The sequence below is a fragment of the Apteryx mantelli genome, chromosome 27 (genome assembly GCF_036417845.1).
Source record: "Apteryx mantelli isolate bAptMan1 chromosome 27, bAptMan1.hap1, whole genome shotgun sequence".
Classification (NCBI taxonomy): domain Eukaryota; kingdom Metazoa; phylum Chordata; class Aves; order Apterygiformes; family Apterygidae; genus Apteryx; species Apteryx mantelli.
In genome coordinates, this window is record NC_090004.1 from 4,102,999 (window position 1) to 4,161,421 (window position 58,423).

Genomic DNA, 58,423 nt, shown 5'->3' on the forward strand with positions numbered 1-58,423 from the left:
CTGCTTCCCCAGCAGCCAGGCAGACTTTGCCCACTCCATCTCACCGACCAGCCTCAACACTAGGCAGGAGGTAAAGCCTCCACGTGCAGGACCCGCGTCCTGCCGCCCTCGGCCCTCCAGGGAGGTTCGCGTGGGGAGGGCGCTGCGTGCCAGCCGCAGCACCGGGAGGGCTTCAGGTCTGCTCTTGTAACTGGAAGCCTCTCTAGGATGAATCAGTTCGGTGCCGAGCAGCATACCGGCCCCCAAACTAGCAGAGGGCAGAGCTACCAACGCGAAATCGGTGACACCAGGCAGTCCCAGGGCGAGCGGCAGCAGCTCAAGTCCTGCTTGCCAGCCCCTCTGCTCAGCCTTTCGTCCCACGAGCCGTATCAAAGAGCACGTGAGGTCTCACCTTTTGCTTCTGCAGCAATTTGAACCGAGCAGCGCTCATTCTTCAAGGAAATCAGCCTGCATAAGGGTTTCTCTGTGCTGGCTAATTCACAGGGGGTTCCCTGCCACACAGCAGCAGAGCTTGTGCGACAAGGATCGTTACAATATTCATTGAAAAGAGAGTGGCAAAGGAGAGGCAAACTTTTCCAGAGGCTTCAAGAGCCGAAGCCAAATGTCCTGTTTCGAGAAGCACCGAGCACAGTGAACGTGCACCGGCTCTGTCATTATCTAGGCACTGTGAGTGCCCTACTTAGCTAGATGCTGACTGTACAATCTGTTGATTTAGTTCAACAGTGTGCTATTAAGAAAGCTAACAGGAAGGCAAGACAGATCGCTTAAGATAAGTCACCTTTGAGCAAACAGCGAGGTCGTCCAGGGACAGCCGTTGCCTTACTTGGTTTTCGCCAGCCCGGTGTTTCCAGCCAGAGCCAAAAAACCCCAAGGGCAAAGGGAGGCAGCAGAGACCGCAGCGGGACTCTCCTCTCTGCAGGGAGCCAGCGGGGCATCTGCAGTAGGTAAGTCATGCACAGTGATTTAAGCAGTTCCTTTCCCGATGTGCTTTGCTCTCCTCAAATGAGCGGTGAGCTGGTTTGCCTGCACAGGCTGTTACCCTACACCTCCTCCCTGCCATTACAGCCTCCTGTGGGAAAAAACACCAGCATTCGGACTTGGTGGGATGTGATAGGGAAGCCCAGTGCATTTGCAAGGTGGAGAAGAGGGAAATTCCTCTGCAGGAGGACATCGGAGCCTGACAGCGGTTGCATCATTTGAATCCGCAGAAGGAAGCTAACCCTGTAACAGGTTGGGTTGCAGTGGTACCTGGAACCGAGGGGAACGGCAAACACTCGGCTCAACCTGCCCCCAGGTCTTCTCTCTGTTAGGGATCTGGCGTTGCAAACAGAGGGATAGAGCTTCAGCAGCGTAAGCACTTTAGAAACAGTGCGTTGTACTGGTCAAAGATCCCTAGTTGTTTTGGAGTTTTAGCAGCCTGCGGAAAGGAGGGAGCGTTTCCATGCACTCCAGGAAGGAACACTGAATACTGTGTGGTCTTGCACTGGTAAGCACTGGGGTAACAGCCCCCAAGCCTTTGGACCCCTGGATCTTTAGAGATTCCCTCTGGAAGGAGGCAAAGTGTAGCCGAGCTTTCGTTATGGGAAACCTCCCTCATGGAAGAGGGAAAGCACCAACCCAAAGGAGCTGGTCTAATTTTTAATTCCAGTTTTATCCTCCTAGCAGATGAGCGAGAGCAGTAAGTAATACCGAATATTCCCACCCCTAAAAAGCCCCATCTGCTCTCTGCGAAGCTCTGAATGGCCTCTGAAGCACCCACGGCCCCTCTCCACTGCCTTTGCAAGGAGCCTCATCTCTTCAGGCAGCTCGTTTCACTTCACCTTTCTGCCCCTTCTTTCCTCGTCTCGAGAATGAGGCTTGTGCTTACCTCTCCTGGATCAGTTACAAAACATAAGTTACCGAAGCTTTAAAGGATTTTAAGACCCTTAGGGTGTTGGGTTTTTTTTTAAAGACAATACAGCACAAACCTGTTGCCCCTCAGGGCATGCTATGTGAGCCAGTGCTCCCAGTGCATTCCAGGAATGGAAGGGAGCATGTTTCTCTGTAATTACCAGCTGGCTAAGGCAGTTTACTTCTGCTGTGGGTACACACTGTTAGGCTGCAAAGCAGTTTATTCATTTGCCTATTAAAGTTCCAGATCCTTGCCAGGGGGGCTACAGCTTTGGAAAGGAGACATTTATTCAGGTAATTACTTAAAAACAATAAATCCTCTTGGTTAGCAGATCTCAAAAAACGCTTTGCAATAGATTTTCATTGAGCCCTGCAAACTCAACCAACTTGAACTACCTAGGTTAACATTCCTGAAGTTGCAGCCTTTGAGCTTCTGGATCTTCAGAACAGGGAGAGGCTGATGCTGGAAGAAGGCAAGGGCTAGCTGAGTGTCAGCTCACCTGAAACTAGTGCAATGGGGCCCAAAACTGGAAGTCTAATTTTCAACCCTGATGTCATTACGAGGAGGCGGCTGAGATCAGTACATAATATTCTTTTCAAGCACATTCAACTACTGTCAAAACCAGCAGAGGATATTTTCTGAAAGCTTTGAAATAGAGTAATCACAAGCCAAAATAAAATAAAAAAAATCCCTTTTGCAAACATTCAGGCTGCTTTAGGACCAGTGAATAAACCACAGAGAGAAGGAAGTGTGCACTAGCAGATAAAGGCAGGAGCCAATCAATTCTCACTCAAGGTCTGGCTGGGAATTGCAAAAATTGCCCACAACCCATTTGAAATTCTCCCTGCAGCTCTGTCAGGGCAGAGACAGAGTGGCCCCTTCGAGACACAATCCTGAAGGTGGAGAGCAAGGGCTTGAGGAACTGAGGATATTACACTCCGGTTCCAGCTCTACCCGCTGACTTGTAGCCTAGCCTTCGGCAAAGCAGTTCTCTTATCTATGTCCCTACTTGCTGTAAATGAGGATAATTGGGCGCATTCAAGGATACAGCAAGGTTTGTGCTGCACTCAGCAGAGATTAAGCGCCTTATAAATGCTAAGCACTACTGGCACAGTTACGTAGCACTAACCAGAGAAAGAGCTGCCAAGCAGATTGTCTCTGCACGCACCGCCTTCTCGCGCCGGGAGAGCATTTGACTTGGCAACTGTGGCAGGCTAAGAGCTTGCGATTTAGCCACCTTTGGCTAAAAATGGACCTAAGAGGGAGGTACCAGGAGCTGCTAAAGGCCACAGACGCAATGCTCAGCTCAGGAAGCCCCTAAGCCTAGCACTGGGTGCTAGAAGCCAATAAACCATTGCTTTCTTCATGCTCTGGTTTTGTACCCTCTCCCCCAGTATCCCCCAGTGGCCTTTACCTGGGGAGAGAGGTTCCTGGTCCACATTTTTGGTCCGACCCAGCACAACCATTCATAAATTCCTATAACAAGTTACTCTGAGTCAGCTGAGCCACAATAACCCAGCAAGGTTGCAGTAACTTAGATGCTTCAAGCATGACATCCCTCCCTTGTCAGGGCTTGCAGCTACTTCAGGGTGCCAGAGATCCAACAAATCCAGGATGAAAACCCGGACCATTTCCAGGTGGAAAACAACCGCATTAAAAGAAGCAACTCAGACCTCGAAAGAAAGGGAAAGAGAAAACTTACATCCTGTCCTTTCTCCTTCCCTCAAAGTAGCACTAATGGCTGCAAAAGCCTGGATGACTCACCTGGAAGATGCTATGAAGAAAAATACACAACTGTTGGGGTTTGTAGGGCTGTGTCCAGTGGACTTAGGACAGACTGCCAGCCTCTCTGAGCTGCCAAAACACAGTTCCTAAGGGAGTCAAGTTGGTGCATTTCAGATGGCTGTTGCCTCCTCTATCTCTTTCCTTTCAAATAAGTCTCAATGTACACAAATCAGTCTCTTTTCACAGGCATTAGAAGCCAAAGAGATCAGAAGAATAAGACTGATGAAAAAGATTCCCTAGAAACTATTTTTCTTCCCTGTGTTTAACTACAAATTTGGGTATTTGTCACAATTAATGCTTTCCCAGACAACGGCTGCTCTCTGTGTACAGCTCTAGATTTTGAAAAATATAAAAAAGAATATTTTGAGCTGGAAAAGCTGCTGAGGTGTCTCTTCAGAGCTATGGTTTGCATTTCCTCCTTCTCCACTTCAGGCAGTGCCTTGGGGACAGACACATTCAGGGACACAGCACATCTGCCCTGCCAGAGGAAAGCAAGGTGCATCAGAGAACCAGTCGTCTCACCAGGAAGCTGCGATGACAGATGAGACGGAAAGCACAACACGCTGAGCTACAGCTCCCACAAGGGCCAGGGGGGCTGTTCAGATGGAAATATCAAGAGAGTTTTGGGCTACCACATTTCTGCTGGAAAATTAGAAGCTTCTGAAAAAACTGCTTTTCCCTCCAAACAACCCTAATCTTGGCTGAGCTAGAGGGAAGACTTCAGAGACACAAATGGTGTTTACTCACCTAGTTTGCATTTATATCTTAAAAGAAAGCAAGCCCCTTATCCGCTCTCTTTTTGTTTCCTATCAAGGCTGTATTGTTTCTGCGCTCTATCTTCATTCATGTGTTTGGGGAAGAGAATAGAGAGATCTCATCTGGTACAGCCAGATCAGTCCTGGGAAGCTCGATGTAACCAAGTAACAAGGATCCTAGCAACAGTCTTGATTAGGAGGATTTAAAGATAGAAACAAAAGTAGGAGCAAACCAAACAATAGAAAATGCCATCTCATTCCCATACACACCAAATCCCAAAGCAGCACGACTGGTACTTTGACCAGGCAGTCACCAGCAGGAGACAAATCAGTTCCAGGCAGGGAAGGACGTGTTTTCTCTTTTCTTTAAGGCAAATAGAAAGTATCAGACACACAGATGAGGCTTTTTTAAACACTTTTACATTTGTCAGAGTTTTGTACAAATCAAAGCATCCCTTTAAAATCTCCATTATTACAAACATACAAAGAAACAACGTTATTACTACAAATCATCAGCTACTCAACTGCATGATCAATTTGTCACAATTAAAAAAAACATAATAGTATATACAGGGCCTTTCTCCCTCTATTTATTTCTGTATCTTGAGGGAAGCAAAAAAGCAAAGCGCCCATTTAAAAAAAATCCCATCAATGCACCTCATTTTCTAAAAACATGTGAAGTATAAAATTAGGTGAGTATTCCTGCTGTCACACTCTGGCAAAGTGTAACAACTTTTTTTTTTTCCTTTTCACGTCAGAAGTCTCTTAAAAAAAAAAGAACAACAACAACAACAAAAAAACGTGGCAGAGTGTCTGATGCTGCAGCGTGCTCCTTCCATGCTGGAAGCCAACATCATCAAAAAAGTGCCTTTGAGTAAAGTCATCTTTAGTAACATAAAAAAGGAAAAGAAAAAATCACAATCTCTAGTTAAAAGCTTAATAAAACCCCTGACAGAGCAGCCGGCCCTGTCTCCAAAGGGCAGTTTCTCCTCTTCACCACATACCTTCAGTGCCATTCCAGACTAAGTGTTCATCCTTTACTCCTCTGCCCCGAAGGTCTCCAAACCCTGAGATGTCTCTTCACACCCTGAATAGAGCTCGGTGCTGGGATACCGAGGAGTGTTCTTGCCAGCTCAAGAGCTGTTCTGTGCTTTCCCCCCTAATGGCCAAGTGCTTTTTATCTCCCCTAAGAGATGCAGTGCAGACAGAGCTGGGGGAGCACACCTCCCAGCGCCTTGCTGGCGCTGTTTGCGGTCTCCTTGCCACGGCACTCACACTGTTTCCGAGAAGCACATCCTTGCTACGGAGAACTTTCATAGCCCTTTTGTTCTGCTGGCTTTTAATCAGCAGAGAGAAATGTCTCTGGAGAGCCCCAAGAAACACTTCCTGGCTTGGGTCACTGCCTGAGTAAGCACTTTCCTGGAGCCAGCCTGGCCCCTACTTCTGCATCTGGAAGGGAGCGACGGGGCAGGGAAAGGGGGAGAAGAGAGTGAACTTGATCCAGGGACTGCAGGGAGCAGAGCAAACATCCAAGCCTTGAACTCTCCTTCAGCCTCATGTGAAGAAAGGGGAGTAAGAGAAGCTCAATCACACCAAGCTGCAAAAGCCACCGAAGCCCAAAGGCCACTAAGTAACCAGGGCACCAGGGGGTACCAAGTGGGTCTGTATCATTATGCTCTGGTTCCCAAACCAAAAGCTATCATAACAAAACAAAAAACACAAAAACAGGCAGTCAGGGTTGCCAAGCTGACACAGAAAAAAAAACAAAACGAAACAAAAATCCTCCAAGATAAATATATAGCCCCCATTTTGGAAGCATCTTCAAAAAGATGGATCAACCGTTCTCAGCAGTGACACAACCTTCTGGTAACATCTGTTGGGCTGGTGATTATCGGCTTCCTTTTGAAGAGGGAACAGTTCAGAAAATAAAGCTCCCACCATGCATGGCTCCCGCCTTATCTGCGTAACAACTGGCCACGGCTATTGCCTCAGAGCAGCAGGTTTGAAACCAGCAAGAAGTCTCTAATGCAGCAGGTTCCTGTTTGCTATATAAAGGGTTGGCAGTGGTAGTAACTGGTTAGAAAAACACTTCTTCCAGAAACTCGGGGGGATTTAGGATGGCTGGGACCTCTCCCCATGGACCACCATAGTACAGAACGGTATTCAACAGATATCAAAACCAGACACACTCAAGCATGCTGTCGAAAGGCAACACACACCAGGCGTTTCCATCGAGTCCACAGCAATGGGATAGTGACAAAAGTGAGGTTTTGGCTTCCAGCGATCAGGCAGGCCTCCTAGACTCCTTGGCTAATGCTGGGGAAAGTTCCCAGATTGGGGGTTTGGTTTTGTTTTTAAGGGGAGGTTATTGCTCCCGACTTCTCAGGCTTTTTGCCCTTGGATAGGGCAGCTGCTTGCTTCAGGAGTTCTCTGTTCTTGGCCTGGAAACACAGTGAAAATGGGTATTTTAATGGCATGGATCATCATTAGTTCTCGGGATCCTAGAACTGCTTGGACACACACTGCTGGCATCCTGCGTGCAGACGAAAGAGGTAGATGTTGCTGTACTGCACCACAGCACGAGCTCAAATCCAGCACGTCAGCTCTACCACCTAGAAAGGGCTCTTCCCATCCCTCCCCCGATGAATTCCCCACTGCTGTACCTGAGAAGTGGGCTGAAGGCTAACAGCTTCCATTGTGAAATGCGACAAATGCACGATTCTCATTAAACCAGCTAAAGACACTCATCAACATCACCAGGACTGGCTTTTCTTCCTTCTCTTCCCCTTTTACCAGCCACCATGTTTTCACAAGGTGAGAAGTGGTGGAGTAAAACTCTAGTGACTCAAACCCCCCATCCTGACTTTAGGAGGATGGGTCTCACCCCCATCCATTCTTTAGGAGGTGGAAGGCAAATCCCCCACTCTGAATCCTCACTCATGTCCAAAATCCAGGGTGGAGCAGCTCAAATTGTTCTCCAGCTTTGTTTAACCCTTGGTTTCTTCAGACACTGCCAACAGTTTTACCAGGATTCAGTACTATATTGACTGATTCTGCGTCCCTAGAAGCCTTCTGAAGCACTAACAGGTAACAACTTGCAGTCTCTCTGGTTTGGACTGAACTAACCAAGAAACAAAGGCTCTCTAGTCCCTTTTACCAAACCTCTGAGGCCGCTCTCCTTAGCTGAAAAACCCTCTAGCCTACTTAGCAATTTATGCTATACCAGTAGGATACGGGGTAGAACCCATGTGAAGCCAGATACAGCTGTTCTGCATTGGTTTGCAGTGAATGAATAAATATTCAAAGGGCTAAGGGTTACTAGACGAATTAAGCCCTCTGCTCCCACACTGCCTGTGGTAAAGCAGCTTCCTTTGCCTCCTGCAAAATGGAAGGATACAGACACCCCTGCTTCCCCCCATGAAAAGACAGACAAAATAATAAAAAACAACAGTACATTAAAAAAAGTGAATCATATGAACACTTCAAGGCACCTGCGATACACCGAGAGGATTTGAACTTTTATTTTGGAATCAATGAAGAAAGTTTCCAGAGCCTCAGTCAATATCAGCTGAAGTAAAACATTTGGACACCAGAGAGAACAAGTTCTGGGCAGTCCCGTTTCAAGCTAAGTACAAAACAACACAGCGGGCGATAGACATGCACACCCCTCTCCACCCAGGAATGACAGGCGCCTGCGGGCAAGCCCATTGGTGCATCTGATGCTTCCTCTTTCCTTTTAGGATTAAACAGGTTTTAAGGCTGTTGGAAGGTGTCTGACAGCTTTCGAGGCAGACGTCCTCTTTTAGCTACAGCAAAGGCAGCGCCAGGGTGTGTTGTCCCCCACTCTGCCACATACACACTGAGCGACCAGCGTGCCTCGCCTTGGAGAACCACTGCAAGGAGGGAGCTAGCCCTTGACCTCGTGGCCAGGGCTGTCAAGAAAGGCAACCAAATAGTGGTGGTTTGTGACAATGGATAATTGTCTATTCAGAATTGAAGTAAGAACAATTCATTCTTTGCAGGCCATCCAAAGCTATGAGAGGGAAACAGATCTGGGCTGAAACGCAGTGCAGATTCAAGAAGGCAACAGAGAGAGAGAGAGAAGGCTCTGGTTCTCATCAGTTCCTTGTATGCAAACCAGTGCTGCCCAGCTTACAAGGGGTAGGAAGTGTTTCCAGCCTTCTGCACACCACAGAAAGATAATCCAGCCTTGGGACAGGCTTAAATTGCTTACAAATGTGAGTTATGAAGAGGATCTCAAGGGCACCAGCTATCTGACAGCACCTGTAGTCTCCAAAACCTACCTTCCACTCTAATAATTAACTTGGGTGTGCGCTGATGGAGGAGGGGCTGTTTTTCTGTGGGAATACAGACCTTTTTTCTTATTGACTCCCATTTCTCATTGCTAGAGCTTTAGATCATTATAAACCTCACAGTAATTAAAGGGTGCAAAGTTCATTTCTGTGTCTGATTTCTTCCCTGTAACCGGTTCCCCTTTGACCCGATCTCTTCAGTGGCTCAGAGTGTATTCATGCTGATAGTCTGTCTCGTGTTTCCATGGCCATGACAAGAATCCTGCTCTCCCTGTTCCCTCCAGCTCAGGGACTTCTTTATTTGGACTACACAGATACGGTTCTAAAAGAACTGCCAGTTGTTTCTTGGGCTTTGTTCTCTTTGGTTACTGGTCACATAAATCACATTAAGAGCTACATGGTACAGGGAGCTGACAAAGGTTTTGCAGTCTGGATAAACAGGTTCAAACCTGATTTTGGCAGTAAATTAAATGAGTTTGATGGTTCCCATCTAGTCTGCAGTGGACACAACACAGCACTATACAATACAGTAAGACTGAGCCCAAGGAGAGAGCAGCAAGGAGTCTATAAATAGGGGTTAAGGTGCACTGCAGCCTGGTACAGAGCTGGGGAGGGGCTGGCCTGGCAGAGCAGAGAGGCTGCAGGACAGGGCTGAGAAGCATTAGCAGAGCTGTGTGTGCAGAAGCTCACGAGGTGTTCTGATCAAGAGTGTCCTCAGTCACTCCTGGGTACAGTGCAGCTCAGCAAATTAAAACAAAAATGCTGTCACCTGTAACTGCTCCATGACCTCCTTGTGCGTCTTCTCCATTTGGTTCATCTTCGCCCTCATCTGCGACTCCTGGTACTGCAGGTCAGCTTTCAGCTCTGTGATCTGCAGGTAAACCAGCAAGGAGCGTGTGAGTGGGAAGAAGAAATGAATCTCTTCATCCCAGATACACCCTGCCACAGAATATGCACCTACAGAAGTTGCCTGAGACTGGATGAGACTGCTCAGAGAAGCAGGACCCCCAAAGCCCGGGGCCAGGGCACCGCTGTCTTTCTGCACAAAGCAGCACAGCCTTTCTTGGCCTTGCCCCCACATGGAGCTCTTGCAGACAGTGATCAGAAAACAGCCTTTTATGAAGCAAGGCTCTCCTGGGGGAGGCCCAGAAAGCCTCTTTAACCTTGGAAAGGAGGCAGCCTGAAAACAGGCAGAGACTTTGTTGTTCACCCCAAGATAAAAAGCCAGACTCCGTTTGAGGGTGATCTGTCTGGATGCTGTCAGCATGCTGGGGGAGGAGGCGAGCCAAGGACTGTACCTTCTTCTCCTTCTCCAAAATCATCTGATCCTTCTGGTGCAGCATCTTCTTTAAAGTAGCCACCTCCTCCTTCAGCTGGGCAATGATAACAAAGTGGTCAGTGCCAGGAGAGTCGAGGGCGAGGTCTGGAGAAAAACTGCAGCAAAGAACAGGGAAAGACTCTCATCACGACCCCTTCCGCTGAGGCAGAGAAACTCCCACGTGGATGGCACTTGAAGGAGGACGGGAATCACTTTATGACACACACTGTGTTCACCAGCCACTCAGGAGGAGTTACCTCTATCGCTGCCCTGGATGCTGCACTGAATTTGGGAAACGCATGGTATAATGGGCAAGAGAGATGTTTGCAATATATCAAGCTGTACCACTGCATGATTGGTAGGGAAACAGAACTGCTATGGGTATTCTGTGACCATCAGTCAGAGTCTGTAGCTATCATTCAGGTGATAATGATCCATTTTCAAACCAGAGTGTTGAGAACAACAATCAGGGAGCTAATGAAACTTTATGCAACCACTTAGGAACAGTCTTCACTCACAGGCAGTCCATCGGTGTACAGCAAAACCTGTCACTAGATGCAAACAAACATTCTGGTAGGGAGGGAACATGAAAGAGAAACAAATAACCCCTAAGTTAAACAAACAATGCAAAGGGAGACACCTAGATTAGAGTCAGCGCTGTCCTCAGCACGGAAACAGGGAGAAAAAAGACATGCTGGGCTTTTGTATTTTGATTCCACCATGATACAGCAAGTTAGGAGGAAGCTTCATTACCACTTCAGATCAGAAAGGACTCTATGCAGGAAGATGGAGAAATAGCTGGAGAGGGATGCCTCTTTCCCAGACACCGCTCATACCCCGCCAGGTGCTCTAAACCTAAGCGACCAGCTGAGAACTCATCTGGACATGAGACACCTCCTGAGCAAGTAATCCACAAATCTCCCTGGAAGTTGCCCTGGGTTCCAGGCAGCCACCCACAGCCTTCTGCTACAGGAGTACTTCAGATCGTCAGGCACGGTAAGCTGCAGCCACAGGCCCAGGGAGCTCACCTGATCTTTCCCTGCCTTCTGTCCCTTACCACTGTAATGACAAGCCTGAGTTTTATCTTTCGGTGCTAAAGGAGCAGCACACTCCCAGCCACAGACACCCAATACTGGCGTATAAAAACACTAATAATAAAAGCAACAAACCTTCACCTAAAAGATTACTTGAAGTCTGGCCATTATCAGACAGCACTGCTGCTATAAACAGGCAAAGTTACCTGAAGCCTGACATTTTCTGAAAGCCTCCAGAGCAGGTCAACATATGTCCTAGAGCCTGCATTCAGCGCTAATGCTGGGAGATGCAGTGTATTGAGGAAGGCATGTTCTGAACTCAAACACTGCTCACCTCCTCCACTGCCTCTCTCAAGTGTGCTGCCATCTCTGGGCGTCCATTCCCCTATCTATAAAACAAGACGGCGTACTGGCTACTCGCCTCACACAGCGGCTTCCCCTAGTGCCTGGAAATAATCCATTTTCTAATTAAAAGCACAGTCTGCATTGATTGGATTCGTTAGCAAGGAGTTGACAGGAGAAAAAGCTCTTCCCACCTTTGTGCTGGGAATGTCACTGGGAAGCTACAGAGAGAAACTAAGCAGGGGCAGCTCTGCAGATCTGAAAGTCGCACAACAGCCCCACGGCACTGAAAGAGAAAGCCTGACCTCATCAGAAAGCGAAACGCAGAACTGAGGGTCTGGAGGACACTGTCTGCAGGGGAAGAGTCTCGCACGGTTACAGCACACCGACACTCACTGCAGACTGGATCTATTGTCTCCCGCAGCCGGAGCTCGCTGACAGCAAAGCCCACACCGTAAGATGTGGCAGGTCTCCAGGTACACCTGATCTCACGCTGTGCTTGCCACACGGTGCGGCTCGCAAATGCAGAAGAGGCTCATGTATGCACACTAGAGAAAAATACCTCCATTTTAAAAGCTGCTCCCAACTACAATTCCCCCAAAGCAGAGGCTCTGTAACATGATGGTGATGGTAGATGCTCCAGTGCCTTTCTGCGTGCAAGCATGCTACTAATGGTAGCTTTAATTTCCCACTCAGTGCAAATATGCTGGGGAGAAAAAAAAAAAAAACAAAAAAACCCCAGCCTCTGCAGAGAAAAAAAAAGAAAAAAAAGAAAGGCTTCCTCACTGAATCCTTCTGGCTAAAAACAAACCCTTGCTTATGCCATTTCTTTGCCCAGGCAAGCTCTCCTCCTGCTGCCGCCTGGGGTGATAAAGACTGTCAGGAGATGCTCACATTTCCCTGAGCAGCTCAGGCAGGAGAAATTCCCTTGTTGGCAGCTCCTGTTCCAGAGCCCTCTGTGGACCAGGAGAGGTGAGAGCTGGCTCTGCCACCCAGCGGGGAGCAGAAGGGACACGCAGGCCAAGAGCACTTCACAGAGAAGCTCTCACACTCTTAGTGGCCACGGGCAAGCTCGGTGCCCTACCTGAGGTTTTCCAGGACCTCGTCCTACCCCCGGGGTGTGCAGGTATCAGGAGCAGTTTGGCTGGCTCAGAGTGCCAGCATCCTCCTGTCAAGTACGTGAGTACAAGCAGGTATTTTGCTGTCCAATTGCTGCAAAATGCAGCCTCAAACATGTCAAGGTGCAAATTAAAGGAAGGAGCTTTTTTTTTTCCCCCCTCCTTTCTCTGAAAGAGTGACAAGTCATTAATGAAAGGTTTCTCTGTCTTTAATCTCACATTAAGGAGCGAGCCTGGGGCTCCAAAATTAAAAGGAAAACTGCCAAATGCAAGTCACTCCATTCCTTTAACAAACAGATTAAAAATAAACAAAAGCCCTTCCCCCTGCAAATAAATTCCATCCCAAAGATCCCAGCCCCCTTGGGAGAGGTCAGAGGGACATGCTCTCCATGTTTGAACAGGCTAAAATTCATGCCTCTAATTAAAGTGAATTGATGAGGCTCCCGTTGCTCTCAGTGGAGTCTGAGAGAAAAAAAAAAGGAGCTCTTCCAAAGACACCTGCCTCTCTGTTGAGTAGAAAAAACAAAATGACTGCCTTAAACTCAACACCTGTTAAATGGCTGAAATTAGGCAAGACAACTGCCATGCTTAAGGATCTTGCTATTCAAGTGAGGCTGGTGCAAAGGGGCACAGACCAGGCTGACTGAAACACAGCATTCGAATTTCACCTAAGACAAAAATATCCTCCACGCACAAAATTTCATCCAGACCAATGGGAATCAGCATCTGAACTTATACTTCCTCTAAGGACATCAAAAGCAGAAGTGGTTCACTCCAAGCCCTAATGCTTTAAGTATAAGCCAGGATTTTTCTATGCAAATGAGAATATTTTTACTAAATAAACTTTGCTGCTCGGCATCCTCTGGCATTGCTGCGCTCCCCCAGGCATCTCGGTTAGAAGCACTCATCACTGTCTGTAGCGCGTTCGTCCATAGAGGCCCAGGTGGCTGGTCCGTAACACGAACACACTTCTGGCAGCATTTGCACATGAGGATGAGGACACCAAGTTCTGGCAGAATCAGGTGAGGAGTCCTAGGACCAGAACAGCAACAGGGGCTGCGGGTGAAGCCAGGGCGCTCATGCACACAGAAGCAGCCCGGGACTGAAGGGCACTGGCAGAACAGCAGCATCCAAAAGACAAGGTCTGTTGGAGGCTGGCGCCGAGAGTCGCTGCCGGGGAGAGCAAGCTACTCCGTGTTCTGCGTGGCCAGTGCTGTTAGCTCCTTGCAGCAGAACCCACCCAGAATGAACCATACAAACACCACCCCTCGTCATTTGATCAATCTCCAAATCATGGGCATTAGAAGAGCATCATCCACTCATAAATATGAAAACACAAAAACATACAGAGCTCAGAGGGAGTTCAGTAAGGCACAGTGAAGGAATTTCTATTGCATCCGCAAGACAAAGGAGCAACAACTTCAGATAAACTGGACCATGTTGGGGGCGTTACCAAAGTTAACTGAGCTCAGGCATGCTCAAATTTTGCCCACCTGAAGGCTGCATTAGAAATCTGCCTGGAACCCATGGCCAAGATGCACTCTACAAAAGGTTGGAGCCGCTCTCAGCAGCGAAGAGGTGCTAGTTGTGCACCACCCCACTCCAGAGCACACTGCTGATGACAACAAGCCCTGTGCTGCGGCTGCTCCTCACTCTGTATTCAACTGGTGAACTAGATTTCAGTCAGCTCTAGGGTGGACAATTTTATAGAAAAACAGTGCAAGAAGGGAGGTTTACTTCAGGGGTTATCCTCACAAAAAAACCCCAGCAACCCCAGAAACACACTTAATGAACAACCATTATTATTCTGCCCAAGAAATGCAGCAGTGTGTCTATTTAAACCAGCTGGAGCTCTTTAGTAGTTGCTAAAATTACACGCAGTTTGTTACTGGGATTTATCAAAAAAGTCTGTGGCAAGGACCATAGCCTAAAACCTTGGCAGAAGCCAGCCTGACAACATCTGATACAAGAGCAAATAGAAATGAAGGCATTTGTTTCATCTAGCGTATGCTCCTGTTTTGCAAACAAACGGCTCAGCAACTGATACCAGAGCATGGGACCTTTTGCTTCTTGGTTATTTTCAAGCCAGCAGGGGTATTAAAATGAGTTCTTAGGTCTCAGCCCAGGCTGTAGTGAGCAGATAAAAATACCTGCTACTGTCCTTGCCTGGACAGCAACCGCAGCAGGTGAGCAGGAGACTTAACAGGACTCTAAAGGGAAAGCTGCAGCTAAACTGATGGGCTGCACCAGTTCTACCAGGCACCTGTCTCCAGTCTCTCCTGTCACTCTACCAGCATTAAGGGCAGTCAGGAGAATTCTCTGACCACTCCATGCTCAGCTGCAGCTCCCAAACCACAGTTAACCCTTATTTTTTTCCAACTTGCAATCAAAAACACCATTCAGTTGTTAAACAGTCTTGTAGACCACTGTGCAGGAATCATTGCCCTACAAAATTTTTAAGTTCTATTTCACACTGTAGCATTTCTTATATTAACAACCACAGACAAGAGGTCAATGGTACCTATAGGGTCAATATTACCTCTGACCTTAAACAAAAGACATTCAAGGCTGATAGCAAGCAATTCATTACCAGTAACTTTAACAGACCCTTTGGCACTAATGAGCCTATGCTTTGGTCCATGCTCCCAATTCACTGCTGTTTGGAAGGAGATCCATCGATAGGGACACTTTCCATATATGAGGCAATTCCCAGGGAGGGAGGGCAACAGGGGAGAAAACAATAGGTGATCTCACTTCAGGATGTCAGTGCCTTGAGAAACAGGACAATGGTGGGCACCGAGACTCTGTTGGGAAGCAGCCCACTGCGCCAACGTGGACGGGGCACTCTGGATAGGGGGACAAAGCATCTCGGGAGAGGAAGGAACGCTGAGAATCAGAGAGGAAAGGGAGGAATGAAAATATGCACGTACAAGAGCGTAAAAAATAAAAAACCATCTCATTTTCCTGTTTCTGTTAGTGACTCCCATTCTGCTGCACATGCAGCCAGTGTCAACATAACCCAGCAGGCACTGTGACAGCAGAATGGGATTGGCTTCTTTCAAGCAAAGCTATTCGATTGCTTGTCCCTCCCCCAAAAGGCAGGAGGGGAAACAGGAGGTGGGTCTTGATCCTATTCTCTAAGGCTGTCTTCCCTGCAGATCAGTCTAATAGCCCAGAAGCACAAAAACGGCAGACTTCAACTCCACAGTGCAGCCAACACCCACCCTGCCATTACAAGGAAAGGAGACGATAAAGCTGATCTGGCTGCAGGTTTTGTCACTGTCAGTAAGCTCAGACAACAAACAGTCTCTGTTCTAGCAGGTAGAGACACTAGGTATTCTTCTTCTCAAACCTATGTTTAAACGCCAAGTAACATTGGCCAGTCAGGTTCTGGAAAGCTGCTAATGCAACCCCTTGAGGTCCCTGCTCTAGCATAAGACCTTCCTGCTATTTGCACAGAACTCTATTATATAAATTAAGCAAACAAGACCACCCGCCCACAATTTCCCCATGTAACAGGCTCACCTGTCACCATTGGCAGATATGGCATCAAACTTGGGTTTCTTCTTTGGGATTTCATTCTGAATAGAAGAGGTGGATAAGGTTTTCTGGCTAGAGAAACAAGGAAATTGTATGTCAGAACCTGACTGACTTGCAGTCTAAGACAGCAGATAAACATTCCCACCTACTTCGAGCCTATTAAAACAAGATTTCCTAGAACAAGAAAGAATGATAAAGAATTCATTCTTTTAAGCTTCAATTCTCCTTTAGCTGGAGACTAAAAATAAACAGAAAACAATGTGTCAGTCAGATCAGTAGGTAGCTGAAGAATTTATGCTTAAAAGCTGCATTTCAATCATCAAATTTTACAAACGCGTACAAGAAAGTTCAGTAAGTCAAATCACTACAAAGCACTGTCAGACTACAAGCCTACGCCAGAAAGGTGGGGCTGGCAAACCAGCAAAGCCTGACTTAGCCAGATTCTCCTGAACAACAGACAACTGCCAAAACCCATCCCTGTTCCATGGTACCAAGGCCCAAGACACATTTCCCTGTTACTTCAGAAGGGCATCTAAGGAGCGTGGAGCAGTCAGGCGTCCTGTTTGCTCACCCCAGAGGCAAGCCCTGCACAACAGAAGGGATTGCTAAGAAGCTCGTGCAGGTTACCTGTTGTAATGGCTGCCACTGCTGAGCCTACTGTATTGTTCCTTCTCTTGCAGGCTTGCCCGGGAAGAGCTGCTCAGGTGTTTGCACTGCTCTTTGGTCTTCTGTAGGACCCGTTTATAGGACAGCGTGCATAACCAGCATAGCAGCTTTCCATCCACCTGGAAGACAAGAGAGTTTGGTATCCGAGTTAGATTTGGGACAACAAGTTGGAGGGAGAATTTTGTCTCGCTTCCTGCCCTCAACCCAACCACAGAGAAGACAAGAAGCATCTTCAGGTTTTAAGATCATTGACAAACAAGCAGTGACTCAGAAAGGATCCCTCAAGTGGCTGGAAAGGATAAGAAGTGCATTTGACATAGCTGGTGCAACACAAGCGATAATCATTAAATAGCAGCTAACTTATTGCATCTACAGTCTCTTTCAAGCTTTGCTTTTTGACTCTCTTCTATCACCTATCCACCAGGACTGGCTAACTCCCAGTGGGATTTCTGTCAAAGCAAAGCCGAATAATTGTACATGAAAGAGTATTCCCTGGAGACCAAAACAAGGAGGCTCTGCGCTCAAGGAAGATCAGCAGGATCAATGGAAGATCAATGCAGCATCCAAAATGAACAATAGATGTTTACAACTTGCAAAAAGCAGGCCTTATACCACTTACATTGTTTCAAGTAAAGGATGTGCAGAAGCCATGGAATGGGTTTCTTGGTTGAGGTGGAGGGCAGAGGATATTTGCAGCACCTCAGGCTACAGCATAAGGATCGTTTTCCATCCCTTTCGGCCAGCAGGTACCTTTTATTTTAGAAAAAGGTCCCTTTTCATTTGCCATCCCATCCCCGCTTAGGCCAAATTCTAGAGCTCTTTCATCAGCAGACCTGGCCAAGGATCAGAGGGGCTCAAAGATTAAACAGCTCCAACAGCAAAGCTCAACTCCAGAAAAGCATTTTACAATCAAGAGACACCCTCTTTTGAAATGCTAGAGACTGTGTGAAGAAGATAGACACACAGTCACTGTGATCAGCCTTTTTACCTTTTCAGACCCCTTTACAAAGGTACTGACCTTCTTCCTATCATCCTTCCGGTCAAACGCACACTGCTGCTTGCACTGCTCACAGGAGTGTGGAGGTCCATACTTCTTTTCAGAGTTTGTGCAACGCTGACACTTGTTTCCAATAAATGCTGCTATTATGTTGCAGTACTGGCAGGGTTTTGGCTTTAAAAAACAAGAACAAACGATATGGCAGTGTCTTCTAATTACATTAATACATGGTTCTTTCCCCTTCTCCCTATCACTTCAAAACCTTTGTTTCCCCGGACAAAGTTAACTGTAATGCTGATCCAGGAGACACAACTACATTTGGATTCCCGGTCTCTAGCTAAGTGCATTTAGCCATGACACCCAGACAATGTATAAAGTACTATGAAATCTTCAGAAAATATATATCACCAAAATAGAGACAATCAAAATCTCTGCTTCGGATTTCAGACAAGCAGGAAGAAAGATTTATCACTGCTTCCTGTGGCAATCTCACTTTATGCAATCATGTTCTTGTTTCTATTGGATATTGAATAGTTCATTTCCTGGCCTAAAACGATGCAGAGCTGCTCTTTTCTGTACTAAAAAAAAATAAACGGTAAAAGCTTAACGCTTGAGGGAGCTGCATATTATTGATCAGTCATGCTATTACAACAGAGTCAGCGCATAAACTGCTCTGGGATTCACGAGAATAAAGACAGGAGGGATTAAAGGAGAAGAGTTGGTGAGAATGAGCCCTGCTCACTTACTGTTCCATAGAGCTTCACATTCTGAGCACACTTCTTGCATATCGTGTTGGTTTTGCTGTTAAGAAGAAGGACAGATCATTCTATTAACACTTCCCCAAAGAAAATTAAACCTCTGTGCTTAGGATCCCAGTCTCTCCTAGGCTTCATCTCTAGTGGCAAAACCTTATTCATCTTCACAAGGAACTCTGGTAACAAAGTGTATTTCCTATCTCCATCTGGTTGAGGATAATTTGCCAAAAAATGGTATTACTAGGAGGTATATTTCAATTAAGGTGTCCCCAGATGATGCCAGTTTTTTGTCTTTACAAATACAGGAGCATGATCACTGGCTAATTGGCAGTAGACATGATTCAGCACTAGCAACAATCTCAGTTCTGGAGGAAGCCTGCTCTGGATTGCAAACTAAAGGCAGGTCAGAACAGAGGTATATTTGTCCAACAAACACAAGAAAGAGCACCTCACACAATGCCTGCACACATTATGCTCATCAACTCCTGGCCTTACCAACCCTTCCTCTGTGAGTTATATAACTTGCAAAAACGCAGACGCACAGCAAAAAGAAACACATTAGAAGTTAATCTTTGGATACCAGAAATCAGATAAGAGAAAACTCTGGGGGAGAAGCCTCTGGATCCTTCACTGAAAAATCGAACTGAGCACCAACCAGAAATGAAAGCCAAGTGAAAGATGCAAATCTAAGGATGTTGCACAGGCACACCGACTCTCCCAGCAGACCTCTGAAGGAGGCCAAAGGTCTCCCAAGTCTCCCACAGCAACAATCTACAGGTTAAGGCTCAGGCATCAAAGGTGTGGGATCGTTATAGCTCCCCAGGAGCATCTGTTCTAAAGAAAACATCAGTCTTCCCAGTTCAGCAGGCGTTTACCTTTCCTGTTGGAATTCAGTCCTGCAGTAAGTGCATTTAACAATGGGATGTGCAATCCGGCACTCCTACAACAACAGGAAGCATTCAGTGAGATGCAGTGCTTCTCCTGCACGCCGTTTCCCACAGTCCCCAATCACCTGCTGACTTCCACTCCCACCGCACGCACTTGTCAAACTCAAACATTTCCTCCCTGTGCAATCATGCTGCTCTTACAAGGGCCGAGAGCAGAGGAAGGGTGACAGGAATGGCATGTGTCACAGGTGATGCAGAAGTAAACTCAGATTCCTAACAAGGGCTGATTCCTGCCCAACGCCCACAGACAAGGGTCATGGTAGGCCTCACCTCCTGGGACGGGAACACACAGTCCTGCCACAGTTATTCACACCTCCTCCCTCCAGGAGCTGACTGTGTCCAGCATGCCTCTAGCCTGGCTCTCCTCTCTGCCCCATTTCTAGGAGATTCCCCTTCACCCCGCTCCTTTGCCCCATCTCCCTCAGCAATCCCTTTCCCAGCCCCACATGTATTCCCTGTCTCATCCCAGGTCTGGCGCTTTCCCACCCAAACCATCCCACCCACCACCTCCTCCAGACTGTCCCCCCAGGCCAACCTCCCTCCTCCAAGATGCCTCAAGACCTCCCCTCAAATGTCCCCAGAACCCCCTCAAAAAACCCGAGGCTCCCCCAAATGCCCCCGGCTTCTCCCCTTGCTACCAACCCGCCTCACAAGCAGCCCCTCAATTGTCCCAAGGCCTTTGCTAGCAAACAGCCCCCATCTCCTCCCCCCAAGCCCCCAACTACCCCCCAGCATCTCCCAGGCCCCTCCAACAAAATAGCCCCCCCCCAATGCCCCAGCCCCCAGGGCCTTCCCAGAAACAACCCCCTAATGCCCCAGCCTCCCCAAAACCCCAGGAGCCCCCCACAAACCACCACCCAGCTACCCCCCACAAACAGCCCCCCAATTGCCCCCAGCCCCCCCAGCTGCCCCCCGAGCTCCCAATTACCCTCCCTCACGAACCGCCCCCCAGCTGCCCCCTGCCCCCCCCCCCGAAAGGCCCCAAGCCCCCAACTGCCGCCGCCGCCGCCCCCCCACGGGCCGCCCCGGACCTTGCAGAGCTGCTGGCCCTGGCTGAGCGCCTCGAAGGGGAAGCGCTGGTGGCACTTGGTGCAGGCGTAGAGCGCCGCCATCCCGCCGCCGCGCTGACAGGCGCAGCCCAGCCCGCGGCGGCCGCCCCGCCGCCCGCCCCGCCCCCGCCGCCCGCCCCGCTCCCGCAGCTCCGCCCTCGCCATTGGCCGCGCTCCACATCAGTCGCGCGCCGCCCGCGTCTCACTGGTCGGCGGGCCCGCCACTCCCGGGAGAGGGCGGGGCGGGACCGCCTTCCTCCCCGCCCTTCCCTCCGCCGCGGGCGGTGGGGAAGGGGAAGCGCTGACGTCACGCGGGGAGCGCTGCGCGCGCCGCGGTGATGCAACCTCCTTCCCCCCCCCTTCTCCCCCCCCCGCCGTGACGCGTCCCGGGGGCGCGCGCGGCGCTGGGAGCGGCCCACAAGGCCTTGCGGGAGGGAACCCGGAAGTGGGGGTGGGTTGGGTCAGGGCAGGGCCGAGCTGGGCCGGGCCTGGATCGAGGGAAGGGGGCCGAGCTGGGCCTGGGCTGAGGGAATAGGGCCGAGCTGGGCCAGGCCTGGGCTGAGGGAATAGGGCCGAGCTGGGCCAGGCCTGGATCGAGGGAAGGGGGCCGAGCTGGGCCAGGCCTGGATCGAGGGAAGGGGGCCGAGCTGGGCCAGGCCTGGATCGAGGGAAGGGGGCCGAGCTGGGCCAGGCCTGGGCTGAGGGAATAGGGCCGAGCTGGGCCAGGCCTGGGCTGAGGGAATAGGGCCGAGCTGGGCCAGGCCTGGATCGAGGGAAGGGGGCCAAACTGGGCCAGGCCTGGATCGAGGGAAGGGGGGCCGAGCTGGGCCAGGCCTGGGCTGAGGGAATAGGGACGAGCTGGGCCAGGCCTGGATCGAGGGAAGGGGGCCGGGGCTGAGGAAAGGGCAGAGGAGGAGCGCAGCTGGGCTAAGCCGGGGCAAGGCCTGCCTGGTGTTAGAGCAGGGGGAGGGAGAGAGGGGGGTGCGCTGGCCTGGGAGGAGGGGAGGCTGGATGAGGGCAAGGCTCGGGCTGGGAGCGGGGAGGAAGCTGAGCTGTGCTAGCGAGGTGAGGAGCTGCTGCAGGGGAGGGGGGGGCCTTGCTGAGGGGGCAGGTGAGGGAGGGTCACGTTAGAGGAAGGGAAAGGGCAGAGGGGTGTGCGGAGGAGTGAGAATCCCAGCCCTGAGAATGGAGCCGGGGGGGAGCAGAGCCATGTGGGTGGGCTGGAAGAGCTGGAGACTGATAAAAGAAAGGAGTCAGGGCAGCGGTAGAGGAGGGAAAATCGTGTCAGTGCCTGAAAGGTTGAGGGAAAGAGAATTGGAGGAAAAGGAAGGGAGATGAGGCAGGAGGCAGTGTCTGCAGCTAAAGGAAAACCTTCATGTGAACTCGTTTCCCTCTTAGCCCTGGGATGGTTGCCCTGGTTCCAGCAGTCGGTGGCCTGCTGCTCGGGCAGCTGCTCATCTGCAAGTCCCAAGCACAGCCAAGGCAAGCTGTGATTTGCATGGGTGGAACTGCCTCTGGTTTGGGGCAGGATCAGCATTGCAAATTGTAGCTTGCTTTGTTTACGCTGCAGCTTGGGTGCTGGAGCTTGCAGCTCTCGCCACCGGGAACATTTGCCCAAGTTTCGCTTTGGGGATGACGTTAGCTTCCAGTCGCTGCCGCAAGACAAGGGCAAACCATACAACGCACAAACACTTAATTGCTCATTTTTTTTAATCAAGAAGTTGTCAGTTTTACAATGTGACACAAAACAGGCGCTGTGAACTCACATACGTGCTGCCTACCTGAACAAATGGGGGTGTTAAAGTGTTTTGGAGTTAAAAGCTCACTCTGCAGATCCAGGATACAGCTAATACACAAGACAGTAAAACACACAGTTGTGTTAACAATAAACCCCCAGTAGTGTGATCTGGTTGCTTTTTGTGTTGCCTGACATTCCTGCACTCTTGCACCTAGCCCCCTCTTGGGCCATCAGGGATACCTGAAATCTTTGGGAAACTTATTTCCCTACCTTTTTTTACACTAGATTACAGAGTATTCCCAGTCCTAGTTTGTGCAAGTAGTGAAGCTGAAATACGAGATGCTCACTGCAGTGTTCAGTCTTTCCTGAGGAAGACTGGGGGAGTGTCTTGGGTTTTTTGTAAGGCTGCGTGGGTGTGCATATTAAACTGAAATTCTGCTGTGCTTGGCTACCTTGGGGACTAGTTATAATCACTGGGCAAATATGCTGTGTGTAGGAGAAATACTTAATTTCATGAAATTTGTTGCATTGTGCTGGATACTAGATTTTGATTGGGAAATATCAGTCAGTGAAAGCAGAAGGCAGAGCAGAGCTTGGCAGAGGCAGTGGATAGCTTTAAACAAAACCCTCGTTGTTCAGGGACTGTGATGCTCTGAGGATAGTTTCTTGGGGAAATGGAATGGAGGTGGAAGACTGGGGCTGTCCAGCTATCTCAGATTTGACAGCGCACCTGGAAAACGTAAATGCCACAAGCGATTTGTTACAAGAAATAAAACCTCCTAAAAGCCATGGGGTTTGCAAATCTCTTGAGCTGAGGAAAAGGAACGATTCGTTTCAGAACGTGAACAACAAACCTGCCAGAGCAGTCCTGGTCGCCAAGGGAAAAACATTTGGCTAAGGAAAAGCATTTATAAAGCTGCTACTGAAGGAAGTGTAATAAGAAACGTTTAAAAAGCCACTGCCTCGGTGATTTTCCGGGATAGCCTCACTAACAGTAAAGCAGTTTCTAGTTTACTGTTGTGCAGAGCTTGAGACTGTTCTGGTCTTCCTGGATGCAACCATTTGTACCCAGAAAGCTCCAGATACCACATTAAATAGCAAAAGTGAGAATTCCTGCCCCCTGGATTGCAGTTTTTGTCATCCTAAAAGCTGAGGGCTCTGCAACACGTGTCCGCCGCCTCCGTGAACCACCTGGTTTTGTTCCGACCTGGCTCTGGAGAAGGCAGACCCAGAAGCACCCAGGCCCCAGCTCACAGGACGTTGCTGGAGTTCATGCTCAGACCCTGGGGAACTGAGTTGTCTGGAGCTTTTGGGAGCCAGGAAGTTGCCAAACCACGTTTGATTCAGCTGCTGTTCTCTGACACCGTCTGTGGTTCTTAGTAAATCACTAAGAGATAATATTTTCATATTCTGGCTCTATTCATGTCCTCTGCTTTCTGAATAATTACCTTGTTTTGTGCAAGCCATAAGAGGTTTTCACAGATAATTCATCCAGCGCTGAAAGGCAGCCAGCTTTGGGGCTGGAGCACATTTACTGGCCACCTGGCATTGCTGCACAGAGGTCTGCGCTGGAGCACAGCTGCCTCTGGAGGGAAGTGCAGTATGTAGGACAGCCGAGGGCAGGGAGAAAACCAAACCCAGCTGAAAAGCCTTCCTAAGAGAATAACCTACTCTGGGCTACCTTGGCAAACTCAGCCCACCCTGAATTTCTGGATATGTGGCAAGATTGATTCCCCCAATTCTGGATGCTCCCAAAGAAAGCAAATTTCACTGCAACAAAATACCTCTGAGGAGTTGTGCGTGGTGACGTGCTGCCTCGCTCCTCCAACCCGGCTTGCAAAACCCAGCCAGCGTCTCTTTGCAGCGCAGCGTGGCTGCACGTCGGGTCTAGGGCGCAGCGGAGAACTCTGCCATCCCATCTCGCGCCCGGGGCAGCCCCGCGAGCTGCACGGGGCTGTGATTGTCCCAAGGTTCCCAGCCTTCTTATGACATCCCCGTCACGGGGCTGCTGCGGCGGCGGTCCGGAGTCGATCCGAAGTGGCTGGGGAGGAGGGCTCGCAGCCCAGCTGGGGGCAGGGGACCCGGGCAAGGGGAGGGGAACCGATGCACTGGGAGACCTGCTGGCCCTGCAGAGGGACGCCTGACCGAGAGACACCATTGCCTCTGCTCCGGGGAGACACGGCAGCTCTCTCGAAGGTTGAACACCATGCCGAAGAGAACGGCAATCCCTGCGCTGAGACGGCCTGCAGTTGGCATCGACTTGGGCACCACAAAGTCCTGCGTTGGTCTCTTCCGGGATGGCAAGGTGGAAATCATCAGCAACAAGCAGGGCCTTCGCGCCACCCCTAGCTGCGTGGCCTTCACCGAGATGGGGCGGCTGATGGATGAAGAAGCCAAGAACCAGGCGGCCCTCAACTATCCCAACACAGTGTTCAGCGCCAAGCGCTTGCTTGGCCGGGCGTACGAAGACGCAGCTGTGCTGAAGGACTCACACTTCTGGCCCTTCCAGGTGGTGAAAGCCGAGGGGAATTCACAAGTGCAGGTGTCTTACAAGGGAGCGGAGAAATCTTTCTTCCCCGAGGAGATCTCAGCCATGATTCTGGGTAACCTGAAGGAGATGGCTGAGGACTACCTGGGGCGACCCGTCACCCATGCGATCATCACTGTGCCAGCTTATTTCAATGACTCCCAGCGCCAAGCCACTAGAGATGCTGGGGTAATTGCTGGAATCAATGTGCTGAGGATCCTCAATGAGACAACGGCAGCAGCCCTGGCCTACAGCCTCCATCACCCTGACAACGGAGAGCGCAACGTCCTCATCTTTGATATGGGTGGGGGGGCCGTCAGCGTCTCTGTCTTCTCTATAGGCAGGGGCGTTGTTGAGGTGAAAGCCACAGCTGGGGACAGTCACCTGGGAGGCGATGATTTTGACAACTGTTTGGTGAGCTTCTTTATGGGTGAATTTTTAAAGAAGCATCGCGAGAACATCAGCCACGACAGACGTGCTGTTTGGAGGCTCAGGACAGCCTGCGAGGCAGCCAAACGGACTCTCTCCTCCAGCAAGAAAGCCACCATCAGCATGGACTGCCTCTACAAAGGGATCAACTTGCAGGCAGACATCACTCAGGCCCAGTTTGAACACCTGTGTGCCAACCTCTTCCAAAGGGTGCTGAAGCCGGTGGAGAGGGTCCTCCAGGATGCCAAGCTGAGTCAGACCCAGACAGATGATGTGGTTGTGGTTGGTGCCTCCACTCGCATCCCCAGGATCCGGGAAATACTGCAGGATTTCTTCGGGGGTCAGCCGCTGAACCAGCTCCTGAACGCGGATGAAGCCGTGGCCAGCGGGGCAGCCGTTCAGGCTGCCATCCTGATGGAGAACAGATCAGAGGTGGCCAGAAACCTGCTTGCTCTCGATGTAGCGTCTGTGTCGATAGGAATCGAAACAGCCACCGGGAAGATGCACGGGCTGGTCAAGCGCAACACCGCCATCCCCGTTGTCGTGACACGAACCTTCACCACCCTCCATGACCACCAACCTGATCTCCTCATCCGCACTTACGAGGGGGAGAGAGCCATTGCTAAAGAAAACCATCTGCTGGGCCGTTTCCTCTTGAAGGGCCTTTCCTCAGCACCTCGTGGCATGACCTTGTTGGAAGTGACATTTTACATCGACGCAGACGGCATCCTGAGTGTGTTCGCTCTGGACAAGGTCACGGGCAACACAAACCCAATCATCGTGGATGCCAAAAAGGGGCGGCTGAGCAAGGAGGAGATCCTGAGGTTAGCAGAGGACCATGAAAAATATCGAGCAGAGGACAGGGCACAGAAGTGGAAGCTGGCCACCAAGAACTACCTCCAGTCCTGTGCTTTTGGCATGAAGCGGACCTCAGAAGACATCTTGAACTACTTCACACTGCAGGCCAAGAAGATGATGGTGGAGAAATGCCAGCAGGCCTTTTCCTGGCTGAGTCCAGCTGCGTGGCTGAAGAGGAGGAGGTCAGGAGCTGTAAAAATGGTTTCCGGGAACTCCATGCGAGGATTTAAATCCCTCAGTAACAACACAACAGGGATCAACAAGAAAAGATCAAAGCTGGTCATCACCACCTCTAGCTGGACCTTGCAGCTCACCCAGACCACCACCGTCATCGACCCCTAGGACGTCCTGGCACAGACCTGGCCAGGCTTGCTGGCTGCTGAGCCCCAATTTACCATCTGATGCAGCCCATTTGAAAAGGGGACCCCTGCAAAAATCACCATCCCCCTCAATAAATCTCCTCTCAACTCTTACTTGAGCGGATCTATTTATGAGCAACAGGTAATATATTTGGACTGGGATTTTCAGGGGGGCATAAGAGAGGTAGGTGTCAAATCCTCTCGACTTTCACTTGGAGGGGAGTGCTTGCACCCTCCGAAAGCACCAGCCCTAGTTTACACTTCAGTGTCTAGGTACCAAATTTGGGGAGTTTCCTACATAGCTGGCAGGCTGGAAATGCAGGGTACACAGACAATACACCTCTTCCAAAGGAAAGCTTAAATTTATACCTTTAGGCCCTCTTTGCTTGAAGTAAAAAGCAGGGGTTTAGGAAGCCTGGAGCAGCGCTGAGGTTTGGATGTCGAGGTGGATCTGGGGCGATTGCAACTCGCTGTGGACTGGGAGCCGTAACCAGGGGCTGGCCCTGGAGACAGGACACCTCTTTTCAGATATGTCCTTTATTCACCCTCTTTTCAAACAGAACAAGCCGACCTTTTCTTTAAAGATCCCAGCCATCCTTACCTACTCACACTTGCGCCCGCCACTATCACCGATACCACCAATGCAAAGTTTTAGGCCCCTGAAAAACAGCTCCTGAGGGTGCAAAACCTGCAACTCCTGAAGCTGCCCTGTGTGTTCGATAGCAAATTCACAACACCGCATATCGAAAGGGAGCCTGAAAGTCACGTTTCTCTGAAAGTCAAAGTGTGTTTTATTGACTGCAGTGGAGAGAATCAAAGATCTGGAGACCTGGACTCCCACAGAATAAACCACATTATTCCTGCGCGGTGATCATTTCTCTCCGAGACATGAATTCAAGTCAGCACCCCTGCTGAGAATGATTAAAGACCACTTCAGAAATCAGTGCAGCAAATTGTAAAATAAGCAGGTGAACAAGTGAAAGAAAACAAGAAAATATTATGACCTGCCGCCCTCAATTGGGAGCAATCAGGCCGCCTGGAAGGAAGTGCGGTTCCCTGGGTGCCACGGCCCGTGCTTGCTGAGTCGGAAGCACGGTGGGCAACCCAGACAGTTTGCTATACAAAATAAGGGTGTAGCCGTCGAGGATGTCTGCTCTCAGCCACCAGCACCTCTTGCTCGGGGGAAGATGCAGCCCTCACACACACACATGCAAGGCGGTGCTCTTGCAGTTGGCTGGATGTGCCGGTCTAGGGGCTGGAATCCTTTGGACACGTTGGATTGAGAGTTTTCCTGGCCAAAAAATTTGGCAAGGCAAACCCCATCCATGTACGTGCCATTGACACACGGCAGGCGTTGTTGGCATCTGTCCGTTCCCGGGGTGCCACAGGCAGGCATTTGTGACCGTCTCGGACAAGCGATGGAGGAGCTGGCAGAATCAGCCCCATTTCGGATGCAGGGAGGCATCCGGGAACCACGCGGATGGAAGCAGGGACCCATCTCCCAGCCCATCTTTGCTCCACAGGAAGAACCAGGGGTCAAACAGAAATGGAGAAAGCTCTCCCATGCCCCCCGTTCAAGAGGGGATGGGGTGGGAAACGGAGGGGGGATGCTAATGCAAGGCAGGGAGCAGGAACTCTGCTCCCCAACCTTAGCAAGAGGGCACGAGCTGAACGTGGCCTTCGTTATCCACCACCCTCCAGGGACCAGCCAGCCCCCAGAGCTTCCCAGCTCTTTCCTTAAACACCTCCAGGCTTCCTGGCCACCAGCACAGGGGGGAAAAGGCACTAACATAACCCAGGGGCACACACCAGCCTTGGACACACCCAAAGCCGGAGATCCAGCCCCTCCAGGAGCCATTTGGCAGGGCTGCAGCTCCAGCTCCTTTGTCTGCTCCTTGCCTCTCGCATCTGCTTCCCACGTGTTCCCACAGCCTCCAGGGACAACGGCAAACTCGCCGCTGCTGGCAACAGCCGCAGCAACCTTGGCTGGAGGGGGGGTGCAGTTCTACCCCCCCCCCCCCCCCCCCAGGATGAGGCTCCTGGCTGCAGCAAAGTCTTCGCCACCTGCGGATCCGGCGCTGCCCCAGAGGCACCGGCAGGGCTGGGGTGCCCTGCGGCCGTGCTGCTCCCTGATGCAAGAGCTGGGCAAGATGTCTGAGCTGGATGAGACATTCGGAGCTGGGCGAGACGAGTGCCCAGCCCCTCACACAGCACCTGCTCTCTGCCAGCTCCACCACGCCACCCGGCAGCGTTCGTGCAGCACCCAGCACACGCTGTCAGCCTGGGTGAAGACTGAGTTTTGCAATCTGGATCTTGCCACAACAGAGAGACTGAATACTCCATCTCCAGGCTCCCTTCAGACACCCCCAGGAGGATCAAGCTACCTCAAAAAACATCAAGTCCATGCTCAGCTCCAAAGAGCATCAGAGAGGACCCAGCTCCCGGGCAGCCCCAAGCCTCCTTCCTCACTACCAGCTAACACCAGGGGCCTGGCCCCGGCTCGTCCCCTTTTGTAGATCCCCTCTGGGGCTGCCCCACAGCTAACGGGGTGGGCAGCACCTGGTGAGGCTGACAGCTTCCACCTGGGAGCTGCCAGGCCCGGCTCCATCCCCACGCTGTCCCAGCCAGGCAGTTGTGCCCATGGAGCACTGCAAAACAGCATGCTGTGCCCATGCCGTGACAGCCCCACGGTTGTGGGGGCTGGTCCCCTCCACCGATGCTCCAGGCTGGCGTGGCCACCCCAAGGGCCCCACGGGCTGGGGGTCTCTGGGGCCAAGCCGGCGTGGGAGGAGAGGAGGGATGATCTCCTGGTGCAGGCTGACGTGGGGGACGCTGTGGGGATGCAATTCCTCTTTGCCGTCTCCAGTCCCTCTCTTGGCTCGGGTGGCTTTGGCGAGGGGAGAGGTGGGTTTGAACCCCTCCAGCTACCTGCACGTGGTCCCATGTCCCTCTAGCTTTGCCGGCTGGCTGGAGAAGGGACATACCTGGGTACTGACTGGTCTCAGGGCCAGCCTAAGCACATGCACCCTCTGCAAGGACAAGATGTGTGAACAGAGACCCCAGTGCGTCCCCATGAAGCCCATGGGCCAGCTGGCTCCAGAGCAGGGTGGCCGTGCTGGAGCAAGGGGGAACAAGAGGAGCGCGATGGCCCCTGGATGGCAGCTCCAAGCCCAGCTGCTCCCTGCAAAGTTGCACAAAGCCCCCCAGAAGTGTCCTGGCCAAAATCTCCCTTGGGCCCTGCCTGCCCCAGATCCCCTGGGGAGCCCTTCTTGCCTGTAGGGCCAGCTCAGCCCCTTGTGCCTTCATCTCGCTGCAGAGCCCGTATGGGATGTGGGAACCCCTTGGGTTTTGCATGCCGGGAGTTTAAACCTCTGGATGCCTGGAAGTCCCTGGTGGCAGCAGGCCCAGGGAATACTGTGCTCTGGAGCGGAGCAGTAGAGCTGCAGGCTTCCTTGGAGCAGTGCCCTCCAAAGACCCGAGTCTCGATGCTGGTGGGCTCTGTCTGTATCTAGCTGTGAGGCTGGGGTCGGACCCCTCCAACAGCCCGTCCTGTCCTGTCTCCCCAGCCTGAAGGACTCGGGTTCCTCAAATCCAGAGCAATACTCAAAACTTGCACACTTCCAGGATGCAGCGCATCCCCCCAGGACTGGTTTGATCACCCAGCACCCGCATCTGTCCCTATGGCACCGGCAATCCCATCTGGTGTCAATCCCACAAGCACCTCAGCCTCATCTCTGCAGGCAGCAGCTGGCTCATCACCACCAAGCAGGGACAGGAGAGCAGGGACAGGCAGGAGGGTTATGCTGGTTTTCCTTTCAGTGAAACAGCGCTTTCTCCCATGCAGGAGCTGCAAAGCACTGGGGAAACTGAGGCACAAGCTGGCCAGTGCCTTGTGCAAGGCCAGAGATGCTGCCTCAGTATAAACCCATCTGCTGCCGGAGGGCAGCACAGCTGCAGGCTCTGCCACACGGCCCTGGGCAGCCCTTTGGGGGTTTGCCAGCTTTAGAAGCACCACATTTAAAGGCATCTTTACTAAGTGGGGCCACGAGGAGGCCAGGGAGGGCACCCATACCCGTACAGCCCCAGGTTGGTGCCCGGGGTGCACAGAGACACTTTGGGGCACTGCTTGGGGTGGCAAGGAGCCAACCTGGCCCCCAGCAAAGGGAGAAGAGGGACTTTTCCAGTCCCAGGCAGCCAAGGTCTCGCTTTGCACGGTGCCCGGGAGGGAGGTCAAGGTTCGTCCCCACGTGAGCGATGCAAGAGCAGAGCGCAGAGGCTCCCCGTGCTCGGCAGCCTCCAAGACCCACTCGGGCTTTATCTCACGCTGGAAAAACACCCCTGTGGGGCCAGGTTGTGCAAGAGCACCAGTGCGCCCCAGCCCACGTGGCCCCCACGCGTTTCCTGCTAACAAAGTCTGCAGGAGGCTGGTGCGGGGGGGATGCTCTAGTGACAAATCTGCTTGCACCCGGGCAGGGCGAGCTGGGGCAGGCAGAAGACACCCCCAGCACAAGAGACTTCTCTAAGCGTTTATTGCCAAAATGGTAAAATTCTGCTCCAGGGGGCTGGGAGCGCCCTCTGCCCCACAGCCACCTCCCAGGGTCCCACATCCCTCTGCCAAAGGCCCATCTGGCTGGAGCCAGGGGGGATGTGGCACACAGGGGGCTGTGCCCCTCAGGCCAGGATGGGGAAGGAGGCTTCGGTGGCCACGCCACAGTTGTTGTCCTTCATGGCCATGAGGATGTAGCCATCGTTGCCCCAGTAGGTGGACCAGGAGTTCTTGACGAGCCAGTAGCTCTTGCCATGCAGCACGCCGTAGCCCACAGCCAGCACTGCGTGGTCCAGCTGGGCTGTCTCGTTGCCTAGGAAGGGAAAATAGAGGAGAGCAGAGGGGTTTCGATCCCCTTCCTTGGAGCTGGAGCCAGTTCCTGACTGCATTAGGGGAGGCAGTGATGGAATACCCCGTAGCCATCCCTGTGCATGGCCACCTCGGCAAGGATCCCCCCCGGGCATCCTGCAGGCTAGGAAGCAAATACCACCAGGGATTTTCACCTCTCTCAGACCCAATCAGCAGGACACAGACCCTCCAGCTGGTCCAGGAAAGTTGGGGTCCCCGCATGTTGCTGGCACTCGCGCAGCCTTCCCAGCCACCAGCTCAACTCACCGCACCGGGGCTCCTCGTAGACACCATTGGCATAGAAGGCAAAGGACTTGTGCGAGGCATCGATGTTGACGGCGACGGGGCCGTGCTTGACCAGCGCGGCTTTGAGGGCTGCGGCACTGCCGGGCTCCACGTTGACGTAGGAGGCCAGCTGGGCTGCTGGTTCTGACTGGTTGTAGTGACAGTAGCCGTTCTGGAGGGGGAAAGAGGCTGGGATGGATTGGGAGACCAGGCACAGACAAGCAGGATCTGAGCCATCCCAGCCAAGGAGGATGGGGAGAGGCATGCAGCTTGGCCGGAGCATCCATAAGCTGGAGAGGAGCCTCCCTCCACCACCAACTTGGTGACAGCAGCTTTGCCCAGCACTGTCCCCTCTGCTGATGGGACCGCTGGGAGGGTCATGTGCTCCCTGCAGTGGTGGGACTGCATCTGACCCACAGCGCGAGTGGAGCCTTTGGCCTCACCTGCCCCAGGTACGGCCCGTAGGACTCGGTGCTCGCGATGCCGCCGTGTTTCTTGATCCACTCGTAGGCGCGCCACTCCTCGCCCCCGTCACACGCCTGGTTCCCGAAGCCCCAGGAGCAGTCGATGAGGACTTGTTGGGACAGGGGGGTCAGCACGCCGGTCTGCGGGGACGGGGACACGCTGCGGGGACTGAACCTGGCACCTCCCGCCCTGAGGCCACCAGCACCAGCCCCGCTCGCACCTTGAGGAAGAGGGCACCCTCCATGGCACCCGTCGTAGCGAAGCTCCAGCAGGACCCGCAGACGGCCTGGTCCTTCACGGGTGTCACCGCACCTGGGGAGCGGAGGGAACATGACATGGTGCCCCTCAGCTTGCATCGATGCTGCAGCCCCCAGTCCAAATCATGACGGTTTTTGCAACATGCCCTCGGCTGTGCTCAAACCCGCAACCTCAGCGGCTTTAGAAAAAGCATCTGGTTGGCGCTGGCAGCCTCCGGTGCAAAGCCCGGCGGTGCAAAGCGGAGGCAGAGCTTTGTGCAGGGACATGGGCTAAAGCTGCGGCCGGGGTCTCACCATACAGCCGCCAGTCGAGGCTCTCGGGCAGGTCGAGGCCGGCGTAGTGCTCGCTGGGGAATGGCTGCCCGTTGTTGGGAGCGCGGCTCCGGCGGCGGCCCCGCAGCACGGCCAGCTCCTGGGGCGTGCGGTCGGCCAGGTGGTTCAGCGCCAGTGTGTAGGAGAGCGCGGCCCGGTTTTTGGAGTGCACGAACCTGCGGTGAGACCAGGGCAGAGAGATGCTTCAAATGCATCTTTCAGGAGAGACCAGCAACCTCTGGCGTGTGGGACCAGGACAAGGCTGGAGCTCTTAGATCCTCCCCGAGCCCAGGGTGAGGTTCCCCAGGTCTCACGGGTTCGTGCTGGGTGTTTTGGGCATCCAGTCCCCCGGGATGTCCAGGAACCCAGGGTGAGCTCAGCCATTGCCTGGTGCAACCTGGGGTCTCGCACAGCTGGGGCCAAGCAGACACAGTCCCGTCCCCCAAACCGCCAGCGCCTTTGCCCCGTAGTACCGCATGTTGTGGACGAAGGCACGCTTGCGGTGCTCCTGCTCCTCCTCGCTGCCGTAGCTCTTCCCAAACCTCTCCTTGTAGTGGTGGAAGAGGCGGTGATGGACGTGGTCCGTGTCCTGAGCCCTCCCCACAAACTCCCGCATGGGGTTGGCCAGGATGCGATGCTCAGGGCCGGCCGCGGGCCACTGCTCGCACTGCACACCTGGGGCAGGGCACAGAGCGCAGCTGAACCCCCCCGAGCGGGGACGGACCCTCCCGTCCCCCCGGCCAGGGCAAACGGCAGCGTTGGCCCCGAACCGCCGGGGCTGCTCCATCCCCTATGGATGCCAAGGAGAAATCTGCAGGCAGGGGAGTATTGGGGGGAAGGGGGGGGGCAGTTTGCTGCTCTTGGAGCACAAGTCTGGATCCAACCCTCCGCTTGGGGGTTCATATCGGGGGGGGGGGGGTGTCCAGGGTGCTCTGCGCCTGCTTTCAGACCCCGCATGGCTGCAGGGGCTGGTTCGCGGCACTAGCCCCGGAGCCAGCGGCCACTCACCGTCCGGGAGGCGGAAGACGCTGGCGGGGAAGCGGTGGCTGAGAGTGGAGTACTCGATCTCGTACTTGTCGTAGTGGGAGCCCAGCAGGCTGTTGAAGCCCCGCATCTCGTAGTGGACGGGCACGGGGCCCTGGGGCGAGCTGGCCACCCGCAGCGTGTAGACGTTCTTCTTGCGGCCCCAGTAGGACACGTTCTGCCACACGGCGCAGCGCTGCCCGTGGAAATGCTCCTCCCGGACCCGCTGGGCATGGCACAGGGGTTGGGGGGACGTGGCACCGTGCCGAGACCTGCCCGGAGCCAGGCACTGGGCCCCCCCAGAGCTGGGCACCATGCCCCCCCCCCCCCAAGCAGGAAGGGCTTTTCCAGTGCAAAGTTGTGACTTCCAAGAGTTTCAGATGATTTTTGCTGAGCAGGGCTAGTTTGCACTGCCCAGCCACTTCCCATGCATCCATCCCACCTCTGGGCGCTCAGCACCTCCTGCCAAGCTGGATCCAACCCTGGCTTGTGCCATCAGCCTTCCCCAGCACCACTGTCACCCAGGGCCAGATCTGGCCTTGCATTTGCCCACTCCCGGCCAAGGAGGGCTGCAAGCCTTCGCAGGGTGGTCTGGCAGCAGCCAAACACCCTGTACCCAAGGGGGTCCCTTGTCCCTTCTCCATGCCTCATCCTTCACGACCATACCCCAGGGCTCACCTTGAAGTTTTCCAGGCTGGGGAAGACGCTCTGTGGGGCAACGAGGTCTCCATCAGTGCCGTTGATGCGGAAGCACTTGCGGACATTGACCTCCGTCTCCGTGGTCTCAGGCGTCACCTTGAAGCTGGCGCCAAATGGCTCGATGGAGCCGAACTGGTACGTGATCACTTGGCCTGGGGAGCAGGACAGGCCCCGGGAAGGCAGCAAGCTGTCACCACCACCCCGTGCCACCGAGGATCTCCCATGGTGCCGGCCACCCGCTCCCACCAGAACAGCCGTGGGGAGCTGTGGGGTGCCCTGAGCACCCAGCCCTCTCCCTGCATGGCTCCATGCATGGTACCATGTTGGGGCACCAGCCAGGACTCCTGGGTCCCCCCCCCGCCCTGCCCAGGCACTATCCCTGGTGGGACGGCCGGGTGGCAGAGGGCAGCCCTGCTGCTGGTGACGAGCCCAGGGGCCAGCACCTGTGACGGATCAGTGCCAAATTTGAGCCAGGCCCCCTGGTCCTGGTGCAGAGGTGGCTCCCAGGGCTTTGCTGGGGCACCTACAGCTCCTAGGGGGTGGTCGGCTCCCTCTCTGCACCTACCGCCGTAGTACTCGATGCGGCTCTTCCCCCCGGTGAGGTTGTACCAGGCCTCGAAGGGCTCCTTGATCTCCGCGTAGGGCAGGCTGATGACTCCTGCAAGCACAAGGGCAGGTCTGTGCAGGAGGCCGGGATGTGGGGCTGAGCCCCATGGAGGGGGGTCCCCGGGAGAGCCCGCACCCAGGAGGGCACAGGGACCCAGGTGAGGGACAAGGAGCAGCGGGCAGGGCTGGGGCAGGCAGGACAGAGCACTTCCCAAGGGATGCAAGCCACCTTGCTGCTCCTACCCCAGCTTGGGACATGCTGGAGGACCCCAGCTGTCCCCTCTTATGCAGGAGGGACACACACCAGCTTTCCAACGCCCCAGCACAGCAACGTGGCATGAACTCAGAGCTGGCAAGGGGTGACATAGGAGAGGTGAAGGAGCTTGGATCCCCCCTGGGCACTGGGTTTGCTACCCCAGGGCTGCAACCCCTGGCTCAAAGCACTGTGCACCCAGGGGTGCTACAGCATCGCCAGCCTGCTCCCTACTGCTGGGCACTGCCAGCAACACCCCAAAGCAGGGATGCGCTTAGACCCCAGGTTTCACCGGAGATCAGCACCTCCTTGGCTCCAGCGCTTGGGGTGGGAGCCGGCAGCCGGAGGAGCCCGAGTGCCTCGAGCAGCGCTGCCTGCTCAGTCCTGCAGTGGCACCTTCCAGGTGGGACACCCAGAGGCCATCCCAGCCCTGTCCCCCAGTGATACCTGTGACATGATAGACGTCCCCGAACGTGGGTCTCTCCAGAGGAGCTTTGCACTCTGCTCCTGGAAGAAAAGGCCCCTTTACGCCATGGGTTCCCTGCAGCGCTGAGGCTGGCGGAGGTGCCGGTCCCGGCTCGCTGCCCGCAGTGAGCCAGCTCCCAGAGACGCAGCCGGAGCCGGGGGTGCACGATGACGAGGGGCCGCCGGGCTCAGCCCCAGCTGGGGCAGAGCACAGGGCACCCTGGGCCACGCATCCCCTCTCCTCTGCCAACCCTTTGGGCTGAGCGGGACCCCCCACACACACATTCCCACCGGGGACCCCCGCTGCCCTTGGCTAGACCTGGGGGGCAGCCTCACCTCCCCAGCTCAGCGCCGCCCCAAGCCCCCCACGCTGAAAGCCAGCCCCAAAGCACGAGGGGCAACCACATGCACCCCAGGGTGCCGGGCCAGCCCGAGCGCCGCCAGAGCCCTGCTTCGCCATCCTCACCCACCAGCCCTCTCCGGGGGACGAGGACCCTGCCAGCACCACCCCAGCGCCATGGCTAAGGGGCAGGATGCCATGGGGGGGCATAGCACCCACCCACCGAGCTCGACCACGGTGCTCACCCAGCAGCACAGCGGCTCCCAGCACCAGCAGCCACCCCAGCCCCTCCATCCTGCAGCCCATGCTGCTGCTCTGCACCCAAGGGTGGCTTAAATAGGGGCAGCGGGTGGGCAGGAGACCTCCCGCAGCCGATGGGGAAAGCCCAGCCCTTCCCGTTGGCTGGGGTTGTAGCAAGGGAGAGGCGTGGCTTCGTGTTGCCCCACCCCCTCTGCCCCCCTACCCCCCCCCCACGGGCACCCACGGGTGTCTCCCCCCCCCCCCACAGCAGGGTGGGTGCCCATGCCACGTGTTTGCAGGGCAGGGGGCAGCAGGACAGGAGCCGGACCCCCGTGGGCACCTTCGGGGCCGGCAGCGGGTGCTGGGGTGTCCCTGCCCTGCTGGCAGCGGTACGCCGTGTGCAGGGGGAGCATTTGCAGCAGCGCGGGGAGAGGAGGGGACAGCAAGACCCCACCAGCCACCCAAGAAGGTGCCTGCACCCAGGGTGCAGGTCGAAGCCCCTCCGGGTGCTCCCTCCCGTGGCAGAGGCAAGACGTCCCGTGCAGCCATGGCAAGACATGGGGCAGTTCGCATCCCTGCATCCTTCGGGGTGCTAGCAGGGCAAGCCCAGGGCTGCACTTAAGGTCTTTTAATTGGGAAAAGAGGAAGGACATGGCTCAGACGCAAGGAGCTACAGGGACGAGAAAGACACGGCGAGGGGAAGAGCGCCGTGACGACCGCGGAGTGGCCTTCACCCACCCCACTTGCTCCGCGTCCAGCTGGTCCCTGGCCCAAGGTAACAGCGAGCGGCTCGGGGGGCCGCCCAAGGCAGGCCGTTCCCGGGAGCCCCAAACAAGCCGATAAGGGCTGCACGCGGGCTGGCTGCGTGCGCTGCCGGGACGAGCCGGGCTGGGACGGATGCACCGGCGTGGAGGCTGCAGCACCTCCCCAGGGACCGCTGCCGTTGCAGCACACCGGTGGCAGGGGCTCGGGTTGCACGAGATGCCACGCGCGCTGCCCAAAAGCCTCCTGCCCCGAGGACGCACCACCAAAGAGAAAACCACCGGGGCTAGAGCAGAGACCCAGGCTGCTCGGCCCCTGCCTCGTTGCCGGCGTAAAGCAGGCTTTCCCCACCCGAGGGTGGCGGAGGTGAGGGGCCCCGTGGGGCAACGGGGCCAAAGGCGAGCCCAGCTCGCAGCGTTCCCAGCCCCGCAGGTGACGTCCCCTCCCGTAGCCACAACACGGGACCGGGCGGCGGGGCAGAGGTTGGATGCCGTCCCCACCGCGCGCCAGGAATTTCCCTCCTCAGCAGAAATCCCTGGGGTTGTTTTTGCTCCACCTCGGAGGTCAGAGCTGGGAAAGCCTCGGCCCTCCGTGTGCGAGCCGGTTCAGCCAAGGCCTGATGGCTCGGCGAAGCAGGCATCTGTCCCCTCGCTGTAAGGCCCCTGCGGTCCCACCAGACTGAGAGAAGAGGGGCTGGGGGACATGGATTAGGGCAGGGGCTGGAGAGCAGAGCCATGGGGAGCCAGCTCTGGGGTTTGGGGTAACTAGCCTTCACTATCAGCCCCCAGCAAGGAGCCGTTCACAGAGACCAAGGGTCTCCCAGTCCCCGAGCATCCTGCCCCACCACCCCACGAGTGGCATCAGCACGAGAGCCTGAAGCCCAGGGAAGCCCTGGAGGAAAGTTCTCCCCTTGCAGAGAGAGCAGAGGTGAGTGAGAAACCATTTACTCCCTTTCCCCCCACTTTAGAAGCAAGACAGTGTTTTTCCAGGTTTTTTTTTTTTTTTTTTTATTGGCAAGCCCATTGCTAGGTCCCCATCCAGCCCCGCAGCTGTGGCACCAGGGCCCGCAACCCCCAAGGAACACAGATTGCCTTGTCCAGCACCCCCTCCACCCTCCCCCTTCCAGCCCTGGCTTCCTTCACCTTGCTGGGGCCCCCAAAAGGTTTGATCCTCCCCCACAAGGGGAGCCACTCCGCCCCAGGAGGGCTGCGAGGTGGCCCTTCAGGCCAGGATGGGGTAGGTGGCTTCGGTGGCCACGCCGCAGTTGTTGTCCTTCATGGCCATGAGGATGTAGCCGTCGTTGCCCCAGTAGGTGGACCAGGAGTTCTTGATGAGCCAGTAGGTCTCTCCCTGGAGCACGCCGTAGCCCACGGCCAGCACCGCGTGGTCCAGCTCACCCGACCTGTTCTCTGGAGAGGAGGACAGGGTAACCGAGTTGTCACAGTAGGCAGCCCCATGCCCAGGTCTGCTGGTTGGGTCCTCCACCCCTTCCCAAGCCGCTCAAGGGCAGCGCTAAGGAGGGAACCCGGGTGTCCTGGTGGCCCAGCTCCCCCCAAGCAGGGTAAAGAGGATGGTCACACCAGCCTGGCATGGCCCCAGGCACGGCAGGCCACCCATGCCCCTCATCCCACCCCACTCACCACACTTGGGCTCATAGTAGACACCATTGGAATAGAAGGAGAAGGTCTTGTGCGAGGCATCGATGCTGACGGCCACAGGGCCGTGCTTGTAGATGGCAGCTTTGACGGCCGTGATGTTGCCCGAGGTGACGTTGACATAGCCCGTGATCTTGCCCAGTATCTCAGACTGGTTGTAGTGGCACAAGCCGTTCTGCAGCACCCAGGGGAGGTTGTGTCACCAGGAGCCCCCAGGCCCCCCTCGCTACCCCCACGCTTGGGGAGGGTGCATGGGGACCGATTTGGGATGGGGCTGCTTCAGTGTCCTGCTCCAGCCTGCCCGGCCCATCGTGGCAGGGAAATTTGCCCGGTCACTGCAGGGATCTGGACATGGCGTTGCCCACTCACAACCCAGGGAGGTTGCTCTGCACCCAAAGCCCTGGCCTGGGGGGCGTAGCTGTGTCCAGCAGCCATGTCCCTCACCCCAGACAGCCCTGCTCCCTCCATCTGCCCCAGGCACGGAGGGACTCAAGGCTGCAGCAGCACCCATGGGTGGAGGAGCCTCACCCAGCCTCAGGGAAACTGAGGCAGGTAGTGACAAAACAACCTGGCTGAGCCTCGGGGCCGGGCTTTGCACCGTGCTTTGAAGTGCGGGAAGCTCCCTGCCTTGGAGAGAGGGAAGTTTCCCCATCTCCAGAGCCTGTTAGCAGCTCCAATTCAGAGCTGTGCCAGGGCACTCATCCGCACCAGCCGCACCGGCCTGGGGACCCTGGCAGGGACCGGGGCTGCCCTCACCTGCCCCTTGTAGGTGCCGTAGGACTCGGTGCTCGCGATGCCGCCGTGTTTCTTGATCCACTCGTAGGCGCGCCACTCCTCGCCCCCGTCGCACGCGTAGTTCCCAAAGCCCCAGGAGCAGTCGATGAGGACTTGTTGGGACAGGGGGGTCAGCACGCCGGTCTGCGGGGACGGGGACACGCTGCAGGGACTGAACCTGGCACCTCCCGCCCTGAGGCCACCAGCACCGGCCCCGCTCGCACCTTGAGGAAGAGGGCACCCTCCATGGCACCCGTCGTAGCGAAGCTCCAGCAGGACCCGCAGACGGCCTGGTCCTTCACGGGCGTCACCGCGCCTGGGGTTAACAGCACGCAAATGGGAAACCGAGGCAGGCATCGGGCACTCGCCGTGCTCCCTATTGCATCGCGGACAGGGCTGGTGACCAACTCAGGGCTGGTGAACGCATTAACTAGCTGCGGAGACACCTGCCCCGGGGGCTCCACCATGCTCTGGGGGAGGAACCCAGATGTGGCACGGGCTGAGCAAGGGCCAAGCGTCTCTTGCTCGACGAGTGCTGCCTCCGTCTTGCAGGCGCTGAGCGGAACAGGGCTGCGGGGACATCGGGGCCCAAGTGACGATGCAGCCCCCCACCACGGGGACAGCAAGCAAGTTGGCTGGTCTGACTTTGTGCCGAGCTGGATGAGGAGCATCCGCATCCTCCACATCAGCGGGGCCATATCCACGGCACGGGAGAGCCTTGCATCGCCCCGCAGCACCCCCCGGCAGAGCGAGCCCGTCCGTGGGGTGACGGGAGGTGGCATCCGTCCCAGCACGCACCGTACATGCGCCAGTCGAGGCTCTCGGGCAGGATGAGGCCGGCGTAGCGCTCGGCGGGGAAGGGCTGCCCGTTGTTGGGAGCGCGGCTCCGGCGGCGGCCCCGCAGCACGGCCAGCTCCTGGGGCGTGCGGTCGGCCAGGTGGTTCAGCGCCAGCGTGTAGGAGAGCGCGGCCCGGTTTTTGGAGTGCACGAACCTGCGGCGGGGCCAGGGCGCGAGGGTGGGCACCCGCTCTGCCCCCTGCCCCGGCCCCACGCGGGAAGCGATGCTGCAAAGCCCCCGGGGGACGGGGAGGGTCCACGTGCCCCCTACCTCATGTTGTGGACGAAGACGCTCTGCCTGTGCTCCAGCTCCCGCGCCGAGCCGTACCGCCGGCCGAAACGCTTCCTGTAGTGGTGAAACACCTCGTGGGCCCAGGGCTGGTGCCGTCCCACCAAGTCCTCCATGGGGTTCGCCAGGACCCGGTGCTCCGCCGCGCTCCCCGGCAGGTCCCCGCATCGCTTCGTCTCTGGGACGCAAGGAGGGGAAGCCGTCAGCTCCGCGGGACCCGCAGCTGCCCTGGGTGCCGTCATCCCCTCGGGGGCAGGATTGGGCCCCAAACGGCCCGGTTTGCTGTCCCCCTTCCCTCAGCACCATCCTGCCCGTATCAAGCCTCAGAGATGCTCGGTACCCCCAGGAGGGGAGCAGAGCTCCTCGGTCTGCATGGATCCAGTATTGCCCTGCTGCAAAGCCCTCCGCAGCCGGTGGGGATCTGGGGATCTCCCCCACACCCCCGGTCACCCCTTCCCCATGCTGGGGAGTCCCGGGTTGCTTGGGAAGAGCAGGGCCGGCTGCCGGGACGTGCACGGCGAGGGGGTCCCTCCCCGCCCCCTTACCGTTAAAGGGGAGGTCGAAGACGGAGGGGGGGAAGCTGTTGTCGAAGTCGCCGTAGGTGATCTCGTACTTGTCGTAGTGGGAGCCCAGCAGGCTGTTGTAGCCCCGCATCTCGTAGTGGACGGGCGCCACGCCGCAGCTCGTGTTGGTCACCCACATGGTGTACACGTTCTTCTTCTGCGCCCAGCGGCTGACGTTCTGCCACACGGCGCAGTACCGGCCCCCGTAGTACTCCTCCCGCACAAACTGGGGGCACCGGGGCGTCAGGGCCGCGGTCCCGGAGCACCGGCCGTGCACCCGTGTCCTCGACCCGCTCGGCAACACGCGGGATGGACCTGCCTGCCCCTGCCCAGCGATTGCAGCGCCCAGGGGACGTCCCCGCTGCGCACGGCGCTCTGCGACGGGGAAGGGCAGGCTGCGCTCCCTCTCCAAAGGGCTTGTCCTGCTCAGGGACATCTTGCTGCGGAGCCCCGGGGTGGCAGGGAGCCGAGGTGCCGCACAGCGACTTGCCCGGGCCGTCCAAAGCACCGTGTTTGCGTGGGCCGTGACACATTGCAACACGGCTGCCGGGATTGGGAAAGAAGCTGCGAATCTGGCCCAGGAGAGAGCCGGCTCCTCCCTGGCTCCGCCATCTCCTGCTGATCCGGGTGGAGAGTGACCCTCCCTGTGCCCGTCCCCGGTGGTGGTGTGGGTGCCCGTCCAGGCGTGCGGGAACCCATTGGGCCTGTCCCAGCACCCAGGAGAGGCGAGCGGGGATGGAGAGGAGCATCTCCAGCCAGCCCAGCCCAGGGATGCTCTCGGCAGGGGGTCGGAGCCAAGCTCCGGCATTTCTCCCCCCCGGCTCACCTTGAAGCCGCCCATGCTGGGGAAGACGCTCTGAGCCTTGACCACATCCTCCTTGGAGCCCGGCAGCTGGAAGCATTTCCTGGTGTTCACTTCTTTCTCGGTCGTTTCCGGCGTGATCTTGTACTGCATCCCATAGGGCTTCACCGAGCCGAACTGGTAGGTTATCACCTGCCCTGCGCCGGCCGGAGGGGGAAACTGAGGCCCCGCGTTCCCCCGTGGTGCAGCTCCACCCTCAGCCACCCCTCGCCCACAGCTCTCGGGGGATCTTTCTTCAGACCCCGCTGACTGTCCTGAACACAGTGTGGCTGCACCCGAGGGAGCCTCGGCGTTCGCCAGGGCTCCCGCCCCGCTGCATCCTCGCTCCAGAGGGATGGGACCAGCACCGATGGCCCCCACCACCCTGCTCACCCCCGTAGTACTGGATCCGGCTCTTGTTTCCCGTCAGGTTGTACCAGGCTTCGAAGGGCTCCTCGATCTCAGCGTAGGGCAGGTTAATGACCCCTGCAGGGCACAAGACAGGTCACCAAGCTGAGCCACCGTCCCCGTGGCCTCGGGGAGGCAGTGGCAGCCGGGCACCCGGCCAGGCCACTTGCCGTGGCACCTCCGCGCTCCTCCTCGGCTCTCCCCGAGGCAAACCCGTCCCAGAGCACCCCACGGGCAGGAGAGGTGACACCAGCACGTGCGTCCTCCTGCACGTGCAACACACACATGCCAACACCCCCGCGGACCCAGCAGCAAGATGCTCCCCCAGTTTGGGGCAGGGACCGTCTGGCCCTGCCCGGCGCCAGGCATCCTCGACTCCTGCCCTGTCAACAGGGGCCACGGGGTCCCGGCCGCACTCAGCACCCGGTCCCGGCCCGGGGACCGCTACCTTTGACATGGTAGATGGAGCCAAAGTGAGGGGACGTGTGGGAGAGCTTGCAGTCTTCTCCTGAAAGGCAGAGAAAGGCAGGGATCAGCCGAGCTGGAAGACGGGGAGATGTGGAGGTCCAGGGAACGAGGGCTGTTTGAGTGAAAGCGCCCGTTCTCTGCAGCCCCTCATGCATGGCACGGGGGAGCTTGGATGAAAGGAGCTCTTCATGCAAACGCGGGCTGAGTGGGCACAGACCCTCCCAGGGTCACCACCTGCCACCAAGCCCTGCTGTTCTGCACCCCTGGGCAATCATGCTGCGGCTAGGGTGACCACCAGGGCCATGTCCCCATGGGCAGCAGTGCCGTCCCCATGGCTGGGGATGGCGGTTTGAGTCGAGGTTTCCAAGCAGGGATGCCCAAGGCACACAGCAAATCCCTTCCCCACATCTCCGATGAGCAGGACATGGTTCGGGGGTGCTGGGGAACCGGCAGGACCTGCCCCGGCACGGGAGCTTGTCTGTCCCATGTGGCACCTCGCCAGCAGCATCCCTGCCTCCCGTCCCAGGTTGTGCAACCCCACGCCAACACACCCTGCCGCTGGGAACGCGACTTGTCCTTCATCGGTGTCTTCGTCCTCCTGGGGACCGCAGGGAGGGAGCGACCCAGCAGCGCCTGCCCTCCACCCTCCCTGAGGAGTCAGTGCATGGCAGGAAGGACTGACCCCCTGCCATGGGACCGGGACCCAACCGGGTGCTGCTTCTCCCCAAGACCCAGGGTCACCAGCAGCCTCCAACCACCCCCTGGAGCTGCCCCTTGCACCCTCTGCAGCCAAGCGCTCGGTGCCAAGGGACGCCCACGGCACCTGGATTTGGGGCACCCGCTGACAGCGCCCAGGGTGCAAGGACCAGCAAGGGAGCCAGCAACCTGCAACCCCGCTGCTGGCTCGGCTTTGTAGCTGCCCGGAAAGTGGGGTCCCGCTGGGGCACGGTCCCCTCCTGCCCCTCTGCAGCCGCCCCCTTCCCCGGCCGCTGCTTCCGCCGCAGCGCCGGCCCCGCGACCGCCTGCGGATGGCGAAAGTAGGGAAGTGGCTTGGTTACGTGTGTACGATCAAGCCGAGCTTGCCGGATTTAGCCCTGTTTTCGTTCCCCCCTCAGCCCTCAAGGTGTTTCACCCCATCTCCTCACCCCTCCCAACCGCTCTTATCTCTCGGGGTGGAGAACTGGGGCTCCCACCAAGCCCCGCAAGGAGCACGCAGGGATCCGGATCAGCATGGGGGCAAGAAACAATTCCCCAGCCCGTTTGCTCTGCATTCCCAGTCCTGCACGCACAGGGAAGGGGGGAAGCAAAGCCTTCATGGGTGCCCCAGGCTCCCCCGTCCCCGGTGCATCCCAAACCAGCCAAAGCCACGCTGGGCAGAGGCACCGTCCCGCAGCCGCAGGCGGGACACACTCACCCCGGACGGCGGCGCACAGCGCGCAGGCCGCGACCCAGCGGAGAACGCCCATCCTCGCCGCCCGCGTCGCCCCGGCCTGCCCGGGCAGAGCGCTCGCCTTTAAGCGGGAGCCGGCGGTGGAGAAACCCGGCGGAGCCAATGCAGAGGCCCGGGCCCTCCCCGGAGGAGGGGAAGGAACCGGCGTCAGGTGGTGCCTCGCGGCGGCGGAGGGTGCGCGGGAAGCCGGGGCACCCCGGGGTGCTCGGCGAGGGGAGCGTGGCTCGGCAAGGTCCCTGCAGAGGGATGGAGCAACGCTGGGTGCTGCAGGGGGCTGGGCACATGCCCAAAACAGCCGCGAGCAGCACGGGATGGGGCGCAGACCGGCCGGATCCGTGCAGCGCCCCAGCCTTGCGCAGCAACGCGGCGCCCAGGGCTGCGCGTCCCCTCCTCTCCTTGCATCCGCTCACCCGTCCGCCCGCCACCTCCGCAACCAGCCAACGCTGCAGAAAGGACTGGGGACCCCAGCGCTCCCCCGACCCGGCCTGGCTCGTCCCCCCGGGGTGCAGACGTTGCAGAGGACGGGACTTTGCACTAGCCAAAACAGGGCACCTTGTTCAGCCCCATGCGGTGCTGGCACGGCTGGGAACAGGCACGGATGCACCAGGCATGGGTCCTCCGCACACGGGCTCAATCCCAGGGGGATTTTGGGTGCCGTGAAAGAGGAGGGAAGCTGGCAGCGAGCATGCAGGGGTGCAAGGAGCTAGCTGAGCCCCCTGCAGAGAGCTGGGGCAGGGGCTCCCTTTGCAGGGACAGCCCTGATGCCACGATGACGGGCAGGGAGGTGGCATTCTAGCAGAGCGCCAGGTCTCCAAGCAAGCTGGCATTAAGGAGCCAGGTCCCAGGAGCGGGGCAGCCCCGTGGGGCAGAGGGAAGCACTGGCACCTTGCAGCTGGCCGTGAGCAGCCAGGCTGAGCCCCTCCAGCCCCGGTGACCTGAGCAGAGGGCCAGAAACGGCACACATCCCCCCCCCCCCCCCCCCCGCTCCCTGGTCAGGCCCGCTGACCGCAGAGAGGGAAACCGAGGCACAACAGAGCGAAAGGGAGAGTCTCTTCCGGCAGGACACTTCCCCCAGCCACACAAGGGAACCCACCACCCTCCTCCAAGCCCTGATCCACCTCCAACAGCTTCGGGCTCCCCACCCTAGCCCGAGGCATCCCTGGACACAGCATCACCCTTCCCCTGGTGCCCTGAGATCAGCCCTCACCTCGCACTCGCCACGGTGGGGACCCAGGGCAGCAGCTGACCTGCACCCAACACATCAGAGCAGCCACCCCACCACAACCAGCTCTAGAGCAGGGCTGCTCCCAAGCAGCTGCTTTTGAGGCAGGGAGTGCAGCTGCTGAACTTCCCCCCCTCCCCGGGGCTGAAGCCGACCAGAAACACCTGGGCTGGGGCTTGCGAAAGGTCCCGAGCGCCCAGGTGGAGCCGTTCGGCTGAAAGGGGCCGATGCCCTGCGGGTGGCCGGTGACCTTTCTGATGAGGAGCCCTCGTCCCCGCCGCGCCACGTCCCCTCCCAGGGACACCCCCGCTGGCCCCAGCCCCGGCGGGGGTCACAGGGCAAGCCGCCACCAGCCCTGCAGCACGCAGCTAACCGCCGGGGGGAGGAAGAGGAGGAGGAGGAGGAGGAGGAGGAAGGCTTCAGGAGGGCTCCCCATCGAGCAAAGCAAAAGCAACCCGGCAGAGCTGTGCGAGGAGACGCGATGGCCGAGCACGGATGTGGCCGCCGCCGGCCTGGGGCGCAGCAGCCTTGCATAACCCCGGCGTGGAGCGGGCTGAAACAGCGGGGCAGAGGGGGGCCGGCGCGGCGTCCCCCTCCCCGTGCACCCACGCGCCCCTCGGAAGCGCGGCCCCACGCCACATATTGCCTCTGGGGTTAAAAATATCACAAACCTCTCGCTGTCGTTGGCCCGCCGGCGGCGGGAGGGCGGCCGGGGACCCCCGGCAGAGCTGAAGCTTCGCGCAAACCGCAGAGGCTGTTTCCAGGCGGGGAGCGGGGCTTGCTCGCTGCCGGCCGCGCTGCAAGCGCTCGCCGCACCGCGCTTCCTCCTCAGCTCCCACGGGGCGGCCGCAGCACCGCGGCCGGGCTGGCGCCGAGCCCCACCGCGGCCTCCAGCCCGGCACGTCCGTGCAGGGCGGCGGGGGCCCGATGCTGCCGGATGCCGTCCTCTGCCCGCTCCGCGGTGGGGAAGCACCCGGTTCCCCCCAAGCGAGGGAGGAGGCCAAGTGGAAACCAGCGTCGTTTCATCACCTTTTTGCGCTGCTGCCGGCAAGCCTGCATGGCACAGGGCACCCAAAAACCACGCGCAAGCCTCCCCTGGAGCAGTGCAGAGGGGTCCTCCATCCCCGACCGTCCCATCTTCCCGGGCTGGCCTGCAAGGGAGGGCTTCCCCCCTAGCCCGGACCCCCATGAGGGTCCCCCCAGCGAGGGACCCCCATCATCCGGGGGACCGGGGTGCCAAAAGCTTCCGGAGGTCTCTGCAGGGCCGGTGCTCTGCCGCCCGGAACGTCACCCCTCTCCCAGGGCTGGCTGAGGTTTCTGCCTTGGTGCGATTTGTGCCAAATCTTGGGACTTTTCCAGGAGCAGCTTTATCGCGGCAAGGAGCCTGCTCTCGGGCTGCTTATTGATGGCCGCAGCGACTGCTCGAGCCGGCTGGAAGCGGCAAGCGTTTCTGGGGCGAAACACGGGAACCAAGCAGGTAGCGCGGTCCTGAGCCGCCTGCCGCCGGCCGCCAGCGCCCCCCGGCACAGGAACCCCCCGGTTTGTGCCGTCCCCGCAGGAGGGGCCCCAGGCCGGCGGCCGCTGCCAGCACGCACGGACAACGGGGGGCTGCTGGGTTTACTCGCCCCTCGGGGTCACATCCCCGGGTTTGCAGCGCGGTGCCGTCGCCTGCACCTGGATGCAGAGCCGGCATAAATCCGGGGACGCGGAGCCCCGGGGACCCCTCGGCAAGGTGGCCCTGTTGCAGCATGGCGCGGCGGCCGGCACCGCCTGAGCACCCGCCAACTCGACACCCTGAGAGCCCGGGGCTGCGGGGCTGCCCCCATCCCCGGCGGCGGGGACGAAGGGGCTCCGCGGGCAGCGGGAGAGCCACCAGCCGCCCCGGCGGCTCGCTGGTACAATGAAGCATTGCCGGGAGAGCGCGGGGAGGAAGGGGGGGAGAGGGGAGGGGAAGCGCCGCTCCGCAGCGAGAGCGCCTGAAGCCACAGGCGAACACACACACGCACACGCACACGCGCTGCCGCTCGCCCCGCGCCCTCGCCCTCGCCGTGCCCGGCCTCCCGCCGGCCCCCCGAAGCGCCCGCCCGGCCCGCGGGTCGCGGCGGCCGAGAGCCAGGCTCCATGCGAGCCGCAGCGGCAGGACTCACGGTAAGAGGGGATGCAGGGGGGGGCATTGCACGCTCGCCGTGGGGCGCCGGGCACCGGGCCGGGGGGCTCTGCTCGCCCCCCGCTATGGGGTGTGCAGGGGTCGTGCTGCAGCGGGGCCACGGGGAGGCTGTGCAATAAGGCTGGGGGGGGGGAATGCAGGAGACCCCCGTCGCCTCCCTCCGGCCCCCCATCTGGGGCAGGTCAGCCGGGGAGGGGGCAGAAAGGCGCCAGGGCCGCGGCGACGGCCAGCTCGCCCTCCCAGCACTGATCGGTGCTGCCACCGCCGCCGCGGGGAGGCTGCGGCGACAAGCGGTGCCTCCGCTCCGCGCTGCTCCCCGGACCTGCCGCACCGCGGAGGAGGACGGCGGCACGGGGGCACCTGCTGCCCCGGCCCCCCAGGCGCCCGCGGCGGCGCCGCCGGCAAAACGCTTGGCGTGGGGGGGGGGTTCGGCTCGGCCTCCCCCCAAGGGGCCGGGGGCGGCGGGGGGCCGGGGCGGGAGTGGGGCGCTGCCCCCGCCGCCTCGTCCCGAGCCCTCGGTGTGCCTGGCGGAGGAACAGGAACTCACCGCTTCCTGCGCTTTACAATTCTCTCCCCACCCTGCTCCTTTCGGGACATTGTGTTTGGAGCCCTGGCGGGGCTTCGCTCCGCGCTTGGCCGGTTTCCTCCTCCTCCGCAGCCCCTCGGATCCGGGAATTGCTCTTCTTCCAACGGAAATCCTGCTTTCCCAGCCAGCGATGGGGCTGGGGAAGCTGGCGAGAGCGGCGGGGCAGGGGGCAGCGGGGCTCCGGGCGCCGCGGGGCAGGTGGCACCGCCGAGGCCGAGGGCGGCGGGGGGGGGAAAAGCCCTGGCTGCCCCCGGCGAGGGCTGCAGGGGCGTCTCGCTCCTCTTTGCCCCGGGGGATTTGCGCGGGGGCAAATACGACATCCCTGCTCTGCCCCCCAGCAGAGCCGAAGGCCCTGGCGAGCTCCGCTGGGGCAGGCACGGGGCCAAGGCCGGCTGCAGCCCGGCCTGTTTTGGGGGACCCCGATGCAGCCCCCATTCGAGCTGCCCTCCCTGGTTCTCTCTTTCCGGCAGGGTGGGAGAAGAGGAAGCGTGGCCACGGGTCATGGGTGCCCCGGCTGGGAGTGTTTGCCCCAAAATAGCCCCACACCGCTTCCCTGCTTCCCACGGCCCCAGCCAGCCGGGCGGCGAGAGCTTCCTGCCCGTGCGCCCGCCCCAGCCGCGGTGCCGGGAGCCCTCGCTGGCAAACCTGCGCGTCGGGGACCCTCCCGCAGCTCTTGGAGGCCTGTTGCTAATCCCGCTGGTGCTAGGTATCGCCCCATCCCCTGCAAGCGTGAACCAGCCCAGCGCGTTCCCGGCGGAGCGCTGTGCTGCTGCCGCAGGTGCAACACTGGGACGCGGCAGCCACCGGCATGGCGGGACCTTCCCCATCCCTCCTTGCGCCCCATCTCCTTGGGAAACCTGCTCCCGGTGGGGTCTGACGGGCCTGTTCCCGCGCTGCTGTGGCCGGCTGCCTCCGGAGCGAGGCCAGGAGCCGCCGGGGGATGCTGCAGCCGAGGGTGACGCAGGAAGGCTGCACGAGAGGCAGGACACCAACCCTGCGGCCTCCAGCTCCGTGTTGCAGGCCCTGACGCAGGACTCAGGGTGCTGGAGAGGCACAACGGGCCCTCCCGTCCCCTCCCGGAGGACTGCATGGGAAATGGGAAGGGTCTTCGTCCTGGTCCTGGGATGGGGACACGGCTGGGGGATGCATGTCCTAAGGGGCGTCTTCCCCTCCTGCAGCTGCCTTGTGCCTCAGTTTCCCCCTTGGGACCAGCGAGGTCCAGGGGTCCAGGGTGATGGAGCAGGTTCCCGCAGCCGAGAGGGCGCCTGGGAGCCAAGCGGCTCAGGGCCCCGTCGTGCAGCGATCTCGGTTCCTCCTCGCCCGGGGAGGCTGCGGCCGGGCGGCGGGACAGGACGGCGGTGCAGGACGTGGGTGTGCGGCGCCGGGGGCCAGGGACACGGCACGGAGCGGGCGACGGGCTGCCGCGGGGCTGCCGCCTGCCCGGTGCCCCCCGCTGCGTTTGCCACCTCTTGCTCTCGTTTCCTCCGTCCTCGAGGGCCTGGGACGCTGCCAGCCCTGAGGTTCCCCTTGGCGGCCGCAGCACCATCGCCTACCTCCCCTTCCTCCTCCTCCTCCTCTTCCTCCGTGTCTCACTCCCCAGCCACTTCCTCCTCTCGCTGCGAAGGCGCCGACCGGGGGGACGTGACTTCCTCCGTGGCTGCCCCTCGCCTGCCGACGCGCTCCCCGGCCCTCTCCGAGCCCATCGCCCGTGGGCACCGTGCCAGGCATGCCGGGGTGCCGCGGTGCCCATCCCGTCCCATCCCATCCCAGGAGCCGGGGCTCCTCGTCCCCGCGGGGCACCGAGCTGGGCCAGCACCGGCCGCCTGCCCATGCTGCCCTCATCCACCCGCGCCGGGGCCGGACCGCTGCGCCGGAGCCCTCCGTCCCCCTTATCCTCCGTGGCGCCGGGACGTTTAGGGCTTGTGCTTGTGTGAAGAGGCTCTTTGCCTGCTGCCGCAGCTGGAGGAATTCAGCGAAATGGGAAGTTTTTGAGTGCAGCGGGGTGGGCGTTTCGCGCCCAGAGGGGCCGAGGCTGGCGAGAGCGCGGGGGACATTTGTCAGCTGAAATATTTCCTTCTTGTCAGCAAAAACAAAAAAGTCCCCAGCGAGCCCTCTTGCATTTGGCAACGCCGCCCCGTCGGCAACGGCCTCGGCCTTGCCAAACTGCTGGTGTCGAAAGCAAAGGTGGAAGGGAGCGAGCGGGGCCGTTTCCGCTGGCGGAGCACGAAAGTTTGGTGTGTAGAAACCCCCTGCCAAGAGGGAGGAAAGCGAATCAAAAACCGTGACGGGGGAAACCCATGCGAAACGTCTCACTGGGCCCCAAACCACCTTTTTTGACTCTGGTTTCTCTGCAAAACAGCCCCAAATAACCTGCGCTGGGCCGGCAACTCGGGTTCTTCCCGCTTTTTCGAGCGCAGGGAGGGGAAGGGACCCACGAGCCGTTTTGGACCAGCTCCTCGGACCGGAGCTGCCTCAATTCAGTGGGGGAAAAGCCATATCGTGGCTGGGTCCCCGCAACTGCAGAGCCACGAACCCAAAAACCGGCTGCGGTGGGGGGGGGCAGCACTCAGCAGGGCCCCGCGTCCCCGGGGAGGCGACAGCGCTGGGCACAGGCTTCCCGCCGGGAAACCTTGCCAAAACATCTCCTTGCACCCGAGGCGAGCAGCAGAGATCCGGTTTCCAGCTCTGCGGCGGCGCCTTCCCCGCGGCACACGGCCCGGAAGAGCTCGGCCCCGGCTGCGGCAAGGCGAGCGGGGGGCCCTTCCTGCCCCTTCCCCCCCGGCCGCCCTGCCGCACCGCAGGGACGTGCCGACGGCTTCCTCCGTCCCCGCAGGGAGGGATGGGGCGACCCGGGCGGGGTGCACGGGGCCTTCCCCTTGTCCTTCCCGCAGGACCCGGCTCCGGTCCCCGGGGCCAGCGGGAAGGAGCCCCTTCCAGGGGTGCTGTTCCCGTGCATGATGGTGGGATTAGTCTGCTGCAAACTTTTTGGGCACCCCCAGGCAATGGAAAGCCGGCGGGATAGGCAGCGTCGCTGCCCACCGGCACGGCCTGGGGCTGCCACGACCCCGAGAGGCTTCGGCCCTCCTTCCTCCACCTCCAGGCTGAGAAATCCAGGGTTTTGGGTGCGGTGGGCACAGCAGGAGCGCTGCCACCCGCCTGCGCGCTGGCACGGGGCTGGATGACACGGTGACATGCTGCACCGCGTGCATGCAGCTCTCTGGGGCCAGCGGGGAGCCTCCGGGGGCTTTTTAGCCCCCAAACAGGGGTATTTCAGCCCAAAACAGGGGTATTTCAGCCCAAAACAGGGGTATTGGCCCCTCGTTGCTCCCCGACCCCTGCCAAGTCACGGGAGCTGATCCCCTCTCCAGCGCGGGGAGAGCCCAGGAGTCCCGCGGCGGTGCCCCCTTGGTGTGGGGCAGGGGGGTCCGGCCGGGGGCGCCGGGGGGCCGGGTGGCTCACGCCCTCTCCCTCGTGTCCGCAGGGGCGTCTTCTCCTCCCCGCGGTGACATGGAGCAGCTGAAGTGACCCGCGGAGCCGTCGCAGTGAGTGGGGCCGGGGGGGGGGGGTGGGCAGCGTGCACGCACCGTGCATGCACACGCCTGCGCGCGACGCACACGCGTGTGCCTGCTGCAACCCCCCCCACCCCCCCCTTTTCGGATGGCAGGCGGTGCCCAGGATGGGCTGCGTGCACTGCAAAGAGAAGGGCTCCGGCAAGGGGCAGCCGGAGAGCGGCGCCGGCGGCCCCCCCCCGGCGCCCGCCTCCCAGTACGACCCCGACCCCACGCAGCCCAGCGTCGCCTTCGCCCGCATCCCCGACTTCAACAACTTCCACGGCACGGCGGTGCCCGCGACACCCGCCTTCGCCGGGCCGGGCCTCTACCCCTCCAGCACGCTGCACGCGCGGGGCAGCGGCATCACAGGTCAGCGGGTTTCGGGGGGGGACGGGGCGGGGGGGGGACAGACACGCGCGGGGGGCGGCCTGGCCCCGCTCACCGCGCTCCCCTCCGCGGGCCGCAGGCGGCGGCGTGACGCTCTTCATCGCCCTGTACGACTACGAGGCCAGGACGGAGGACGACCTGACTTTCCAGAAAGGGGAGAAATTCCACATCATCAACAACACGTGAGCACCCCACACACCCCCCCCCCCGGGTGCCCCCAGCCGGGCGCTGGTCGGCCAGCCCCTGCCTTGGCACCGTTGCGGCGTGCCTGGGAGAGAACCGGAGCCACATGCGTCATGAGTTTGGCGGTCTCAGCATCTGGGGGCGCTGTGTGCCGGGAGGGGAGGTGCAGGGCGGCCGGGTGCATCCATCCATCTGTCCGTCTTCCTCACTGTCTGTTCCCGTTTTTCAGCGAGGGGGACTGGTGGGAGGCAAGGTCGCTGAGCTCGGGCGCCACGGGCTACATCCCCAGCAACTACGTAGCCCCTGTGGACTCCATCCAGGCTGAAGAGTGAGTACCGGGAGGGGGGGGACAGAGCCCGTTTCGCCCAGCCCAGCCCCCCCCACTGCCCCCCTTGCACCGTCGTGGGGCGGGGGGGCCCCTCGGCGGCACTCCGGGGTCCCTAACGCCCACTCCGGCGGCAGGTGGTACTTCGGGAAGATGGGGCGCAAGGACGCCGAGCGGCAGCTCCTGGGCCACGGCAACGGCCGGGGCACCTTCCTCATCCGCGAGAGCGAGACCACCAAAGGTACGGGGGGACGGGGGGGGACGCGGGGACGGGGGGCAGCGCTGGCGCCGGGCCCCCCCCTGCCCGGGGCGCTGCCGCCGGCCCCCGCTGACCCGCAGCCCCGCCAGGCGCCTACTCCCTCTCCATCCGCGACTGGGACGAGGCGAAGGGCGACCACGTCAAGCACTATAAGATCCGCAAGCTGGACACCGGCGGCTACTACATCACCACGCGGGCGCAGTTCGACACCGTGCAGCAGCTGGTGCAGCACTACGTGGGTACGGCGGGCCGGGGCGGGGGCGACGGGAGGGGGGCCCGGCCGCGGTTTGGAAAGCCACCGCGCTGCCCTGGCCGGGTTAACTGGGTTAAACTGGGTCCGGCTGGAGAAGGAAGAGCGCGTTCCGGTGCCGCCGGGTGCTGGCTCCGCCGTGTCCTCGGAGAAGGTAAATCGGCCCCGGGGGTGGGCGAGGATCGGCCCCGTCCCCGCACACGGCTGGCCGTGGGGGTCCCGGCAGCCCCCCGGGGGACAGCAGCGGCAGGAGGGGGGTCCTGTGCCCCCTGCCTCCTTCGGGCTGCGGTTTTGTCCCCCAAACGAGGGGTGCGAGGGGGGGGCACCCCCCTTTCCGACGCGGGTTTTGGGGCAGGTGGCTGCACCCCAAACCTCCTGCCAGGTGGCCGCAGGGGTTTCCCGCGGGGGGCCGGGGCGGCGCTGGGGCACCCAGGCGGGGGGGGGACCGGAGGGGTGCGGGGATGCGCAGCCGGGGCTCACCCGTGTCCCCCCTCCGCGGCGCCCCAGAGCGGGCGGCGGGGCTGTGCTGCCGCCTGGCCGTGCCGTGCCGCAAGGGAACGCCCAAGCTGGCCGACCTCTCGGTCAAGACCAAGGACGTGTGGGAGATCCCGCGCGACTCGCTGCAGCTCCTCAAGAAGCTGGGCAACGGGCAGTTCGGGGAAGTGTGGATGGGTAGGACCCGGCGGGCGGGCCGGGGCGAGCGGCGGGGCGGGCGCCGACGGGAGCCCCCGCCCAGGCCTGGCGCCCACCGCGGCAGCCTGTGACACGAGCGCGCCGGTCTCAGCCCCGCCATAGGGCTGCGCAGGCCGTGTTTGCTCTGTTTGCTCCACAAGCGAGAGGGGGGCATCGTTTTGCCCCCGCCGCCTCTAAATTCGGTCTAAATTTGGCCCCCCTCCAGCCTGCCACGGGCAAGAGATGCCCTTGGATCCGGTGTGTGCCCTGTGCCCACCCAGCCGGTGTGGGGAAAGGACCCATCTCCTGCTCCGGGGTTGCCCCCCTTCGCGTGGCACTGGAGGGGGCTGTGGGACCCCCTTGGCACCCCGGGGTGCCCTGCACCCTCACCGCGTGGGCAGGCGGCCCCACATTTCAGCTGGCACCATGAGCAGGACACAGGACCAGGCCTGGGGGGGAGGTCCCTTCCTCGTCTTCCTCTTCCTCCTCCGCCCCGTCCTCCCTCCGCTCCGCGTGCATGCTGCATTCATCCCATCCTGCGCTCCCCCCTCCGTGCCCCCCCTTGCAGAGTACAACGATGGGTTGTGCCATCTGCTAACCCGCGCGTGCCCCGCTCTGAAGCCCCAGACCCTGGGATTAGCTAAGGACGCCTGGGAGATAGCGCGCGAGTCCATCAGCCTCGACACGAAACTCGGCATGGGATGTTTCGGAGACGTGTGGATGGGTAAGGCTGGCCCAGCCGGCCGGGTGGGCACGGGGTGGCAGGAGCGCGCCCCGACCTGACCGGCGGCATCGCGGGGTGCCGGGGGAGACGACAGCCGGGCATAGGCTCCCCCGCAGAGGGACTGGGAACAGGGTAAGGATGGTAATGGGAGATGGGCCCACGGGTGCCGAGTGCCCATGCCGTGGGGCGAGGGGGACTCCTTGTCCTGGGGGGGGGGGGTACGGCGGTATCATGCCCCTTTCCTGCCCTGATTTCCCTGCTCCTCCATCCATGCATCCCTCCGTGCAAGCATGCATGCATGCAGCATCCATGCATGCCTCCATCCATGCATCCCTCCATCCATGCATCCTCCATCCATGCGTCCGTGCACCCCTCCACCCCAGCCCTGCCGGGGCCAGGCGGGCCGGGTGGCCCTCGGGCTCGGCGTGACCCCGCGTCCCCCGGCCCAGGCACGTGGAACGGCACCACCAAGGTGGCGGTGAAGACGCTGAAGCCGGGCACCATGTCGCCCGAGGCCTTCCTGGAGGAGGCGCAGATCATGAAGCGGCTGCGGCACGACAAGCTGGTGCAGCTCTACGCCGTGGTGTCCGAGGAGCCCATCTACATCGTCACCGAGTTCATGAGCCAGGGTGAGCGGGGGACATGGCCCACGGGGCTCCAGCCGGGGCGGCCCCCCAGCTTTTCCTGCCTCCTGCTCTTTTGCAAGCTGCCACCCTGCCAGCAGGGACAGGCGGGGACCCGGTCCCAGGGCCGGGGGCTTGCAGGGGAGGGCACCCTTGGGTGGGCACGGCTGGTGCTCGGGCACCTTGATGGCACCCTCTGTCCCCAGGTAGCTTGCTGGATTTCCTAAAGGACGGGGATGGCCGATACCTGAAGCTGCCCCAGCTGGTGGACATGGCTGCCCAGGTACCGGGGGGGTGGCACGGGGTGGGGGGACACCCCCACGGGGTTCCCGTCCTTGCCGAGCCACGGGGACGGTGACCCCGCCATGGAGAGCCCAGAGGGGTAGGGGCTCACTGCGTCCCCCTCGCCCAGATCGCCGCCGGCATGGCCTACATCGAGAGGATGAACTACATCCACCGGGACCTCCGCGCCGCCAACATCCTCGTGGGCGACAACCTGGTGTGCAAGATCGCTGACTTCGGCCTCGCGCGCCTCATCGAGGACAACGAGTACACGGCGCGCCAGGGTGAGCCGGCCCCCGCACCCCCTTCGCTTGGGGACCGCTGCCCCGGCCCCTCCGACTGCGTCCCAGCCCTTGTCCTAGGTGCTGGGTGCCTCGGTTATAGGGTGCCCTGGGTGCAGGGTACCCCCAGTGTTGGGTGCCTCAGGTGCTGGGTGTCCTGGGTGCAGGGTGCCCTGGGTGCTGGGCACCCGGGTGCAGAGTATCCCCAGTGCTGGGTGCTATGGGTGCAGGGTGCCCTGGATATAGGGTGTCCCAGGCGCTGGGTGACCCAGGTGCAGGGTTCCCCAACTGCTGGGTGTCCTGGGTGCTGGATGCCCTGGGTCCTGGGTGCCACAGGCACTGGGTGCCCTGAGTGCTGGGTGCCCTGGCTCTTGGGTGCCATGGGCACTGGGTGTCCTGGGTGCTGGGTGCCTCAGATGCTAGGTACCCCAAATGCTGGGTGCCCCAGATGCAGGTTGCCCTGGGTGCTGGGTGTCCCGGGTGGAGGCTGCCCTGGGTGCTGGGTGTCCCGGGCACCGGGTGCCCCTGCCTCGGCTCACCCGGCCTCCCCTTGTCCCCGCAGGCGCTAAGTTCCCCATTAAGTGGACGGCGCCGGAGGCCGCGCTCTACGGGAAGTTCACCATCAAGTCGGACGTCTGGTCCTTCGGCATCCTCCTGACGGAACTGGTGACCAAAGGCCGGGTGCCCTACCCAGGTACGGCCCCCGCCGGGGCAGTGGGCACCCCTGGGGCGCAGCTGGGCAGAGGGGTTGCGAGCAGGGCAGGATTTGACCCTTCCCCGTGCTGCGGCCAGCATCGCCGGGCAAGGTGCACCCCGTGCCTCAGTTTCCCCATGTCCCAGAGGAGACGCCGGGCGGCCGGGTTCGCGTCCCGCTCCGTGCCTCAGTTTCCCCCCGTGCCTGTCCCCGCAGGGATGAACAACCGGGAGGTGCTGGAGCAGGTGGAGCGCGGGTACCGCATGCAGTGCCCGGGCAGCTGCCCGCCCTCGCTGCACGACGTCATGGTGCAGTGCTGGAAGCGGGAGCCCGAGGAGCGCCCCACCTTCGAGTACCTCCAGTCCTTCCTCGAGGACTACTTCACCGCCACCGAGCCCCAGTACCAGCCGGGCGACAACCAGTGACAGCAGCCCGCCCGCCCCGCGGGGGCCGAGCCCCCCCCCCCCGGGGCCGGGCTTTGGGGGGCGCTTTTGGACGATCCTCCCTTTTTCCGGGGGGATTTTGTTACTCCCTTTGCCCCCTGCAGATGCTCGTTGGAGGCATGGAGGGGGGGCACCCTGGGGAGCACAAGGGGCTTTGCACAAGGACTGCGGATTCGGAGCGGGGGCAGAGCCATGCCCCCCACCCCGGCTGGGCACAACCCCTCTCTCGCTGCCTTCGCACCCAGCTTTTCACCGGAGAAGTGGCTTTGGACCAGCGTTCCCCTGCCGTGGCACAGACCCGCGCTCGCCCCCCACCCAGCTTGGGGTTAGGGGTGCCCAGGGCCCCCCCCCCCCGGGGACATGGCTGGTGCCCTTGGTGCCCCTCTGTGCCCGGGGATGGGGAGGCAGCTGAGGGTCAGGGCTTTGGGGAAGGGATGCCCACCCCCAGGTCCCCCCCGCCACATCCTCAGGGCACCTTAAGTAGCATTAGCACAAGTGGGGGGGACAATCCCACGATAGCCCCCCACAAGCACCCCTTGCCCCCTAGCAGCACAGGCATCGGGGGCACCCAAGGGTGCCCCCACCCCATGCTGGCCCCAAGCTCCTCTCCCTAGCTCAGCTCTGTGCAGCTGGAGGGGGGGTTCAACCCACCCCAAAATCCTGGCACTGACCTGGGGAAGCTCACCCCAAGAACCCCCCCAATATAACTCAATGCCACCCCCCCAAAATCACCTTTAATTTATAAGATTTTACACCCCTCACCCCAGCAGCCATCTCGCCCCCAGGGCTCCCTGTATTTGGGGGGATTTCCTTGCCCCCCCCCACTTTTATCTCCTCTCCTTAAGCAGAGCCAAATCCTGAAAGCCATAAACCGCTGCTTGCAATGGGGAGGACAAGGGGTCCGGGGGGGGGGGGGGGTCAGGGCCATCATCAGCCCTGGGGACACCAGGCTGGGGGCAGAGGGGCAGCTCTAACCGGGGGGGGAGGGGCTGCTCCCTGCTGCCCCCGTTGCCTTAGGAGGGGGTGGGGGGCAGCGGGGGGGGGGTGCACTGGATTTGCCCCTGCAGCGCCCGGGGAGGGGAGGCGGCTGCAGCATGGCTCAAACCCCTGTGGCAAGCATTAACGGGGGGCAAAGGAGGGCAACGGCAATGCGATGGCACGGGAGGGGTCCGGGGGGCGGGTTGCCCCCCCCCGGGCACCCCCTTTGCCAGGGGGGAGCCGTTCTCGCAGGCTTGGCCCCGGCCCTGCTCCCCACGGGCAGGAGCCCCCGTCCCCGCGGGTCGGTGCCGCGGCCGGGCACCCGGCCCGTCTCCCAGGCGGTGCCAGCCTGGGCGGGGGGGGGATTTAGGGGGAAGGGAAGGGGGGGTTGTTGTTTGTTTGTTTTTTGAAGTCCAGTCTGTAAATAGAAATAAAACCTTTCTAACAAGCGCGGGGCGGCCTGAGTCCTTCTAGCCCCGTCTCAGGGGA

The 58,423-nt window shown here is 59.1% G+C and overlaps 5 protein-coding genes across 9 annotated transcripts; 2 read left to right on the top strand and 3 right to left on the bottom strand.

The window, feature by feature from the left end:
* Window positions 1–4,829: 4,829 nt before the first annotated feature.
* FAM76A (family with sequence similarity 76 member A) lies at window positions 4,830–20,598 on the bottom strand. Of its 4 annotated transcripts, none has more exons than XM_067311442.1 (10): window positions 20,493–20,598; window positions 19,390–19,454; window positions 18,506–18,560; window positions 17,781–17,933; window positions 16,724–16,881; window positions 16,082–16,168; window positions 15,311–15,442; window positions 10,043–10,178; window positions 9,514–9,615; window positions 4,830–6,872 (listed from the first exon to the last, which is right to left on the bottom strand). In XM_067311442.1, the coding sequence occupies exons 1-10, from the start codon at window positions 20,571–20,573 to the stop codon at window positions 6,786–6,788; spliced, it is 1,056 nt and encodes a 351-aa protein (XP_067167543.1). In that variant the 5' UTR covers window positions 20,574–20,598; the 3' UTR covers window positions 4,830–6,785. The 4 variants fall into 4 exon arrangements, with proteins under 4 accessions (XP_067167543.1, XP_067167545.1, XP_067167542.1 ...); XM_067311441.1 differs by lacking the exon at window positions 4,830–6,872 and adding an exon at window positions 7,937–8,363; XM_067311444.1 differs by lacking the exon at window positions 15,311–15,442.
* Window positions 20,599–24,454: 3,856 nt separating this feature from the next.
* Window positions 24,455–26,404, top strand: LOC106486146 (heat shock 70 kDa protein 1A-like). Its single transcript, XM_067311749.1, has one exon. It carries the CDS (start codon window positions 24,455–24,457, stop codon window positions 26,402–26,404), a length of 1,950 nt encoding a protein of 649 aa, XP_067167850.1.
* A 4,637-nt stretch (window positions 26,405–31,041) lies between these two features.
* Window positions 31,042–36,314, bottom strand: LOC106486147 (digestive cysteine proteinase 1-like). Its single transcript, XM_067311458.1, has 11 exons — window positions 36,266–36,314; window positions 35,663–35,722; window positions 34,922–35,014; window positions 34,336–34,508; window positions 33,643–33,883; window positions 33,108–33,309; window positions 32,617–32,810; window positions 32,286–32,377; window positions 32,044–32,205; window positions 31,583–31,772; window positions 31,042–31,280 (listed from the first exon to the last, which is right to left on the bottom strand). The coding sequence occupies exons 1-11, from the start codon at window positions 36,312–36,314 to the stop codon at window positions 31,093–31,095; spliced, it is 1,644 nt and encodes a 547-aa protein (XP_067167559.1). The 3' UTR covers window positions 31,042–31,092.
* Window positions 36,315–38,102: 1,788 nt separating this feature from the next.
* On the bottom strand, window positions 38,103–44,538 carry LOC106486148 (digestive cysteine proteinase 1-like). The gene is made up of 11 exons (XM_013944688.2): window positions 44,272–44,538; window positions 42,838–42,897; window positions 42,375–42,467; window positions 41,967–42,139; window positions 41,123–41,366; window positions 40,560–40,755; window positions 40,250–40,443; window positions 39,676–39,767; window positions 39,434–39,595; window positions 38,663–38,852; window positions 38,103–38,431 (listed from the first exon to the last, which is right to left on the bottom strand). The coding sequence occupies exons 1-11, from the start codon at window positions 44,321–44,323 to the stop codon at window positions 38,244–38,246; spliced, it is 1,644 nt and encodes a 547-aa protein (XP_013800142.2). The 5' UTR covers window positions 44,324–44,538; the 3' UTR covers window positions 38,103–38,243.
* Window positions 44,539–47,522: 2,984 nt separating this feature from the next.
* FGR (FGR proto-oncogene, Src family tyrosine kinase) lies at window positions 47,523–57,865 on the top strand. 2 transcript variants are annotated; one of them, XM_067311316.1, is made up of 13 exons: window positions 47,523–47,677; window positions 51,764–51,824; window positions 51,947–52,202; window positions 52,300–52,402; window positions 52,633–52,731; window positions 52,866–52,969; window positions 53,077–53,226; window positions 53,745–53,909; window positions 55,083–55,262; window positions 55,463–55,539; window positions 55,669–55,822; window positions 56,382–56,513; window positions 56,730–57,865. In XM_067311316.1, exons 3-13 carry the CDS (start codon window positions 51,959–51,961, stop codon window positions 56,936–56,938), a joined length of 1,617 nt encoding a protein of 538 aa, XP_067167417.1. In that variant the 5' UTR covers window positions 47,523–47,677; window positions 51,764–51,824; window positions 51,947–51,958; the 3' UTR covers window positions 56,939–57,865. The 2 variants fall into 2 exon arrangements, with proteins under 2 accessions (XP_067167417.1, XP_067167418.1); XM_067311317.1 differs by lacking the exon at window positions 53,745–53,909.
* Window positions 57,866–58,423: the final 558 nt, after the last annotated feature.

Coding starts and splice junctions, on each gene's coding strand:
- FAM76A (XM_067311441.1), bottom strand. CDS start 20,573: ATGGCGGCGCTCTACGCCTGCACCAAGTGCCACCAGCGCTTCCCCTTC. Junction 18,561..19,389: donor ACTGAATTCCAACAGGAAAG/GTAAACGCCTGC, acceptor TCTTCTTAACAG/CAAAACCAACACGATATGCA. Junction 9,616..10,042: donor TTTTGGAGAAGGAGAAGAAG/GTACAGTCCTTG, acceptor GTTTACCTGCAG/ATCACAGAGCTGAAAGCTGA.
- LOC106486146 (XM_067311749.1), top strand. CDS start 24,455: ATGCCGAAGAGAACGGCAATCCCTGCGCTGAGACGGCCTGCAGTTGGC.
- LOC106486147 (XM_067311458.1), bottom strand. CDS start 36,314: ATGGAGGGGCTGGGGTGGCTGCTGGTGCTGGGAGCCGCTGTGCTGCTG. Junction 33,884..34,335: donor CCAGCCTGGAAAACTTCAAG/GTGAGCCCTGGG, acceptor TGCCATGCCCAG/CGGGTCCGGGAGGAGCATTT. Junction 31,281..31,582: donor CTACGAGGAGCCCCGGTGCG/GTGAGTTGAGCT, acceptor TTCCCTTCCTAG/GCAACGAGACAGCCCAGCTG.
- LOC106486148 (XM_013944688.2), bottom strand. CDS start 44,323: ATGGGCGTTCTCCGCTGGGTCGCGGCCTGCGCGCTGTGCGCCGCCGTC. Junction 41,367..41,966: donor CCAGCATGGGCGGCTTCAAG/GTGAGCCGGGGG, acceptor CGGTGCCCCCAG/TTTGTGCGGGAGGAGTACTA. Junction 39,768..40,249: donor CCTCGACTGGCGCATGTACG/GTGCGTGCTGGG, acceptor TGTTAACCCCAG/GCGCGGTGACGCCCGTGAAG.
- FGR (XM_067311316.1), top strand. CDS start 51,959: ATGGGCTGCGTGCACTGCAAAGAGAAGGGCTCCGGCAAGGGGCAGCCG. Junction 52,203..52,299: donor GCGGGGCAGCGGCATCACAG/GTCAGCGGGTTT, acceptor CGCGGGCCGCAG/GCGGCGGCGTGACGCTCTTC. Junction 55,540..55,668: donor TGGTGGACATGGCTGCCCAG/GTACCGGGGGGG, acceptor CCCCTCGCCCAG/ATCGCCGCCGGCATGGCCTA.